This window comes from Amphibalanus amphitrite, unplaced genomic scaffold (genome assembly GCF_019059575.1).
Source record: "Amphibalanus amphitrite isolate SeventyFive unplaced genomic scaffold, NRLGWU_Aamphi_draft 000726F_arrow, whole genome shotgun sequence".
Taxonomy (NCBI): Eukaryota; Metazoa; Arthropoda; class Thecostraca; order Balanomorpha; family Balanidae; genus Amphibalanus; species Amphibalanus amphitrite.
The window spans coordinates 1-57,984 of NW_024882220.1; the positions used below are offsets into that span (position 1 = coordinate 1).

General features: G+C 48.8%; 6 protein-coding genes across 6 annotated transcripts; all 6 read left to right on the top strand.

Annotated features, from left to right (window-relative positions):
* The first annotated feature begins 7,080 nt into the window (after positions 1-7,080).
* On the top strand, positions 7,081-8,008 carry LOC122365269 (cuticle protein 7-like). Its single transcript, XM_043336309.1, has 2 exons — positions 7,081-7,124; positions 7,458-8,008. The coding sequence occupies exons 1-2, from the start codon at positions 7,119-7,121 to the stop codon at positions 7,878-7,880; spliced, it is 429 nt and encodes a 142-aa protein (XP_043192244.1). The 5' UTR covers positions 7,081-7,118; the 3' UTR covers positions 7,881-8,008.
* A 4,046-nt stretch (positions 8,009-12,054) lies between these two features.
* Positions 12,055-12,910, top strand: LOC122365271 (adhesive plaque matrix protein-like). The gene is made up of 2 exons (XM_043336311.1): positions 12,055-12,088; positions 12,312-12,910. The coding sequence occupies exons 1-2, from the start codon at positions 12,083-12,085 to the stop codon at positions 12,789-12,791; spliced, it is 486 nt and encodes a 161-aa protein (XP_043192246.1). The 5' UTR covers positions 12,055-12,082; the 3' UTR covers positions 12,792-12,910.
* Positions 12,911-19,256: 6,346 nt separating this feature from the next.
* LOC122365270 (cuticle protein 7-like) lies at positions 19,257-20,129 on the top strand. The gene is made up of 2 exons (XM_043336310.1): positions 19,257-19,312; positions 19,557-20,129. Exons 1-2 carry the CDS (start codon positions 19,307-19,309, stop codon positions 20,010-20,012), a joined length of 462 nt encoding a protein of 153 aa, XP_043192245.1. The 5' UTR covers positions 19,257-19,306; the 3' UTR covers positions 20,013-20,129.
* Positions 20,130-22,861: 2,732 nt separating this feature from the next.
* On the top strand, positions 22,862-35,521 carry LOC122365264 (cuticle protein 7-like). Its single transcript, XM_043336304.1, has 3 exons — positions 22,862-22,868; positions 24,360-24,481; positions 34,953-35,521. The coding sequence occupies exons 1-3, from the start codon at positions 22,862-22,864 to the stop codon at positions 35,391-35,393; spliced, it is 570 nt and encodes a 189-aa protein (XP_043192239.1). The 3' UTR covers positions 35,394-35,521.
* A 2,933-nt stretch (positions 35,522-38,454) lies between these two features.
* Positions 38,455-39,218, top strand: LOC122365274 (cuticle protein 7-like). The gene is made up of 2 exons (XM_043336314.1): positions 38,455-38,475; positions 38,703-39,218. The coding sequence occupies exons 1-2, from the start codon at positions 38,470-38,472 to the stop codon at positions 39,156-39,158; spliced, it is 462 nt and encodes a 153-aa protein (XP_043192249.1). The 5' UTR covers positions 38,455-38,469; the 3' UTR covers positions 39,159-39,218.
* A 16,696-nt stretch (positions 39,219-55,914) lies between these two features.
* Positions 55,915-56,791, top strand: LOC122365272 (cuticle protein 7-like). The gene is made up of 2 exons (XM_043336312.1): positions 55,915-55,948; positions 56,228-56,791. The coding sequence occupies exons 1-2, from the start codon at positions 55,943-55,945 to the stop codon at positions 56,681-56,683; spliced, it is 462 nt and encodes a 153-aa protein (XP_043192247.1). The 5' UTR covers positions 55,915-55,942; the 3' UTR covers positions 56,684-56,791.
* Positions 56,792-57,984: the final 1,193 nt, after the last annotated feature.

The window sequence follows — 57,984 nt, forward strand, 5'->3', positions numbered from 1 at the left end:
GCTCACATTTGCCGTTCCGGGTGTCAGAAGATGGTTTCCTTACGGATTGAACTTCCCTTCTAACCTGCTTTCGCGTTTTGGCGTATCACGGTCTCGACTTCTATCTCGTCCCTTTGTCGGTTCTTGCTTCCTTTCCGTATCTGCTACATGCTGAAAGACCGACCCGAAGGGCAGATAGAAGGAGACTGGAAGGACGTAGGACAGGTGGTATTGGGCAGTGGGTGGGTGGGGAATTGCTCTGGCGTGACGTTGTCGGGCGGATGTTCAAACAACAGGCTGTTGCGGCGTTGCCGTTCCGCGAAATAACAAAGCGCATAATAATTAGTTAATATTGATTTCGTGGTGGTAGGGCAGTGTACAAGACCGGCTAAATATTCGATAAGTATTAAATAATAAAGCAATTTTCCCATAGAACTTGTTTTCAGGCTGCGCTCCCTAGATATATAATAAACTCTGGCCGCTCGACGTGCCATCTATGCTCCCGTGTACGGGCACTCTCCGCGCGGGGCCAGTAGGCACCCGCCCGTCGGTGTGCGTGGGCCGGCCGGTAGACACCCTTCCGTCCGGCGCTAATGTTCCGTGCTGCATCGCGTTGCACAGCACGGTGCCATTATTTCGTTTTCGTTTTCAATTGTAACATTTTTATCAGATCAATAACGATTAATTAGCTGACGTTATTTTCGGGCAGTAGTTGTCATTTATTCGCACCATCCCGGGCTGACACATCCAGCTGACGGCCGGCGGCTACTCCGTGCTGCTGCAGTGACTCGGTCACAATGCGGCCGGGTGCCAAGTCACTGGTCACTGTCGACCTTGTGCGGTCATGAGGTGCCCGCTGGTGCCACCCTCTCACGCGCCCGCCCCTCCCTTCCGCGGCAGAATGACCGGCAGACAGCCGAAACACCGCCCCTCCGATAACCGCCACGTGACCCCCTCCTGTGACGTCACAACAGATGACCCAGTTTTGCGCTCGGAACGTGTCGAAGGGGTTCGAGGGGGTCTCGAGTAGGAAGCTGAAAATGAGCTACATGAGAGGGTGACGACGCCCGGGGCGATGTCACGTCATCCGCCGTGTCATTAGCGTGACGTGACGTCACTGGATTTCCGTGACGTGACGTCACCGGCCCGAACGGACGGCGGAGTCGGGGCGTCGCTACCGGCCCCGGCCGGGGAGTTTGAAGTCTGCAGCGGTTCTACACTAGTGATGTCAATTTCAGAAAACATATGTCCAATGTCCGTCCAACGTCCAATGCTTACGTCGACTGTCCGTCCAAAAATGTCCAAGCCAGCCATTTGTCCAAAGATGTCCGACATCTACGCAATAGTTTACACTCAACACCGTTAATTAATTTGCTTTTAATGTATCGTTACCAGCTCAAAAGTGGTAATTATATCGAAAGCTGAGCTTTCTAATAGCCAATCAATGTTAAACACGATTACTTTATAAAAATGTTGAGGTGTAGCAAGCGATTGTCTAAAGTTGTCCAAAGTCTGCTGTCATTGTCCAACCGAATTCCGAATTGGACATTGGACAAAATCGGAATTCCGAAGATTCAAGTTCCGATTGACACCACTATTCTACACCAAGACAAGACCGGGCAAGAAGTGTAACGAGGTTGACACGGCGTCCTTGTCGCACACGCGGCGCCGCATACGGTACCCATCTGCTATGAATTGCTTCTGATATCGACAGGCCCGGAGGGCGGTCACGCTGTGCGATGGCCTGATAATGGTGAGAATTTATCATCGGTGTGCGGATCAGGTGATTAATCCCAAGGCTACCTTTTGAGGTGGGCGCCGCGGCGGCGTGGGCCCGTGATCGCCGGTCCTCTCGCGGTTCTCGCCCTGACCCTGGTCACACTCCGGGGAGCTGCAGCACTGCTCTGCCCTCCATCTGTCCCCCGGGTCCGCCCCCGCTCTGTCCGGCGCGCCCCTCTGCCCCGCCCGCCCCTCTGTCCTCCTGTCGCTCCCCCACCCCCGAGGGGACAGTCGCGCCGCCCGCGCCCAGCGATCACGTCAGTAATCGGCATTTAGCCTGATCGGCGACCTCCGTATAACTAGATCAAGATGTTTGGGGATTAGCGCCCTGACCTCGTGAACCGTACGGTAGAATGGTTACCGCGGTTGCGACACAGCTCGCAGTAATGAACTATAAACTGGAGTTTGTTAGAGTTGAGCGGATGTTGCCGCTCACGACAGTGATAAATAGTTATGCATGGGTCCACCGTTGTGTCACGATGCGAATTGTAATGCTGGAGTTGAGTTCCAGCCGGATTCACGCTGGTTTCTCCGCTGTGACCCGGTGGCTACACACGCCCTGACAATGACCTTCCTCGGCCCACCCGCGCCAACAATCATATCAGCTCCGATCCTGCCAGCGGCGTCGCCCCGAAGGAGCTCGTGATCAGAGGTCACCTAACGCGCCGAGCAGCGCCGGCGGGCCGTTTTCACGCCCCCTCTGATACCAGGTGTTCAGATGGCACCTGGGGCGGCCGGGGTAGTTACCCGCCCCCCGTCGGCACCCCCCTCTGGCGGGGGCTCGACCCGGCGCCCCAGCGCCCTCTCCGGCGGAGCCGCCAGCTCGCCCATTTTTCCCCGAGTGACCCACATTTGGGCGGTGCCGGGCGCGGCGGCGGCGGCGGCGGCGGTCGTGCCGCGACGTTCGGGGCTGTGCCGACCGGCGAGGTCACGGGCGGAGGTCAGACACTGACCTCGGACGAGACACATGGCGAAATGCACCCCTCCCTGGCCGCCGGTGACGGTGCCGCGGCCGTCGGCTCTCATTGGTCGGACGTCCACGCACGCCCGCCTTTGGACAGGTCTCCGCTTCCGCGACAGAGTCGGTCCTGTGTCCGTATTGTTGGAGTGACGGGGCCGCCGGAGCCTCACGGGAGGGGAGGGGGGGGGGGGGGCACGGGGCGTGGCTGGGGTCAGCCCCTGAATGGCGCTCACTGGGACTCGCCTGTCGAACCTTTTTAGGTCGGCTTGGCTTGCTTTTTTAACGAAGGACAGTTGTGGATACTTGGTAACACACTTGCAGCATACGAGCAACTATCTATGGCCATCGCTTAACCTTGTTCGTGAGTTTGAGTAGTGGCATTACTTTCAGTACCACATCTCCGTTACTGTAATTAATACATGAGCCTATGTCGTCCACACACATAATTTTCTACTTCTATGCCATCAAAATAAGTAAATAAAACTCCATAATAAACCGACCATCTGTCTCTATCAGCCGGCAAGGACTCGCGCAATGTATGATTACAATAAAGGCAATGCGGTAGGTGTAATGTCCATGTTTAGCCTATCGAACAGCTGACACATTGCTCCATATTGTAGCGTCTGCGAGACGTCACTTTCACTCCTAACACACAACGCACCCAAGCGTGCAAACTATACTGCACTGTCGCAAAATTGCCGGCTCACGTTTCTGTTCGAGACAGATGGACATGTCCGAGACTGCGGACGGACGGGCAGCCTGCTTTGGTGACGGAGACTGATGAAGACTTCACAGCTCTTCGGTTTGGTTGTGGCAGACTATAGGTAAGGGCAGTTTTGAATTTTTGGGTAAAAGAAAAGACAAAAAAACAAACAAAACGCCAGTTTAGAATAAAAGAGCCATGTGAACATATATTGCCGCCTATGTGCATGACTTACGAGCAAACTAACTAATCAGTTGCTTACAAAATAATTTCTAAGAATGAAATCAAGGCTATAGGACATTTGAATACATATGTGTTGTAGACAAATTGTTATTCGTTATAGTCTGTCTTCATAGACTCCATATCCATATTCCATAATACAGTAGTCTATGTTGTCTTCCATTCACAAACAAACACCCAATCTTATAAAATGCCGTACTATACTATTCTATTTACGGCATTTGGTAACATTCACAGTGATACCAGTGCTGACAAAGGTTTATATGAGTCAACGAAATGATTCTTTAGACAGTCAAATTACGACGGACTGAAATGCATGCGTGAAAACCATTTTCCATTTGATAGTCGTTTTCTGCAGCTGAACTTTAGCCAGTGCTGCCATATCCATTACACGGCGTTTATAAGATTGAGCCCTGTATCGTAAATACATAGCTGCAGAAGTCAAGTTCACTGCCGTCACTCGGATGACGCTTCGCACGGACGTGACCAGTTTGTTGACCCCACTCATTCAGCACACAGTCGTGTTTAGACGGCCATCTTCCCAAGGTGAGCCGGGCCTCAGCTCACCGGAACTTACACTCATCAGTCCGTCTTCCAAGGAAGCCACAGCCAGGTGAACCAAAGGGGATCAAACAGCCGGTTTCAAGGTGTAATGGGTATGTGCAGGAGCCGCTGAGTCTGCAGTGTAGATATGATACCTATCTGGATACATAGGTAAAGATAGATATTTCAAGCTGCGCAAGTGGCAAAATTAGCGAAGAATGGAGAGTGATGCTATCGCTGTGCTGCAGCATATCAAGCTACATATAATCACCAGGCCATAGAAAGCTTATGACGTCAACGCATTCAAACATTTATAGATGCATATTGCATACTTACATACATGCATACGTACAAGCATTTGAATAGGAAAAGCGCTAGTGATAGTAAAGGAATTTATTTTTAAGAATATAAAGTTCTAGATTGACAGCAAAGCGGAAGCTAAAACATGTTTGCTTTACAACCTCAATATTCACCTTCAATTCGTAATCACAACAGGTTTGAGGAGTCCCGTGAGCCATTGCGCTGAGACGCCCTCATTAGCTGCTTCTCAACATTTATTAAGCACGATGTGATCCATACCTACACACAAACGTACATATGTAGTTTCATCAGTTAAACGATGCAGGAAGCCGAGGCGGGTCCCATTCACTGCACAGGCGCGGTCTATATCATCACGGTACCGGATTAACACATCTAGCCTTCACTCAGCGTGAGGCGGCCGGTGCAGCGAAGGAGCCTCACGAATCTCCGCTCCAGTGGCGCCACGCAACCCTCTCTGCCGGTCGCCCGTCACCCTGACAGGTCGGCCCGTCACCCGGACAGATTTCGGACGGACAGGTCGCTGCGCGAGACAGGAAAGGCGGACAGAAGGCCGGGGGACGAAAGGATGCGGAAAAGAGTAACCTTACGCGATCGGTTACTGGAAACGCGTTGACGTGGATGGATGGGTAGATGTCAAAGCTGCAAACTGCAGTTCTGCTTAGTGCCTTGCACCGATGTTCTGCTCAGCCAGCCAATTGAATTGGAGCTTTGTTCTAATTGCGTCACATCTCAATCACGGTGGGAACAATAATGAAGTGAACAATTGCAGAATAATGCGATTATTGCACGTCAATAATTGCTTTTGACCCGCCAGGCTGCTTGCACTTTGGATGAAAAATAGAACAATGCATTTTCTCTAGAGCAATAGAAAGTGCTGAAACGGAACGGAAACCTGTCATTCATCTGCACTCAATAGGAAAATGAGGCTTCATCTCTTTTTTTACCGAGAGACTATTAGTCATTTGTGTCCATGACATAATAGACACCGGTCATTTGAGACAATTGATTTGCACTTACTTTCCGGTCTTTTGACAACCTTTGAGGAAATTGGAAATTGTTAATGAAAGCCGTTGACAGTCTTGTGCTAACCTCTTCCATCATTTGTGTCATCCGCCTCAGCAACGCAAGATCCTTTACCGGCCTTCATTCATTTACCAAAAACCAGCCTCACTAGGCCAGTGGGTGACTGAGACAAGCCATCGCGTCGGTGTGATTTTTGCCAGCCGATAATGCAAGGTCACCTCGAGCTGCAACTGCGTCCCGCTACCGATGGGATCGGCCCGCTATCAATGGAAGTGTCGCGGTAAAGGCCAAAAGGCGGTGACCGCCGCCAGCTGCGTTTGATAAAAAGTGAAATCCTATGACCTTAAATTTTTGGTGTGTAGCCTGAAAGATGCCATATCCATTATACTGTCTATCTTATAATGATTGTATGAATGAATAAATCTCAAAGTCGACGTCATCTCAAAGCGACCTCTACTGACTTTGGCTGTTTTCTATGTCTGTTAGGGTTTATTGGGATGATGATTTTGAGTTATATATAACATGGAAGAACACATTTTCACTAAGAAGTAAGACATTATTTTTGCAAGCAGCAGTGTACACGTATTATCCCCATTCAACAATATTCATTCAATTCCAATCTTTGCAAATCTGGCCATATCTCCTTTGAGGGGATAGGCAGCACTATATGTAATACTCTTAGTCTGATGGAGCGCACACAGAAAACATCGTTGATTCAACACCATAAGTTAGTGGTGGACACATCTTGTAGATTTTCGTTCATTGATGTTGGGTCGTGAATCAATTAACGCGTAATTTTAAATGAACTGCTTTTTAATTTATCAATGTTTTCTGAGAAAAAAATATTGATGGTACCTATGACATTGATTTTATCAGTATTATACCTTTTTAGCGATGAATGAGCGGGCGCTATTGCTAGCCCTGCACGTGTGCACGTGCAAAATGCAACCCCAGCCCAAATGGCTTGAGCTGATCCCCAATCACGCCAGTGAACAGCGTAATTCGCCAGCTTGAAGCGGAATCAGCCACGCCGTAATTGAGATATAGAAGCGGTTCTGCGCGCTTGCACGTGCATAATTGATCCCGAACACTGAGCTGCCTTATCATAATTCATCTATCTCTTTCCATTTCATTTTGACATTGAAAAAAATCTGTAAATTTCTAGCAATTGCACTTAACTTAAGTAAACCAACTTAATAGCAAGTAGGTATCCATCGAATCACGGTGCTGACGACAATTTCTCTTGATAGGCTGCATGAAGAGAACACAAATACATAAACTGCATAACGTGGATAGCATTCATACAATATCAATCGTGTGTACAGCATTAAAAGCCTCCAACTTCCCTTCATAGCCTAAAACCCCATATCCAGCCTATCGGCCGCTCGGTAGCCGGCAGCCCCGGGCCAACACCGAGTCTCGCTGATCACCGGCACCCTCCCACCGACCGGCCCCATTTAGATGTAGGACCCGCCCTCAACTAAGTCAAGGCTGCACTCTGGGCCCGGTATAAATGCGGCCGGCGCCGGCCACCCGGCATCAGTTGATCGCCAGCCTTCTCCTGCAAACATGAAGGTGAGTTCACACCGCGGCACTGCATGGCCGCGACCCGGGGAGTGCGGCTGCCAGATCGGTACATTGCAGCGCGGTCACAGCCGAGTGCTTCGTACAGCCTTGTAGAAAGATGCCACACTAGCCCCGAGGAGTCAATTCCGATTCTCTTGCGTCTGGTTGAATGCCTAATTTTGGCTCTGGTTTGATCTGCTGTTTTGTCTTTAATGTAATGTTGCAATTGACGTTGCACAATAATAATTTATTGTTAAAAGTTCATGGTTATCAACGAAGAAAGTGAGAACTATGAAAAAGTATAGCCATCAGATAACAATGTCTTCTGTTTCTATTTTACAGTTCTTCCTCGTTGCTGCCCTGGTGGCCGTGGCTGCCGCCGCCCCCTCCACCCCCTACAGCCCCCGGCCGGCCTACCACCCGGCCCCGGCCTACCACCAGCCGTCCTACAAGGAGCCCGCTCAGCCGTACCAGTTCGACTACGCCGTCAACGACCACTACTCGGGCGCCGTCTTCTCGCAGAACGAGAACAGCGACGCTAGCAACGTCAACGGCTACTACTCGGTCAACCTGCCCGACGGCCGTGTGCAGACGGTCAAGTACGTGGCTGACCAGCAGGGCTACGGAGGCTACAACGCCGAGGTGACCTACGAGGGCGAGCCCCGCTACGAAGAGTACAAGCCCAGCTACAAGCCCGCTCCCTACAAGCCCGCCCCGGCCTACAAGCCCGCCTACCAGCCCGCCTACAAGCCCGCTTACAACTAAGTGCTTTCATACACAATATTTCATATTTATGTAAAGTGTTTTGGTGTGTTTGACTTGCGAGACATGTCGTTTCCCCTTCAATGCGCACTTATGTGACCAATTGGAGGAATATACATGTTTCAAACTCATTTACGGGTTATTGCACACGGTGTTGGACGGCGTGTAAAGCAGGACTGAGGTTGAGATGTGCACACAAAAAAAAATTGAGAGAGCAATGAACAGATAAAAGAAGGTAGACACGAGTATTGGCGGCTCTACAGCGAAAGTAGAGCTGGATGAGGAGGCGATTCAAAACAGAAAAGGATAAATCGAAGACGTTTTCCACTCCCATTTCCACGGGAATTATTAGGTAGAGGATGGATCGACAAGGAGGATGGATCGATGGATTGGTTATACTCGAAAAGGAACGTAGGGGAAGAGAGGTTAACGCCAAATAAGATATTTTAGCTTCTATTTATATCGCAAAAGGGCAAGCAATCCAAGGGGTGCTCAGGGTATCCTAGAGACCTCTCGGAGCATATTTCTCCAATTTTTTTTTCTTTTGAAATATCAACTCGAGATCCCAAGGATTCTGGAAGACCAACATAGGACCCGTTTAGACCAACAAAGGGTCTCTTAGGCCAACAGAGGGCCCTGGTGGCCTTGAGAACAACGGAGCCTTCATGGGATCCTCGATTGGGCTCAGGCCTCAGAGATTACTCTGTTGGCTTCAGGACATTTTGAAAGACTCCAGTCTTCGGTGGTTCTTTAGTAGCCTAAGAGAGCCCTCGCATGGCCTCAGGAGTCGTCTGTTGGTCTCAGTACCCTCTTTTCGCCTCATGGTTTTGAGGGATCTGCCTCTGCTGGCCTCAAAGCCCTGTGCTGGCTTCAGGGCCTTCTGCTGGCCTCAGGGCCTTTTACTAGCCTCAGGGCCTTCTGCTGGCCTCAGACCTTCTGTTGACCTCAGGGTCCTATGTTAGCGCTAGAGGTCTGAGCCTCTCTTGACCTCACAGGACCCTTGCGTTCACCGGAGGAGCCTCTGTTTTTCATAGAGGACTCTTTGATGGCAACAGAGAGCACTCAGAGGCCCTCAGACAACATAAGATTCTTTGAGGCCAACAGATAATCTTCTTAGGACAAGAACAGATAATTTTCAAGGGCCCTGAAGGCCATCAGAGGGCCCGAGACGACCAAATAAATTTATGAGGTCAAGAGAGATCCTTTTATAAGTTTAGCAGAGGGCCCTTTAAGGTCACCAACGGAGGGTCTTTTGATGTCAACAGAGGGACCTCAGAGCCCTGAGGTCAACGGACGAGGCCCTGGCCACTGAGGCTATTAGAGTGCCTTCTGAGCTAATGAGTGTCCCCCTTGACTTACAGAGGATCTTCAAAAACTTGAAAGCCTCAAATGGTTCTGAGGTCAATAGAGGGCCTTTTAAGCTAGTGATGTCAATCAGATACCAGCTTTTTGGTATAACGTTATCAAACCGATACCATCTTAGTATTTGATAGGCATTCCAAATATGAAATTTTTATATTTTGTTGGTTCTCATTCAGCCTCGATTGTGCTTTAGATGCTCTAGATTTTATAAAGAAGTCGGTAGGGCTCGAATGTCTTGAATGCTGGTTTTGTTTCGGTGTTTTCCACGGCTTCGGTCAGTAGGTATTTGGTTTGGTATCGGCTTCCAGCTTTTCTGCAATTGACATCACTGTTCTGAGCCCTAAGGCTAACGGAGAGCTTTGAGGGCATGAAAGTCCTCTGAGGTCAACAGAAACCCTCTCTGATGCCCATTAAAAGCTCCCAAAGGCCAAACTAGGGCACTCTAATGGCAATGGACGACTCTCTGAGGTCAACAGGAGGCCCTCTGAGGACATAACCAAAGATACCTTCGAGACTGACATAGGCTTATAACTTGTTAATACATAAAGCTGCAATGTCGGTAGAAAACATTTTCTAGCTCGTTTAAAGCTCAAAACGCCTCACGCAGGCTGTTTATGCTCACAGTTCTCCGTCAGTTTCATGCAGATCTGAGCGATATCCGCGCCGTCTACATCAGCCTCATTCGTCCGTGTCTGGAATACTGCTCTCAACTGTGGCACACGGGACTGACACAGCAACAAGCACAAGCAATCGAGCAAGTCCAGAAAACAGCTTGCAAAATCATGATAGGATACGAAAACTACACCGACTACGCCTCTGCCTGCCAGCTCCTCAACCTCGAGACGCTGAGTGAGCGTCGCGATGCTGCCCTCTGCAAGCTGGCGGCCGACATCCTCGCCAGCCCCGCCCACCCACTGTACCCGGTCGAGCAGCTGGCACATGTGAGGCGCCCTCTGCGCCGGCAGCGAAAGTTTGTCGTACCGCGGGCCAAAACTGAGCGGTATAAAAAGTCCACTGTGCTGTACTCATAGATCTAATGAACAGGATATGATCCCCACGAAGATATGCTCGGAGCTCTTTTGAAATGCACTGTGTTTTTAATTTTGATGATGCTTCTCACTTCTTCATGTGGTGCCACCATTGCACAGGAGCTCATGTACGGCTTTTTTACCAGTCGTTGACTTTCACGCGGTCAAATAAACCTTTATGTATGTATGTATGTATGTATGTCAAGTATTTACGTATAATGTCCTTAAACTGGACCCAGGCACTGTTTGCCTCCAGGCACAAAAAACTAGAATTTAGGCAAGCCAGTTGCATGCCAGTCAGTGAACTGATTCTTATTTTAGCTGAGTTCACCAAAAGAATTTCTAGCGCTCTGGTATGCTATCCTGGGTTCGTTTTTGGTGACACTTCTTCACTAAGCATGATCTGGCAGACCGATATTTTTTTTTGGGTCAGGGATGCCATTTTCCAATTCATTATTCAATAAGAAACAATCCAAAATGTCATTGCCTTTCGTCGATAATGCTCTCTTAAAGACAAAAGTACTTTTCGTCCATTTTCCCCACCAATCGCTGACAATTTTTACCAATCGGCCAGTCGTAGCAAGAGCAACTGTATGATTTTTAGGCGAATTCGCTTGACGTGCATTTGAAATGCAGTAATGACCTGACCCTATTGACCAGGCCTGAGTCTAGCGACATTTTTTTCTCAAACAATTTAAGCGAAAATGATGCATCGTGAGGCATGCTTAAACTAAACTGCATACATAGTGCTCTGTTCTTGGCGATATACACGGAATAGCCTAAGGAGACACCAACACCGTTCCGTGCTTCTATCCTCAGGATACAGAAATCCTTCTCCTCCACGCCGCAACCCCCCTCCGGGTTGGACAGGCAACTTTATCTCATGCGGGCTGCTCCCTTGGAGCGGCACCGCTGCTCCCGAGGGAGCGCACCCCGTAGCCGGGTGCAGTGAGTGCCTTGGGGCTGGGTGGCCTGTCCTCTGGACGGGCTCAGCCCCGGCGACTCACTAGGGTGCCTGCCCAGACCAATGTCTCCCCCTATATTCTATCATCCTCCCGGCTCTGAAATGGTCCCATTGGACCGAAAGGGGCTAACCCAACAAAACAAACAAACAAACAAACAGGAGACACCAACGCACTCCAGCTTTCCCGCTACTGAGCACGTTAATTGCGTCGCCATTTGGCACCTTAGGCGGTTGTGTCTTGTCGCTCTGCTCACTCCGATGACGATGACAACGTTTATTGCCTGTTTTCAGTATGTTTACTTTTCAACTGCTTCTGCGTGTATATAGGTACTTGCGCACGAATTGGAATGAACATTTGGTGACTACAGCCTTACACCATCCATTGCATCATCCAATGTTCATTACCTTCTTGAAGTGTTTTAAACGGCTGAAAATAATAAAGCAGCTGGAATAATTAAACATATTTTACTGTATCATTTAACTGAGGTATTGTGGGGCCCTTAAAGCTGTTTCAATTTAAGGGACCTAGCCATCAAAGTGCCCTTTCAACTGCCCCCTCAAGGATCTCGAAGATACGCCGCCGTTAGCAAGACATAAACGTAATAAAAAAATAACACCCAAAAATCAAAAGGATTCATTTGACATCCCTGGTAAGTGCAAGGACTAAATTACTACCCACTTCCTACGATTGGTCACTTCCCTTTCCCGCAATGTCGGCTATGCGGTGTTCCACATCTTATACCTGCTCAGCCCCTCCCTCCCTCCAGCCCAAGGTTACGGTCGCTGGCTGGTATAAAGGCAGGCCGGTCCGCCGTTCACAGTATCAGTCGCCAAAGACTCAATCTGCAAACATGAAGGTCAGTTTCCTCGACAGGGCATACCCTCCACCGTTTCTGCTGGATGGTTTGAGTTCTTTGAATGAAAATACTGTAATGAAGCACTGTTATTCAATGTTCATCTTATCATCCGCTTTCGAATGCTTACACACTGCGCCCGTTTTATAAAGAAATGTCAAGCTTAGCTCTAAGTAAACATACCCTAATCTGTCCATTTCTAACCGCCATCTCTGTCTCCTTTCAGTTCTTCGTCGTTGCTGCCCTGGTGGCCGTGGCTGCCGCCGCCCCCTCCACCCCCTACAGCCCCCGGCCGGCCTACCACCCGGCCCCGGCCTACCACCAGCCGTCCTACAAGGAGCCCGCTCAGCCGTACCAGTTCGACTACGCCGTCAACGACCACTACTCGGGCGCCGTCTTCTCGCAGAACGAGAACAGCGACGCCAAGAACGTCAACGGCTACTACTCGGTCAACCTGCCCGACGGCCGTGTGCAGACGGTCAAGTACGTGGCTGACCAGCAGGGCTACGGAGGCTACAACGCCGAGGTGACCTACGAGGGCGAGGCCCGCTACGACGAGTACAAGCCCAGCTACAAGCCCAGCTACAAGCCCGCTTCGTACGCCGCTCCGTCCTACCAGCCCGCCTACAAGCCTGCCTACACGCCCGCCTACAAGCCCGCCTACAAGCCCGCCTACCAGCCGGCCTACAAACCCGCCTACAACTAAAGTTCTTTGAACTGAGCTTTTCTTTCTATTTATGTATATCAATTCATAAGTGGCTTTACGTGAGATTGGTCCGTTGGTTGTGACTGTTTTTGCATACAAATATATATTTCATTGACATTTATATCTTTTTGTGTTTATATTTAATGGAATAACCTTCTGTCTAAAATTCTAAAAAATGCCAAAAGTTACAAAAACACTTAATAGGTTAATATATATTGGAGGCGTTCCTTCATCGGTTCAAGTGATAAAGATTTATCAGTATTTAAGCGTTTGTCTTTTTAGTGTTTGTCTAGGGCAGCAGCCAGCATGGTATATGATCCCGAACCCGAACGAAAGACAGCACGCTTAGGTAAATAGGTATGCTTTCTCCTGGCTGTCAGCTGTCGGGCACTCTTTGTGTTTCTTGAAACCTCACCGGACCTATTGGTTTTCTACAAAAGTCCTGGCCGAGAATTGTACTTCGACAGCTTCCTCACCGTTTCACCCCTAATTGAGCTAGAACCTCGCACGAAAACGAACGTGTGCACGGTTACGAGACACAGCAGCTGGGAATCGATTTTATGTTCTCAGGTCAACGGGTGGCCTCTGAGGTCAGGTCAAGTGGCCCAAGGCACGGCTTTGCTTTTTGGTAGGTAAATAGCTTCCTTTAATTAAAATAGCCGCAGAGATGCGATTTTGGCATCATCGTGTTTGTCTAGCTCAGGCGGCGTCGAATGGTATATTTTTTGTTTGGATGAGGTCACCGTAAGGTGCTGAACCCAGGTCCAGGTCAGGTCAGAGCCCTTCAGGTCACCAAATGGATCGAAAGAGGTCATATCGTATATCATTCGATTGGGCAGGTCTTCCCAAGTCAATTGGAGGCTTTCCCGCCTCTCGACAGCTTATTTGTTCGAACAACTGTTGTGGCCTTCAAGTTACCTCATAAATGACGTCACGGACGGTGAATGATGCCAAAGGAAAGCAGACCTTGCAAGGAGTGTATGAAATCACAGTTCCATGTGCTAGAGATACTCATTTTAGATCAGTTCCGGCGCCAAAATAGCAGTTTCCACATTTCCCCCATTGACTTATGGTGAGCTCTATAGAGATGTCAAACATCAACCGATACCAGACCGATACCAACTTGGTATTTGGTATTTCAATCATAATGTGTTCGGTATTTTGTTGGCATTATGGACCCTCACTAATGTATAAGAAGCTGAGAAATTAGTAAAAAATTGGCATTTCCTTTATGTTCCCATGTTGGTTCGATTTCGGTATTTCCTCATAGTTGAGGTTGGTAATTGGTTTGTTATCGGTATTTCGAAACTCTGTAATTGACATCCCTAGTGAGTCACGTGGTCGACCTGACCCCATGTGACCTTAGGGAGAAATCCGATAAATGCAAGTTGTGAGACCTCTGAAGGATACCATGCATAACTATAGTCCTGTAAGTCTAATCTCCCTGTGTAAGCTTCTTTGGCACCATGAGGGCGTTGCGAAGTTGTGACATTTTAGGACCGTGGAGAGGTTATCCTATGACGTCATAGGGCAGTGACCTGACCTGACCTGAAAATGCGGCTGGTGTCACAAGCCCCGGCTTGAATTCACGGTCCGGTATGCGAAGCTTCAACTCTATCGCCGGCGCGTTCTGAGCTATCGCGAAAAAAAAAAACTTGGGGGGGGGGAGGTGGCAGCCCTTGGCCGGCGAGGGTTAGACGATCACTGTACCTACGTCTTTTTATAGAACCATCGTTCTTTGACCGGGGATACATGAGCAGAGTAAATGCGTGTTACAAACGGATTACAATGCTGAGGGAATTGGACAATCCGTTCCTGATGCGCGTTACTTCATGTAACCCAAATGCTTAACCGGGCAGTAACTGCAGGGTATTTCGGCACCCACCAATTGCTGCTAGGTGGTGGTGGCGGGGGGGGGGGGCTTAAACGCCCTGAGCCAATAAGTCGACATTCAATAACCACAGCGAAACGCGCGAGGTGACAAACGAAAGAACGCGACGAGATGCTTCGCATGAGAACTTTAAATTTGAATTTAGTGGTCACAGTTAGGATCAAGGTCAGGTCAATCAAGTGTCAGGATCCCTGAAAATCCAAAGTTGGCATTCGTGGCACAATACATATATTTTATAGGTAGTTTTAGACTAGACGTCGAGGGGGCGTCCATTTTTAGCATAAGAAGTTTTTTTTTGTAAAAAAAAGTTCAACGTATTGACGCATGCATCACGACCGAGAAGTAACCACGATAAGGTGCCAAGCTTTAGTTTAGGATTTAGGTTAATGTAGAACAACACTAAAAATTCGAAGGTAGCCATTTTTTGACTGCATGTTCAGTACATTGAGAGTCTAATGGCATTTATGTCATGTCATGTCTGTGCGTCTGTTTTGTGATTTCATATGATTTTTTAAGCATGTGCCATTTGTGGTTGAATACTGCGAAACCAAGACGCTACTGAAACCTCGATACCTCGAAAAGTTTTCGACTGATTTTTTGTTAACCTTGCCTTAATAAACTTCAATCAACTCGCTAAAATTATCGAAGAGAAGAGCTCATCGTTACATAAAGACTTACGTATTTTTTAATGACGCACTCAACGGCGCAATTTTTAAGCGTCTATCTGCAGTCGTTTTCAAGATAACCATCAAGTTCTGCAGGACTATTTTCTCTCCGCCGCGCATGCCTTCAAGGCTCAAGTCTCCCCCTCCCAACCGCCGTCGGTTGCCATGGTGACCAGCCCCTATGGGTCCCGGCCGGCGCCCGAGACGCCGGTAGCGGCCGGCTAACAACATTGCCGGCCGACCCTCGTCCCCTGCCCCGGCGGCCCGCTCGGCGCGGCCGTCGCGCGGGCTGGCGTGCTCGGCGCGCGAGGGGACATGGGAGCAGCGAACAGTTGACTGCTCCCGGCACTGGGACCCCTCACGGGTCTCGTCGTGTAGAGTGCCAAACACCTGTCATCAACCATCGACGGGACGACCAAATTGCTCCTGCCTGTGCATACGACCTTGCAATTCTGATGGAGGTGCGTGACCGGCTGAACAACAACACGGCTCGGGAAGTCGCCGAGACTATCCGGCGCAGTCTTCCCGCCCATGTCATCCGCCGTCATAATCGGCCACGCCCCCTCAGCCCAGTGGACGGGGCACATGGCCGGCCCGCTCGACAGACTCAGCGCCAGTCTAACCGGCCGACCGACCCGCCCAAATTACTCATCGGCTCCCTGAATATTCAAAGCCTGAAGCCCAAAATTCAGGAGCTGACGTTTGAGCTCAATCGTCACAACTACGACGTCATGCTTCTGGCTGAGACCTGGCTGCGCTCGACCACCCCGAACCGCCTCCTGGTCATTCCAGGATATACGCTTTGTCGTGTGGACCGCCCAGATGGTAGCGGTTACGGCGGTGTCGCAATTATCACCAAGGCTAAAATCACGTCAACCCGACTCAAGATCCCGGGCAGTGGGAGCTCTGCCAGCAGCCTGGAGTCACTGTGGGCGCTGCTAAAGCTTGAACAGGGCCGGCAGCTGATTATCTGCTCCCTGTATCGGCCACCCCGACACAGTGAGGCTGCTCTGGTTGCCGACTTCACGGACCTCGAGGCCCAACTGCAACGAGTTATAATCGATTACCCCAGTGTTCCGCTTGTCATCTGCGGCGACCTCAACTGTGATTTATTGAAAGAGCCTAATTTCCGCGCGCGTCAGCACCTAAGCAGCTTCCTATCAAATTACTCATTAGATCAATTAGTGACAACTGCAACATTTTCCTCCGGCTCGCTCCTGGATGTGTGTATTGTTAACAACCGTGAGCTCGTTTGCGACACCCGTGTTAAATATTGTCACTTCAGTCCTCACAAACTTATCGATGTCGTTGTGAATGTGCCGAAACTGCGTCAAAAGCCCACTGTTATCTCGTCTCGCTCCTTTAAGCGTTTAGATCACCCTGCACTGCATCATGACTTACTCGATGTTGACTGGGATTATGTATTCTCCGCCGAAACCGTCAGTGATAAGTGGGATGCTTTCTTGTCTTTCTTCGTACCTGTTTTCGATGCCCATGCCCCAATTAAGCGTGTGTCTATCCGTAACCCGACTGCTCCTCCCGTCTCCGTCGCCACTCGAGATCTCATGTCCCAACGTCGCGCTGCGCTCCGCCATTCAGGCCGCAACTCGAGCGAGTACAAAACCCTTAACCGCTCTGTCCGGGCGGCTTTGCGTCGCGACCGGCGGGTGGAACTACAGAGGGAAATCGGGGAACGGGGCCCCAACAAAGTTTGGCAATGTATCAGGTCGGTGGTTGCCGGTAAGAAGGATGGTCCTGATGTTCAGCCTGACCTTTCTGCCAATGACTTAAATTCTTTCTTTGTATCCGTCGGTCCTCGTGTCGCTGCCGAGATCCGAGCCCAAAACGCACCTACCGATTTGAATGTACGTCTTACCCGTGTTGGTGCATGCAGTTTTCAACTTCGAGAAATCACACTTGCCGAGCTTGAGCGGACGATTTTCAGCATGCGTAGCTCGGGTGCTTGCGGTACCGACAGTGTCTGCGTTCGCATGCTGAAAGCCGGATTCCGAGCTATTGGTGGTGTCATCCTGCATATTATCAATACCTGCTTAATTCAATCCGACATCCCCGATTCATGGAAACATTCCATAGTTCACCCTCTGTTCAAATCCGGCAATCCTTCAGACCCCGCAAACTTCCGGCCCATTTCCCTGGTTCCTGTAATCATGAAAGTGGTTGAGCGCATTGTCCATCAGCAGCTCTACATCTGCCTCTCTCACAATCACCTGCTGGCATCCTCACAGCACGGCTTCCGCCCCCGGCACTCTACTGAAACCGCGTTGTTGTCCGTCACTGAACGCATCCTGGCCGCCACCGACAGGGGGGAGATCTCAATGCTATGCCTTCTCGACCTTAGTAAATGTTTTGACGTGATAGACCACGAGCTTCTGATGCAAAAACTTATGCTGCACGGTATCGAAATTTCCTGGTTCGCCGCCTATCTTCATGGACACACCCAGAGCGTGTCGTTGAAAAATGGGTCCGGAAGTAGAGTGCTGTCTCGGCCTCTTCCTAATACCATGGGTGTCTTCCAGGGCTCTGCGTTAGGGCCGTTACTTTTCACCATCTTCTCTAACAACCTATCGCTGTACGCGGGTGATGCAGTAGTCTTTCAATATGCCGACGACACCCAAGTATTGGTTAGCGGTCCTGCCAGGGACCTTGGAGTTCTCATCTCGCGCATGGAGGTTTCGCTCGCGTCACTCAACGAATGGTTCTGCGCTAACGCCCTGAAGGTCAACGCCAGTAAAACACAGCTCATTGTCTTCGGCAGTCGTCAAAATTTACGCAAATTGCCAGATTTCAGGGTATCGTTCCGTGACGCAGCGTTGCAGCCGTGCGCGCAGGTGGGGAACCTGGGCGTCACTTTTGACAGTACTCTATCCTGGGACGCTCACGTCTCCGAACTCAGTCGCCGGTGTACGGGACTGTTGATCGGTCTCTCCCATGCGCGCCACAGTCTCCCGGATGGCATCATTAGAACGCTCGTGACAGCACTCGTTATCTCACGCATCCAGTACTGCCTCTCAGTTTATGGCAATGGGTCCCAAAAAAATTTCGATCGTGTCCAAAAAATTTTGAACTTCGCTGCTAGAGTCATTTTCGGTCGCCGTAAATTTGCCCATGTCTCTGACCTGCGAAAAAAGCTCGGGTGGCTGTCCCCGCGTCATATGGCTGATTACCAAACCCTTGATATCGCCCACAAAGCCATTCAGCGCGGCGAACCCGAGGAATTGGCAACCATGTTCGTCACAAACAGCGCTGTCCGGGAGAGACACTCCAGGCAAGACCACCTCTTTCACCTTCCGCGACCACGGCTGGAAACGGGTAGGCGGCGGTTCGGCTATCGAGCCGCTGCTCTACTCAACAGTCTCCCAACTCAGCTGTCGCAGCTGTCTCCCGCCCCCTTTGCCCGATCTGTTAAAGCCGCGATAGTGGACGGGGCATCAACTGATCGTCGCTGACCAACGGGTTGGTGGGTGGGTGAGTTGTACCTGTGGTACTACGAAAGTGTCTCTGTCCGTGCTTTGACGTGAGTGAATGTGTGAATGCTGTGAATGTTTAGATTAGTAACCGCGGATACGGATTCTGAGCAGTAATCGCCACGCACTTTTAGAATGTGGATCGCTCATGATTGTTCAATACAATACAATACAATACAGATAAGACAATTTGGCGCGCATGAGGCGTACCATTTTTAAGCTATACCTACCTAGCACGGCGAAAACGTGGGGGTGTTTAACCTCCCCCCCAAAGCAATCCGTGGGTTAAATTAGTACCTATGCTACCTTCCAGATGGGTCACTTCCTTTTACCGCAATGTCGGCTATGCAGTGTTCCACATCTACCTGCTCAGCCCCTCCCTCCCTCCAACCCAAGGTTACGGTCGCTGGCTGGTATAAAGGCAGGCCGGTCCGCCGTTCACAGTATCAGTCGCCAAAGACCCAATCTGCAAACATGAAGGTCAGTTTCCTCGACGGACAACACCCTATAGCGTTTCTGCTGCGTTGTTTGAGTTTTGTGGAATGAAAGCGCTGCAAAGAAACTTTCGGATATTGGACTAATATATTCATTATTCATCTGATCATCCACTTTTGAGCGTTTAAGCACCGCGCCCGTTTCATATCAGAAATTGTGAAGATGAGCTCAATGTGAAACATAACTAAAAACTTCTCATTTCTAACTGTCATCTTTGTCTGTCTTGCAGTTCTTCGTCGTTGCTGCCCTGGTGGCCGTGGCTGCCGCCGCCCCCTCCACTCCCTACAGCCCCCGGCCGGCCTACCACCCGGCCCCGGCCTACCACCAGCCGTCCTACAAGGAGCCCGCTCAGCCGTACCAGTTCGACTACGCCGTCAACGACCACTACTCGGGCGCCGTCTTCTCGCAGAACGAGAACAGCGACGCCAAGAACGTCAACGGCTACTACTCGGTCAACCTGCCCGACGGCCGTGTGCAGACGGTCAAGTACGTGGCTGACCAGCAGGGCTACGGAGGCTACAACGCCGAGGTGACCTACGAGGGCGAGGCCCGCTACGACGAGTACAAGCCCAGCTACAAGCCCAGCTACAAGCCCGCTTCGTACGCCGCTCCGTCTTACCAGCCCGCCTACAAGCCCGCCTACAAGCCCGCCTACCAGCCCGCCTACAAGCCGGCTTACAACTAATTTATTGTAAATGAACGAAGCTTTTTCCTATTTATGTATCATACAAATGGCGTTATTTGAGTGTCGTCCATTTGTGAATGTTTGTGAGTACAAAAATACACATTTCAATGTCCTGTATATTTGAACTTTGCACCCTAAAACTTCACAGCATGATATCGATGAAAGAAAATCAAGTCATGCATTTTGGGCATCGAACGAGTAAGTACAATTATGAATCCTGCACTCGCGGAAGTACGATGCGCAGAACTGAACTGAGCAATGACGACCATTCTTGAAGCCGATGCCCAACGGTGTACATATTTGAGCGTTATTGGTTCACCGTCTTGAAATATTGAGTTGACGCATGCATGTGCGCGTGCAATGCATCCCAATCTTGATCTTACGAGCTGCATTGCCAGTTGTGTACCCACTGCTCACAGGTAGGTTATTGTCTCAGCACAATCGCAACAGTGATTGCGAAGTTGCTGAAAGAGGAACAAATTTGACACGTTTAAAACAATACTAAAAATTCATCGGCACAACGGTTGCTGAGAGTCAGACATTAGACTGTCAAGTGTGACCACGCCCAGCTCACTGAGGCTCATAGTCGCACAACAGTCCCTCTGAGGTAGATAATAAGTGGTCTTAACCATTTGGCAGCACTTCCAGCTGTTTGACTTAACCCGCGCCCCGGTGGGGTCTGTTTATAACGCGACCTAGTGGGGGAGGGGGCTATTTTATCCCCCCCTCGTATCTCCGAAACTACTGGATGGATCCGCAAAATTCAAACGGCGTTCGAAAGCCCTGTCAAGTTTATTGAGGGAAGTCCAATTTCATTGAACTCGGGGTCATCGATGACGTCACAGGTCAGATCAAAGATAAAATGTTTTGCCGGTCACGGATCTTCTAGATCTAGGGAATGCGCTATAATATCGAGTAAAACACATTTTATCGAAAATCAGCGATAAGGCGTCAGTTACCTAGTACATATGCTGCGTATTACAGGCTGCTGATAGTACCAGGTCAGGTCACAGGTCAGGTCACCAGGCCAGCACATGAACCCAATTTTACTAGGGCTGTGTGATGCATGTTTAATGGCCAATTTTTCATTTCAAATTCAATGTTGTTGGCTATAAGACCATCAGGATCGGTTAAGGTCACTTCCTAGTGGAGGTCAGGTCAATGTCAGGTAAAAAAAGGTCAAATTTCAAAGTTGATACTTCTGCATTAAATGCGTATTAATTCGACGCAGCTCGTCACGGGAAGTCTAATGGTGGCCTTTGTTTTACGCTACGTGGTCTAGAATTGCTAAAAAAATGAGTTTGAAAATTTGACTTCTTCAATTTTGAACAGTTTTTTTTTTTTGGGTATAACTTGGCCGAAAAATAGGCATTGATCTGAAATTTAGAATGTAAATAGAAGTCGGTAAGGGTTATTACATATATTCCGTTTTTTCGAGAATCGAAAAACTTAAAGGATTTTTTTTTTGCAATTATATTAAAAAATAGGGGGTCAAAATTCGAAAACATTTAAAAATCCGAGATATCAGTTTTGTAGCCCTGGTAATTCTACACCTTTTATGACTTAAACATTTTTTCTGTTTCTTCAGAGCTGTAGGCCTGCAGCTCTTCTCGCCAAACTTTTTTTTGTCGAAAACGGCTGAACATGACGCCACTCTTACGTCATTTGTGGCCCATCTATCATAGCCTTTGGAAAATTTTGGTCACAATGTGTAAAATTGATGCACGGGAGGGTAAATACTGAAGGTTTGATGACGATCGACGCAGCGGTTCTGGAGATATATCGAAAAGTCCGGAGGAGGGGGGGGGGGATAGCCCCTCAGCAGGGCGCGGGTTAAAGAGACCAACATAGGTCTCCAAATAAGCATTGCAGTTTTGACCCACCCAGTAGAGCTTGAACACTGGATCAACCGACTCAAAATGTCATTTAAACTCCTCTCACACGATCAAGTGTTCCTTAACCCTCTCCCGCACATGGGGGGGGGGGGGGGTTGCCACCCCCCTCCTCCCAGGTAGTCTTTCTGCTCTGCACTCAACATTTTTAGAGCTAGAAGGCTGATTTTTCGTATAACTGCTCCTCAATCCTTTTTTGATGTCCACTGAAAATTTCAAGTTTCTGTGGTTTTTGGTTTCGGAGATATGACCTTGTTTTTCAGGTCATGTCATGACCCAAATGGCCAATTCTCAACATCTTGCGTTGGCTATAGGCCTTGTGAGCTTTTGACACCTTGATTTCGGACTTTTTTGCCAGTCTTACCTCCCACCTATCATGGAACATGTTGTTCAACGATGTACAGATGTCAAGGTCAATGTCAAGGTCAACCTAGGTCATCTAAGATAATTGCGTTTTAGGCAAGCGGAAATTACTTTTTGTGAAGTTTTTTGACTGCATTTTTGGTAAAAGCTTCTCAGATCATGATTTCATGGAATACGGACCCATAAACAATCGGTGCACACATCAGTATACACACAGACACACACAGACATACAAACACATATAATTGACCTTGACCTAACTTGACCTGAAATGACCTCAGCAGCAAAAACCTGGTCGGGTAGAGTGAGTAAGAGCTTCTAGCTGCCTTGGCACCAGAAAACGGCATCGTCATCGGTATATGCTAAGCAGCGCACTTGATATCCAACGGTGACCCAAAACAGCAACATTTTTTAGTTTGACCTGACCTGGAAGGTCAATGACTGACCTGAGAAGGTAAAACTGGGTATCATTGGATTCGTCTTTTCCCAAAGAATCTTTTTGGTCTTTACCGCTAAGCTCTATCTCCAACAGGAACGAAATGGCGCGGGGGGTGGCAACCCCCCCCCCCCCCATGTGCGTTCTAGGATGGGAAAATGGCATGTGCGGGCGAGAGTTAAAAAGTCACGGACTGACCTAAGGTAATTTATGGGCCATGTAAAACAAAAATAGCTGCACAGTGGTTCTTGAATAGAGGTGTAGGAAAAAACACGATCAAAGCACATCATTCGATAGCTAATGGATCGTAGTAGCTTTCCCTGCAAAACACTAGCTTGACCGTGTGAATATCTCGTTTGACCTGAAGCCGCTTGTAGCAAAGTAGCCGTTCTCACGACGGCTATCTGGTACACATTTGGCTCATATTTTGTGCAAATTGGGTGCACATTTAGTCAAAATAAGCTTGTATTTCTTAGAAATTATCAGTTTGGGTTGCGTAAATGTTTATATCACATTTTTTAAACTATCAGGCTTTATTTTCGATTAAAACATTGAAAAATGTCATGATATGAACATATTTGTTGTAAAAGAGATCTGATGCAGTCTGCAGATTTGGTCAAATTTGCGAATTCGTCCGATTACCCGTCGTGAAAACAGCTAACGCCTCTCCACCTAATTAACCATAGTTATTGCGATTCACTGAGCTTCGTTTGAACCGGACTTTGATAAACTTGTGACAATTGACATTGAACTTCTACCGAGCAGCTGTGTGTTTGCGATGAAAATTCTAATAGGGGAAGCCGGGGGAAGCCCGGGCGCGGGGGAAGCCCGGCCACCCCGTTTCCGGCTAAATTATTCACAATAAAATGCTCAACTGTTTGTCCTTTCAGCGTGGCAGCTAAGGTAACGCGAGCAAAAAAGTTAAGGCCGACAAAAAATGCATATTGTTAAAGTTATAGCGCAAAAATGATATTTTAAGGGTTTTTAGCTAAAAAGTGAGATGTGTTGCACTGTTAATGTTATACCATACAGTACTAATATTTATACGAATGTTATGTAAGGACCGTTTAAGTGTTTGTAGTGAGGGGTGACGAGGCAGGCTGGCTTAAGTATGACATTTTTTCGAATATCGCTGTTCTAAAATAAAAATTAGCACATTGGGGTAACCCCGGGCGAGTGGCCAAGCTTACCCCCAACCGAGAGCATGGCCACTAAACCACTGTTTTCCATGAGATAATAGGTACTGAGCATGTTTGGTTTACACCTAGATCAAAGATAAATTTCGAAAATAAACATGTTATCATAGACAAAGCCAGTCATGTCACTTAAGGTCAACTAGGGTCAAACTACGTTTTTGCAGATAACGCGACAGACAATGAAGCTAGAGCTTCAAAAATGGTGTCGTTGTGTTCTTCTTCATCAGCCGAGTCGAATGATATGCAATATGATGCATTAAGGTAAAAAGAAAAATAAATTTTAAGGAATTTTGAAATACACATTTTTTGTCAATTTTGCATCACGATTTTCATCGACCTGTACTGTATATGTAGTAGACGCTAGCTTAAATGTAACATTATAAGTCAACTGATAATGTTTTTTCTCCGCGGTGAGAGCGAGCGCCGCCCATGTGATTGCGTCATACCGCCCGCTCGTCAGGTCCGCATGACCCGAGCCCGGGTCATTCGCGCGCGCAGCGCCGCCGAGAGCAGTCAGCCACTGAGCCGTGGGCTGAGCGCGGCGCTTCCTGCTTTTCGTGTTGCTGCTTGACAACACTGGAGGTGAGGTGTCTTGGAGATCGCATTAGTGATAACTATGTCGATACCTTTGCGGCCGCATTGCCGATCAGCAGATATTGCATCTAGATTCTTTGCTTGGACTTTCCAAGTCTGACTGGTCTCATCGCTGATGACATCTTAATGTTTCGCGTTACGTGCGAGCTTGACAGTCTGTGCTGTGCGCGCAATATTCTCGGCCCTCGTCAACCTCCGGTCTAGCAGCATGATTTTCGCGTTTTAGGAGGCTCGTTTGTAAATTATCTAAGTACCTATAGGTAGCACCAATCAAGCAAAACTAACTTCTCGCTGAGTTTTGAGCTGCATGGGACGGTCTAATTCCGTCCCCGCCTACCGGTTTCCTTCCCCGTCTGTGCCGTGGACGGTCGCCAGCCGCATCAGCTGCTCATGCCTCGGGGCATTTATCGGCGTCTGGTGCCTGGCGGGGCGGCCCGGACACTAGTCCGGCCGACCTGCCCACTGGGCCCCCGGGGCATTGACCTACTGACCTCTCTCCCGCATGGGGCGATTCGCATTGACCATATTCGGACGCAGATACATAAGTGAGTGATGGACAAATAACTTACAGCTACATCACTACAGCTATTACAGCAGCCTGGCATGAAAATTTTGCCATGGATTAGTACATATGAGCTTTTTCACCGCTGCATTGGCGTCTCAGTGCATCGCTTGCCTCAACCTCGGTCGTCTCCGGGCGTTTTGCAAAATAAAAAAAAACTCTGGTAACACAAAGTAGCCTTGGGTAACACGACTCATTATGCATTGCTGCCTCAGTACAGGGCTCGCTTAACGCGTGCCCCGTGCGTCTATGGTTTGCTTTTTTCTCTAACGAAAGGAGCAGAAGTACGCGTCACTTGGCAATATTATTCCATTAGTAGTCAAGTTCCGGTTGTCTCCGGCACACAGGGCAGCCTGACGCATCAAATGCTGCGTTTTCTGGCATGAGACAGTAGCATAAAGGCCTCTCAATTGCACTGGCTCAGGACATGTTGGATTTTTCTCCGGCCATGCCAAGTGTTACCGGCTATTACTTAGAGTACGCCATGTTGGCACGCCACATGCCACATTTTTAGGTAACACAAGTTGGCTTGTTTGTCCGGTCGTTTTATCGGCATTGCCGGTTCTTCGTATTAAACGGCAGACTATGTAAAGAAAAGGCTGCACTATTTGCGACTTTTCCGTCGTTTATAGGCATCACAGCTGCGTTGTCGGCTCAGTGCATAGCCAGTCTCGGCTCTGGTCGTCTCCGGTGCTGCGTTTTAGATGAACACGTGCAAAACTGCGTTTTCTGGAATGTATTAGCACGCATTTCACACTGCGTCGCCGTCTATGAATAACTTGTTTATGCTACGGTCGCACCCGAGTCCGGTGCTGCCGCCTTGTTAATGGCAAACCAGTAAAATACTGGTCAAATTTCAGTAGCATATTCAGCTAGCGCTGCGTTTAAGTCGAGCGCGCGTTCAAAGCGTTGTCATCTCAGGGTCGAGCTAGCATAGGCTCCGGTCGACTCCGGTGCTGCCGCCTTGTTAATGGCAAACCAATAAAAGGGTCGAGCTAGCATAGGCTGCGGTCGACTCCGGTGCTGCCGCTTTGTTAATGGCAAACCAATAAAATACGTACTACTGGTCAAATTTCCGTAACAAATTTCACAGCTGCGTTGTCGGCTTAGTGCAGTCTCGGCTCCGGTCGTCTCCGGTGCAGCCGTCGGAGAAATTAGTACGTAGGTATCTCCCGGCCGTTTCCATAGCCCAATGCGTAATACCTCGTTAGAAGCACATAGGATAATTTGCACTCGATATCTTAAATATCTCAAACAAATTATTAAAGTAATGAAATGTCCAGTAAAGCATGGCATCTCTCAAATTCAGTAACTCATCAGCTCAGTATATATAGCTCGCTTATGCTCCCGTCGTTCCCGGATACTGCCGAATGCCGGCTGCAATACCAGAGCTATGTTTGAGCCCCCAGACAGAGTTATCTCTCAAACATGCATTATCCGGGTGTGTCACTTGACGGTTTTTGCGTCACGCCTCTAGCAATGCAATCGTTGTCTTCGTATACGAAGACAACGTTACGAAGGCAATGCTATACGGAGCTGCTTTCCGCTTATGGCTTACCCCAGTAATACCGACTTAAACCTGCTGAGTCAAACTGGTTTTTATCTTAAGTTTGATAACAATTGTCTCAATGATGTTGTCTCAATGCAGAGCTTGATTATGAGCCGGTCGTCTCCGGTATCGCCTGCTCATGGCCTTGCATAGTCCGGTCGTCTCCGGTATCGCCTGTTCATGGCCTTTGCATAGTCCGGTCGTCTCCGGTATTGCCTGCTTATGGCCTTGCATAGTCCGGTCGTCTCCATTATCGCCTGCTCATGGCCTTGCATAGTCCGGTCGTCTCCGGTATCGCCTGCTCATAGCCTTGCATAGTCCGGTCGTCTCCGGTATTGCCTGCTCATGGCCTTGCATAGTCCGGTCGTCTCCGGTATCGCCTGCTTATGGCCTTGCATAGTCTGGTCGTCTCCATTATCGCCTGCTCATGGCCTTGCATAGTCCGGTCGTCTCCGGTATCACCCAAGCCTGTGTCAAATGCGCATTACTGGTCAATCATCGGAAACTTATGGCCTTGCACCTATGGCCTTGCACCTAAATCGGTCGTCTCCGATGTCGCCGATGCTTATGGCCTTGTAAATATGTATAGTCCGGTCGTCTCCGGTATGGTCTGCTTATGGCTTTGCACCTAGTCCGGTCGTCTTAGTATCGACTGGCTTATGACCTTGCATAGTCAACGCTGTTGCATAACGCATTATACCGCTCCGCTTAGGGCATAATTGCAAGGCAAAGCGGAACAAGCGAACGTGTCGGTGATAAGCGTTTCCACTGTCTCCTGCGGCGCCAGACACAACAGGTCGCCCTGTTCATCGGCGGCAACGATATCGCACGCAGGGTATTCCAGCAGCTTGAGCTCCTCTGCAGCAGGTTGAGGAGCTCTGCATGGCTGTAATTGCTATATGAGCTGAATCAGTTATATAGTTCGCGTATACCCCGTCATGCTCAGAGACAATCTTCGGAACGCTCGCGCTTTTACCCCCGGGCCTGTTTCTCTGGGGCGGGATGGTGTCCACCCTTCGAAGATATAGGGCGAAGGGCTCTGGAAGCGTTCTTACCTACACTTGTTGAATTTAAGATTGGGAACAGGCAATGAGCTAGCAGAGGAACATGACAGTGAGCAGTGTGTGCTACTTTCGTGAGGTGTGTTGCAGTGCGCATGATGTGGAACATATGATGTGAGCATGATTTCTGTCTTTTTCATGCCTGCCACGAGTCCGCCTGATCGACACACCCAAAGCCTCGGCGTCAACACGCAGCAGTCGGCCTGACAAGCACACCTCGTCCAGCGTCGCTCCGCAGAGCACAAGGGGCGCCCTCAGGGGCTGCACAGCGCCCAGAGGCAACTCCGTCGCCGCTATGCCCCGACGTTCTCCAGTCCCTGCACTGGCTGACGCAGTAGCATCTCTGAGGACTGCTCAGTGCCCAGCTACACTCGTCCGCTACACCAGCAGCCCCTGCCGATACCATCGCGATCAGCAAAAAGCAGCTGCACGGGATAGTCGTCGGGATGTTTCAGGCAGCCAGTCGCGGCCGCTGCACCAGCTGTCATCCCCGTCCCATCTACGCAGCACACGTCGTCGGGACCATCTCTAGGTCTCGAGTAGCCGGCGCAGTTCCGGAGGAGACGAACACCCAGGTAATACCTCAGGTTCAGCGACATGCCTTTAAAATTAGATATAAAAAATAACAATTACAATGAGTGTATCACTTTTAGTGTATCAGCTATCAGATACAACATCGAGAGCCACCGTTTTGTCAATCTTGACAACTGGTTTTGTACCTCTGATCCTCGCTATGAGGAGTCTGTAGTGTCGGCACCTTCAGCGTTGTGGGTGGTCTTCTGCAGCCAAGCCATCCATACGCGTCATCCAGACATTCGCAGTCAGTAGTTTTTGTCCGATATACGGGTGGTTACTTGAGCCCATCCTGGGAATGTCGCTCACATGCGTCAAGTCAGCTTTCTCTCAGCTCCCGGCATGGGGCTCTCCTGGAGGGAATATGACAAGTGGTTAACACGCGCTAGTGAGCTCCCTCCACACCTGTACAGTGTACAAAGTGGGGCGAATCTGATGCTATTTCGCCAATCTGGCTCAACTCCACTGGCCGCGGCATCACCACTCACCAGCGTATCAGCAAGGTAGGAGCTGGGGCGTTGGGGTGCGGAGTTCTCAACTCGCTGCCACTACAGCCACTCCTGGCGTGTCTGCCGCGGAAACCACGGCGCCCTCCGCTGCCCCCGCCGCAACGCCATTCGCAGCCAGCGGCCGGTCACCCCTCACGCCGCCCTACTCGCTCCTAGGGAATAGCAGACGACCCGCTGGCAGAGTGCCCGCCATCAGCGTGCCACATGTCGTTCTTCGTGAGCTTCTTAGTAGCTATAACTTATTTCTTGCGCCCTATGTTGGTGTAAGACTTCGAAAACTGCTTCATAATTGGATGTTTGGGGCTGCTCTCAGTAGCAAGCGGCCAAATCTATTTTCATTCGTGTGATCCGTCGCCCATTATAGTGGATGCATATGTCAATTGCGATAGACGCGCGGGTCGCATTGCCGGTCCTGCTTCCTCAAGCAGTCAATGGATAAGAAAGTTTTTCCCGAGCAGACTTATTCCCGAAAACGCCGGGGATGTAACACTTTAACCGCTACCTCTCCCTTCCGGAGGCCGATCTGTTAATGAATTTATCCCTACACTTATAACTTAGAACACAGACACTTAGAAATAGCGACACCCAAATACGAGTATGGCTGACTCAGAGAAAATCTTCTCTCGGACGGATGGTTTCTGTGCTGATAATTTTTCAAAGACGGCAGTCATGACGTCTCTGAATTCGCTTCAGCGCATGTACAGCGAGCTCCACGTTCCTTTTTGCTCTAGCGAGGCAGGGGAGCCCTACCGCATCCTCACATTCCCAGGTATAGAATGTTTTTACGTTCCAAGTTCTTAATGATTACTGTAGATACATCAGCATGAGTGCGTCCATCGGGCAGAAAGAGAAGCTCCGGTGTAATCACCGGGGTAGGACGGATTAGGCTCGCTATTAACGCTTAAAAATCTCCCCTACGCGACGTTCAAATCTTACATTGGCTTCATAACTTGCGTGCGTGGGTGGATCGGCCTTGGAGTGTTTTCCTACGCCGAACGTATGATCTGTACCGAGGCACGTTCCGTCCGTACCATCGCATGGCGATCAGAAAGGCAGCACGTTTGGATCTCAGGGCATGGCCGATGATGTTCGTCCTTTTTGCTCAGGCCATGGGACTGGGGCTGCCACGTCCCCGTAATCCATAGAAGTGTCCATGGCAGCGGCGCTGGCTCCTGCTACGGCGCGAGCCTATCACGCCGTCTGAAAGGAGCAGAACTTTCCTCGGGAGTCGGCTTCTGACAGCCTGTTTCTAGTCAGCGTCGCAAATGTTGACAACCTTCGGCCAAGCAGATATTTGCGTACAGCAATGCCTTTGCTAGAGCTGGGACAGATATGTAACGCTCACCGGCAAGTCACCATGTTTCGTTCAAATTGCTCAGCGTTCCATGCCATTTTCACGCTGTTTTTTGCCCCTCTCCGTCGCGGCGAAATGGTCCGTTGCGGGCTACAGGAACATACTGGTGCACTTGCAGTGCCATAGAGTCCTGGTCACGACATAGTTGTAGTATTCCGTGCTTCTTTCCGGTTCTCTTGTGCGTGTTAGTCGCCATGCTCCACTGAGCGTTGGTCGTTGTGCCAGTTTGGCCAGAGGAGTCATGTAAGTGATTCTCCTGGCTCTCTTGCCGTGCACTAGTCCGAAAGGGTTGCCAGTTCCGCCAGCCGACCTTTCTCGTTGCACTGCTCAGCCGTGCGCTGGTCCAAGATTGGTGCCAGTTACGCCGGCCGATTTTTAGTTGCACTGCTCAGCTGTGCACTGGTCCAAGATTGGTGCCAGTTACGCCGGCCGATTTTTTGTTGCACTGCTCAGCCGTGCGCTGGTCCAAGATTGGTGCCAGTTTCGCCGGTCGATTTTTCATTGCACTGCTCAGCCGTACGCTGGTCCAAGAAAGGTGCCAGTCTCGCCGCTACACTGCTCAGCCGTGCGCTGGTCCAAGATTGGTGCCAGTTACGCCGGCCGATTTTTCGTTGCACTGCTCAGCCGTGCGCTGGTCCAAGATTGGTGCCAGTTTCGCCGGCCGATTTTTCATTGCACTGCTCAGCCGTACGCTGGTCCAAGAAAGGTGCCAGTCTCGCCGCTACACTGCTCAGCCGTGCGCTGGTCCAGGATTGGTGCCAGTTACGCCGGCCGATTTTTCGTTGCACTGCTCAGCCGTGTGCTGGTCCAAGATTGGTGCCAGTTTCGCCGGCCGATTTTTCATTGCACTGCTCAGCCGTACGCTGGTCCAAGAAAGGTGCCAGTCTCGCCGCTACACTGCTCAGCCGTGCGCTGGTCCAAGATTGGTGCCAGTTACGCCGGCCGATTTTTCGTTGTAATGCTCAGCCGTGCGCTGGTCCAAGATTGGTGCCAGTTACGCCGCTACACCGCTCATGCAGCTGCGCGCTGGTCCAAGTTTGGTGCCAGTTACGCCAGCCGAAATTCGCGACACGAATGTTCTGTAGTCCCTGTTCTGCTGATCTCCCCCGTGCTATAGCAGCGCATTACTCTCAACGTAATGTAACTCGCTGGGGCTTCCGTGTATGCAGCAGATGTAGTTTTGCTAATTTGCAAGCACGCTGCGTGTGTTGCGGACCATGTGCTGGTGTTGAAGCGAGCTGCGTCTCACGCGCTCCTCAGTTACCGTTTGCGGCTATTGTATGTTGTGTGCCGGACATGCGCCGGGTGAATGCATTTGTTTTACTTTTATGCAAATTTTTATCTGTACTTAATTTTGCTAAGCTTACCTGCCTACGCATCGTTCTCGGGTTCGTGGGGGTAATGGGCTTTTCCTCACCCAAAGGCATTGTTGGAGTGCACAATACATAGACCCATAATCACAACAACGCCTTTGCGAGCTCGAACGAAGCGTAGAAATGTAACATTATAAGTCAACTGATAATGTTTTTTCTCCGCGGTGAGAGCGAGCGCCGCCCATGTGATTGCGTCATACCGCCCGCTCGTCAGGTCCGCATGACCCGAGCCCGGGTCATTCGCGCGCGCAGCGCCGCCGAGAGCAGTCAGCCACTGAGCCGTGGGCTGAGCGCGGCGCTTCCTGCTTTTCGCCATCCACCTCCCCTCCGCCACCGACGCGACTGTATTTTATCATTCGTGTAATTGTGCAGCTTCGCGTACATGCTTGATGCGTTGTGCAATGTACATACCCTCGTCTTCGGCTATGTATTGTGGGCTTTTCCTCACCCAAAGGCATTGTTGGAGTGCACAATACATAGACCCATAATCACAACAACGCCTTTGCGAGCTCGAACGAAGCGTAGAAATACCAGTAGTGACATAAACTCTAAGATGTCCAGAGCTAATTAGTACCTTAATATTTCACTTTCCGTTAATATTTGGAAAACACATAATGGTTTCATCAACTCGTTGTAAAGCGCTGGGGAGGTGGCCGGCGTTACCCCTATGCCGGGCTTACCCCAGAAAAATCAACACTTTTTTGAAACTCGATTTTCTCAACCTTATACTTATTCCACGAAACCGAATTTTTGGGAAAACACGGCCAATGAACTTAGCTAGCTAGCAGGATGTCAACATTTTATACAGCACGTATGGTATGTAATAAAAATCAAAAAGAGCTTACTATGCCGGGCTTCCCCCGGCTTCCCCTAACAGCGCTGCTGGGGGATTTGGTAGGCACGTGGCAACGTGGATGTGACAGAGTGGCTGCTGTTGCAAAATGGCTGCTCCGTACTTGATAAGCTGCTTCAACTTAACCCTCGCCGGACCTATTGGTTTTCTACATACGCGCCGGCCGAGGGGGGGGGCGGGTACGACCCCCCCCCCTCGCCGTTTCGCCCCTGGTGGAGCTAGCGCGTCGCGGAAAAAACGAGCGTGTGCGCCGTTACGAGACGCAGAGATTGATATCCAATTTTAAGGTCCTAGGTCAACCGGTGACCTCTGAGGTCAGGTCAAGTGCCCCAGGGTACGGTTCAGTTTTTGGTGAATAACTTCGCAAAAACGGCCGCAGAGCCGTGATTTTGGCAGCATCGTGTTCGCCTCGCTCAGGCGCGTCGAATGATATACTTTTTGTTCGGGTCAGGTCAACTTGGGGTGTTGACCTCAGGTCAAGGTCAGGTCAGCACCCCCAGGTCACGAAGTTGGTCGGAAGAGGTCATGTCGCATATCATTCGATTCGGCAGGTCTTCCTGAGTCCATTGGTGGCTTTCTCGACTCGCTAGCTGAATTTGATCAAGAGTTATTGACGGAAAACTAATATGACCTTGATGACGTCATAAATGACGTCACGCAAGGTCAACATTGCAAAAGTGACGCATCTAACCTTGCAAGGAGTGCATCAAATCACGATTCTGTGTGCTTGAGATAGTTGGATATCGTTCCCGGCGCCAGAATAGCAGTTTTCATTTTTCCCCATTGACTTATAATGGTGAGGTCACGAAAATGACCTGACCTCATATGACCTTTAGGAAAAATCCGAGATATACAAGTTGTGAGACTCATAATGGATACTAGATCCTGCAAGGTTCATTTCCCTGTGACATCTCCTCTGGCAGTGAGGGCGTTGCGAAGTTGCGACATCTGAAGACCGTGCATAGGTTCACTTATGACGTCATAGGTCAGTGACCTGACCTGACCCAAAAATGCGGTTGGTGTCAAAAGATGCGGCTTGGATCAAAGGTCAGGTATGCTAAGTTTCAGCTCTCTATCGCCAGCGTGTTCGGAGCTATCGCGAAAAAAACCCTATGGCACCCGCCCCCCCTCGGCCGGCGAGGGTTAATGGACAACAAACGTTATTGATATTGAAATGTATCGTCATGCGCTCATCTCGGCCACTTTTTGGACACATTTCACATTTCATCGGACACATCACATCGGACACATTTGACCCCCCACCAAAAAATAAAATAAAAATAAAATGCAGTTCAAACTTTTGCCATGAATGTCCTTGCATTGTCTACCTATAGTTGGAAGATGACAAAATGAGCATTTATCCTCGTTTAAACCTTTTTACCATCAAAAACACTTTCCGTACATGAGTCAATTATCCTGTCTCATATCGGGACAAATAAGTCGCCGGTGTCCGTTTCTCCCCGGGGTTTGGGGCCAAGCGGCAAAAATGCAAAACATTGAATGCTTTACAAATATCCTATATGTGAAGGCCTTTAGAAATAAAACAAAGTTGAAATAAGATGCAATTTAATAGGGATCACATTGGAGTAAAATAATCGTTCCAGGTTTAAAAAAGTTTTAAAATCAAGTGTCGGCATCATAAAAGTGTAAAGGTGGCCGCTTTGCCCCGGTCTCCCCTACAATGCGATGTAAAACCCGCACGGCATCTCATAGTTTCCTCATTTTAGCGTCTCTTCCAAGTGTCATGTCAAACATATGTACGATAAACTGCGGATTTGGTATATAGGAATGTCGACTTGGACACCACCAAAATTATGCAGTTTCATTGACGTTAAATAAAAGAAGAACTTTTAAAAGAGTTAGCGGCATTTATTTGTAAAGAGCTGAAGAGTGAAGCATTCGCGCTTTGTCTTTCTTTTAACAACATTTCTAGCACAAAATATTGCCCGCCCCAAGCGACTGTTGTAACATTGTTGCCAGCTGCTATATACAAAGAAAATATTTTTTTTTTTTTGCAAGACTTCTGCGTACCTGGATGAAAACGAAAGAAGCTCAACGGCAAGTGGCAACTGCAATCAAGACAGCATATCGAAGCCATTTAGTAATGGTCCATAAAAAGGCAAATATTGAAATGATTCTGCAGAAACAGATCAAACTATGTATTCGCAAGAAAAAGGACATATGAAAAAATGCAGATGAATTCATACGATAATCCCCTTCCCTTTCCCTGCACAAGTGAACCGTACCGTGTTCCACATCTAACTGTTCAGCTCCGCCCTCCGTCCAACCCAAGGTTACGGTCGCTGGCTGGTATAAAGGCAGGCCGGTTCGCCGTTCACAGCATCAGTCGCCAAAGACCCAATCTGCAAACATGAAGGTCAGTTTCCTCGACGGAGTACACCCTATAGCATTTCTGCTGCGTGTTTTGAATCTTGTGGGATGAAAGCACTGCAAAGGAACTTTCGGATATGGGACTAATAGGTATATATTCATTATTCATCTTATTATCCGCTTTTGAGCGTTTAAGCACAGGGCTCGTTTTATATAGGAAATATGAAGATGAGCTCAATGTGAAACATAACTAAAATTTGCCAATTTCTAACGGTCATCTCTGTCTCCTTTCAGTTCTTCGTCGTTGCTGCCCTGGTGGCCGTGGCTGCCGCCGCCCCCTCCACTCCCTACAGCCCCCGGCCGGCCTACCACCCGGCCCCGTCCTACGCACCGGCCCCGGCCTACCACCAGCCGTCCTACAAGGAGCCCGCTCAGCCGTACCAGTTCGACTACGCCGTCAACGACCACTACTCGGGCGCCGTCTTCTCGCAGAACGAGAACAGCGACGCTAGCAACGTCAACGGCTACTACTCGGTCAACCTGCCCGACGGCCGTGTGCAGACGGTCAAGTACGTGGCTGACCAGCAGGGCTACGGAGGCTACAACGCCGAGGTGACCTACGAGGGCGAGCCCCGCTACGAAGAGTACAAGCCCAGCTACAAGCCCGCTCCCTACAAGCCCGCCCCGGCCTACAAGCCCGCCTACCAGCCCGCCTACAAGCCCGCTTACAACTAAGTGCTTTCATACACAATATTTCATATTTATGTAAAGTGTTTTGGTGTGTTTGACTTGCGAGGCATGTCGTTTCCCTTTCAATGCGCACTTATGTGACCAATTGGAGGAATATACATGTTTCAAACTCATTTATGGGTTATTGCACACGGTGTTGGACGGCGTGTAACGAAGGACTGAGGTTGAGATGTGCACACAAAAAAAAAAATTGAGAGAGCAATGAGCAGATAAAAAAGGTAGACACGCGTATTGGCGGCTCTACAGCGCAAGTAGAGCTGGATGAGGAGGCGATTCAAAACAGAAAAGAATAAAATGAAGACATTTCCCACTCCCATTTCCACGGGAATTATTAGGTAGAGGATGGGTCGACAAGGAGGATGGATCGATGGGTTGGTTATACTCGAAAAGGAACGTAGGGGAAGAGAGGTTAACGTCAAATAAGATATTTTAGCTTCTATATCGCAAAAGGAAGCAATCCAAGGGGTGCTCAGGGTATCCTAGAGACCTCTCGGAGCATATTTCTCCAATTTTTTTCTTTTGAAATATCAACTCGAGATCCCAAGGATTCTAGGAGACCAACATAGGACCCGTGTAGACCAACAAAGGGTCTCTTAGGCCAACAGAGGGCCCTGATGGTTTGGAGGACAACGGAGCCTTCATGGGACCCTCGATTGGACTCAGGCCTCAGAGGTCACTCTGTTGGCTTCAGGACACTTTGAAAGACTCAGGTCTTCGGTAGTTCTCTGCTCACATAAGAGAGCCCTCGCATGGCCTCAGATCAAGTCGTCTGTTGGTCTCAGTGCCCTCTTTTCGCCTCATGGTTTTGAGGGATCTGCCTCTGCTGGCCTCAAAGCTTCAGGGCCTTTTGCTGACATCAGGGCCTTCTGCTGGCCTCAGGGCTTTCTACAGGCCTCAGGGCCTTCTGCTGGCCTCATGCCCTCTGTTGACCTCAGGGTCCTTTGTTAGCCCTAGAGGTTCGAGACCCTCTTGACTTCACAGCGCCCTTGTATTCCCCGGAGGAACCTCTGTTTTCTTAGATGACCCTTTGATGCCAACAGAGAGCACTCAGAGGCTCCCAGACAACATAAGGCTCTTTAGAGGCCAACAGATAATCTTCTTAAGACAAGAACAGATAATCCTCAAGGGCCCTGAAGGCCACCAGAGGGCCCGAGACGACCAAATAAATTTCTGAGGCCAAGAGAGGTCCTTTGTTCAACAGTGGGCCCATTAAGGTCACCAACGGAGGGTCTTTTGATGTCAACAGAGGGACCTCAGAGCCCTGAGGTCAACTGACGAGGCCCTGGCCACTGAGGCCAATAGAGTGTCTTCTGAGCTAATTAGAGGGCCACCTTAGATTTACGGAGGGCCTTCAGAAATCTAAGAACCTTAAGTGGTTCTGAGGCCAATGGAGGCCCCTCTGAGCAAGTAGTGTTAATTGGCTACCAACGTTTTGGCGTACTGATATCAAACCAATAGCAACTCAGTACCTACCTATTTGGTAGGCATTTCAAATATGACCTTTTATATTTTGTTGGTTTTCATTCCGCCTCGATAGTCTATACAGTGATAATTGTATAAGATGCTCTAAATTTGGTAAAGAAGTCGGTAGTACTCCAAAGTTTCAGCTGTTTTTTTTTTTTTGGTATTCCCCATGGTTTCGGTCAGTATTTGGCTTGGTATCGGTTTCCGACTTTTCTGCAATTGACGTGACTACTCTGAATCCTAAGGCTATCGGAGAGCTTTAACCCTCGCCGGCACAGGGGGGTGGGGGTGGGGGTGATGCAACCCCCTAAGATTTTTTTTTTCGCAAATAACTCGCGTAAAAAGCGGCCGATTGCGACGAAACTTCCAGTACCCTCGCGTTGATCAATTTTACACAGCCTGACATTTCATGACCCTGACCCAAGTGACCTTTCAAAGAACCCTGTGATGCCAATAAAAGGCCCTCAGAGGCCAAAAAAGAGCACTCTAAGAAAGACAAATGGTTATCTAAGGTCAATAGGGGGCCTTCTGAGCACACCCGATGGCGCTCTAAAACCAATAACTAGAGATATTTACCTCCGAGACTTACGTAGACTGACGTGTGCAACATGTGAACTCATAGAGCTGAAATCATAAGGCTGTCGAAGCGGCAGTGCTGGTACATCGCTTTTTTTTTGGGGGGGGGGATATTTACGAAATAGCCTAAAGAAGGCGCCAAGCCACTTCCCAAACTCCAGCTTTCCTGCAATGGAGCACGTTAGCTGCATCGCCCTTTGGCACTTCGGGTGAACTGTGTCTTGTTGCTCAGTGAACATTTTTCTCTCCGCTCACTGCGACGACGAGGACAACGCGCATCGCATGCTCCGCCTGTTCACAGTTATATGCTGCCTTTTGTAAATTGTAACTGATTTGGCGTGCAGATACTCTGCATGAATTGGAATGAACTATTGTTGAATACATAACTTACAGGATTCATTGCATTATCCAATATGTATTCATTACCTTCTTGAAGTGCTTGAAAATAATAAAGCAACTGGCATAATTAAACGCATTTTACTGTATCTTTAAACTGATGTTTTGTGGGACTCCTAAGCTGTTTCAATTCAAGGAACCTTTTCAATGGAAGCCATCAAAGTGCCCGTTCGACTGCCCCGCTTTGGAAACGCATAGATATGCCGCCGGTAGCAAGACATAAACATAAAAATAACACCCAAAATGTTTTTTTTCATTTATGTAAGCATTTCATCACTAAGGAATCATTAGGTATAGCGTGATGAAATTTTTAGATTAAAGATGCGTAATTGATTAACTTGAGGGTACTGAAAGTTTTGTCGCGATCGGCAGCTTTTTCCTCGATATTTTGAAAACAAAACATTGAAAGGATCCCTTCAACACCCCTTGTAAGTGCAAGGGCTAAACTACTAACCACTTCCTATGATGTGTCACTTCCCTACCGCAATGTCGGCTATGCGGTGTGTCCAAATTTACCTGCTCGGCCCCGCCCTCCCTCCGACCCAAGGTTACGGTCGCTGGCTGGTATAAAGGCAGGCCGGTCCGCCGTTCACTGTATCAGTCGCCAAAGACCCAATCTGCAAACATGAAGGTCAGTTTCCTCGACAGGGTATACCCTCCACCGTTTCTGCTGGATGGTTTGAGTGTTTGAATGAAAATGCTGCAGTAATGAAGCACTGCAATTCAATGTTCATCTTATCATCCACTTTCGAATGCTTACACACCGCGCCCGTTTTATATGAGAAAATGCCAAGCTCAGCTCCAAGTAAACATACCGTAAACTGTCAATTTCTAACCGCCATCTCTGTCTCCTTTCAGTTCTTCGTCGTTGCTGCCCTGGTGGCCGTGGCTGCCGCCGCCCCCTCCACCCCCTACAGCCCCCGGCCGGCCTACCACCCGGCCCCGGCCTACCACCAGCCTTCCTACAAGGAGCCCGCTCAGCCGTACCAGTTCGACTACGCCGTCAACGACCACTACTCGGGCGCCGTCTTCTCGCAGAACGAGAACAGCGACGCCAAGAACGTCAACGGCTACTACTCGGTCAACCTGCCCGACGGCCGTGTGCAGACGGTCAAGTACGTGGCTGACCAGCAGGGCTACGGAGGCTACAACGCCGAGGTGACCTACGAGGGCGAGGCCCGCTACGACGAGTACAAGCCCAGCTACAAGCCAAGCTACAAGCCCGCTTCGTACGCCGCTCCTTCCTACCAGCCCGCCTATAAGCCTGCCTACAAGCCCGCCTACCAGCCGGCCTACAAGCCCGCCTACAACTAAAGTTCTTTGAACTGAGCTTTTCTTTCTATTTATGTATATCAATTCATAAGTGGCTTTACGTGAGATTGGTCCGTTGGTTGTGACTGTTTTTGCGTACAAAATATATATTTCATTGACATTTATATCTTTTTAGTGTTTATATTCAATGGAATAACCTTCTGTTTAAAATTCTAAAAATTGCCAAAAGTTACAAAAACACTTAATATATTTCGGAGGCGTTCCTTCATCGGTTCAAGTGATAAAGATTTATCAGTATTTTAGCGTTTGTCTTTTTAGTGTTTGTCTAGGGCAGCAGCCAGCATGGTATATATGATCCCGAACCCGAACGAAAGACAGCACGCTTAGGTAAGTAGGTATGCTTTCGCCTGGCTGTCAGCTGTCAGGCACTCTTTGTGTTTCTTGAAACCTCACCGGACCTATTGGTTTTCTACAAAAGTCCCGGCCGAGAATTGTACTTACGACCCTTCCTCACCGTTTTACCCCTAATTGAGCTAGAACCTCGCACAAAAACGAACGTGTGCACGGTTACGAGACACAGCAGCTGGGAATCGATTTTATGTTCTCAGGTCAACGGGTGGCCTCTGAGGTCAGGTCAAGTGGCCCAAGGCACGGGTTTGCTTTTTGGTAGGTAAATAGCTTCCTTTAACCCGCGCCCCACTGGGGGGGGGCTATTTATAGCCCCCCTCCCGTTTTTCTGCAATAACTTCCAAACCGCTTGACGGATCGACGCCAAACTTTCAGTACCTTCGGCTGCATCAATTTGACACCTTGTGTCAAAATTTGAATTTCGTAGCTACTATAGGTCGGCCGGAAATGACGTCAGAGTGACGTCATGTTCGTCCGATTTCGACGCAAAACATTGAACCACGGCAATCGCTCCCAAGAGCTCAGTTTTTAAGCTAGATCCAATTTCTTTGCATGAAAGAACTCAGAATTGACCGCGCTATCAAACTGCTATCTCGGATTTTCAAAATTTTGAAAATTTCGAAAATTTTATATAATAATATTCAAAATTTATATTTTTATATTTTTTTTCAAAAAGTTTTTGACTTTTCGAAAAAACCGGAATATATGTGATAGAACGCATGATTATGACTAACTCTAGCGAGTTTTAGCTAAATATCTTCAAAAATGGCCAAGTTATACGCATTATTGCAAAAAATTCACAATTATTAATTTTTCAAATCAATTTTTCAGTACGTATTTGGCATCATACACCAATATAAATGGCACCATCGTGTTCCTGAGCTCAAACTGCATCCAATAGACACCTTTTTTGTTGAAAAATTTCAACTTCAAAATTTGACCTTTTTTGACCTGAAAGTGACCTGACCTAAGCTAAATTCGACTCAAAATGACCTCGAATGACATAGACGACATCAAATTCGAAATCTATGGCCTAAATGGACCATAAAACATGTGTCACGTGACCGACGCATGATATAATATTTTCGTGACCTGTGATGACCTGACCCTGACCTGAAAATCAAAGTACAAGTTTGGTACCCTCAAGGTATCTAGAGCATCTGTTCACGAGTGTGGAAACCAAAAATGAGCCTGATCTGACTTGTAAGACGGCGGCCAGAGCCCAAAATGTGAACAAGCCAAAGTGCTAATAATTTTTACTTTGACCTGACCTGTGACGTCATCGGTGACCTCGAGGTCAACGAAATTAGGTTTCGCTCGACAGTTTTTCCGGGGCTATCAGACGCCGTTTGAATTTTGACGATCGGCCCAGTAGTTTCGGAGTTAGGAGGGGGGGGGGCTATGAATAGCCCCCCCCAGTAGGGCGTGTTATACAGGCGTGTACACAGACCCCAGTGGGGCGCAGGTTAAAATAGCCGCAGAGATGCGATTTTGGCATCATCGTGTTTGTCTAGCTCAGGCGGCGTCGAATGGTATATTTTTTGTTTGGATGAGGTCACCGTAAGGTGCTGAACCCAGGTCCAGGTCAGGTCAGAGCCCTTCAGGTCACCAAATTGATCGAAAGAGGTCATATCGTATATCATTTGATTGGGCAGGTCTTCCCGAGTCAATTGGAGGCTTTCCCGCCTCTCGACAGCTTATTTGGTCGAACAACTGTCTGTTGTGGCCTTCAAGTTACCTCATAAATGACGTCACGGACGGTCAATGATGATCAAAGGAAAGCAGACCTTGCAAGGAGTGTATGAAATCACAGTTCCGTGTGCTAGAGATACTCATTTTAGATCAGTTCCGGCGCCAAAATAACAGTTTCCACATTTCCCCCATTGACTTAATGGTGAGCTCTAGAGATGTCAAACATCAACCGATACCAGACCGATACCAACTTGGTATTTGGTATTTCAATCATACTGTGTTCGGTATTTTGTTGGCATTATGGACCCTCACTAATGTATAAGAAGCTGAGAAATTAGTAAAAAGTTGGCATTTCCTTCATGTTCCCATGTTGGCTCGATTTCGGTATTTCCTCATAGTTGAGGTTGGTAATTGGTTTGTTATCGGTATTTCGAAACTCTGTAATTGACATCCCTAGTGAGTCACGTGGTCGACCTGACCCCATGTGACCTTAGGGAGAAATCCGATAAATGCAAGTTGTGAGACCTCTGAAGGATACCATGCATAACTAGTCCTGTAAGTCTAATCTCCCTGTGTAAGCTTCTTTGGCACCATGAGGGCGTTGCGAAGTTGTGACATTTTAGGACCGTGGAGAGGTTATCCTATGACGTCATAGGGCAGTGACCTGACCTGACCTGAAAATGCGGCTGGTGTCACAAGCCCCGGCTTGAATTCACGGTCCGGTATGCGAAGCTTCAACTCTATCGCCGGCGCGTTCTGAGCTATCGCGAAAAAAAAAAACTTGGGGGGGGGGGGGGAGGTGGCAGCCCTTGGCCGGCGAGGGCTAGACGATCACTGTACGTCTTTTTTATAGACCCATTGTAACACGTGTGTGTTCTCGTGCCCAGAGCGGGGCACTTCGTGTTGTTGGCGGTCCTCGTCAGAGACGACGGTCTTCCGGTCGAGTTGTATTTGAGCAGCACAACACAGAGCAGGGTGATCGGCTACGGTGTCGGCACACGGAGCAGATGGTACACGTCCGATGGCTCTGGGACTCGGGGGTCTTCTGAATTTCCCTTTGCCGGGGTGCTCTCAGCTCGGCTCACCCGACCTAGTTTCTACTACATACTAGAACGTAAAACTATCCTGCATGACGGTGTAGGAGTTCCCTACAGCCGCGCACACCTGCTGCGCATGTGTCGGTGCGACATTGCTTATGTATACTCGTATATCCGCGCACACACGCTGCGCATGTCTCACGTTACTAGATAGACCGTCTAGCGCATGCGCGTAGTTTTAGTATACCGTCTAACGTCCGTGTGTGCTGTACATTAGTAAAATCTGAAATTTGTAAATACACACTTCTCTACTCATCGGCTCAAGGCTTTGGAGGAAGACGGAAGACGAGGAAGCGAGGGCGACATGAAGAGCCCTGGTGGCTGACGAGTGCTCGGAAAGGAACACGTTTCCCGATCACCACGATCGGATGACTGTAAACTGGGACGACTCTCTCCCACAGTTTACAACGGCCCGCTATTGGATTAAAACATTTTCGCTTTGAGACTCGTCTCGTGATTGGCTATTACTAGGTCACCGCCCCTCGGCTCTCTGGTAGCTCCCAGGAGACACGTGTCAAGTGAGTTGCCAATCGTCACACGCTGGCACCGTGGTTGAGGGGGGCGTAGCATGATATCGTTCTAAGAAACGCGTCGGAAGCATTGTCGGACATTAACCAGGTCACTATTCTGCGCGGGCCGGCATGAATGACGGATGGCGCGCGACAGGCTGGCGCGACTCAGCGGCACCGTCGTGGCGGGCTGGGCGCGCGGCCGAGTTACATTAAATATACAGATCATAGAACTGGAGCTACGTAAAATATACCGAATATAAAAGTGAAGTTAACCTGACTGCAACGTTGGTGTGGTGTCGATTATGCAAATAATTGTAAAGTTATGATATGGCCGTCACGCAGGTAACGCTACAGGTAATTAGTATAGAACTACGCTAGATTGCACCGTAAACATAAATCGGAGAGAGTACATCATCTCATCTTACATACCTCCCCCACCCAGGGCGAGAGCTTTGGGTAAGCCAAAGCAGGGTCCGGCGCCTGAAGGGCGGAGGACACGGTGGGGAAACACGACACAGAACGAACACTGTTTACTACAGAACACGACGCGTGGGAGGGTGGGCGGGCACCGGGAAGTAACGCGACGAAGGGTTACGCGGCAGGACCGTCGGCGTCACGGGACGGCACGGTATGCGCTCGGTCACTCGCTGCAGCACCAGAGCGGTTGTCGTGGTCCGTGATGGTGGAGATTGCCGTTGGTCGAAGGCCGGATCGGTGGTGACCCGGTCACTTAGCGGTCGCGCGGGGTCATACGGTGACCCGAAAGTTTATAGTCCGTCACGGTGCAAGCACGGCGCCTTGCATACGCGGTCGTTTCACTGGGAAAGGGGAAACACTGATGCGGCCTCACACCACTGGCGACAGCTGTGTGGGCGGAATTGGTCGGCGGGTAAATGGGTCACGTCGCGACAAGTCCGTTGTGGCCACGGTCTCACCGAGAGACGCCGATGCGTCAACTGCGGTGTCTTCACGGAGGCTTTGCAAACTGCCCGGTGGAGCAGCTGGAGGGCCAAGTGTGGGGTAACACTCGTCCATCTCGATGGCTGGCTCTGGGTTGACTCTAGTAGCAGAAGCAGGCACAAAGCGTGGGAAGCGGTAGCTAGCGAGGGAGCGGGGGCAGCAATGTTTGATGCAGAAGCACATGCAGCAAGCGGCGATAACAGTTAGTGTGATCATGAGCAGCCAGGTATATGAGAATGCGGAAGGAGTGTCATCAACAACCTGTTCGAGTGGCTGGGCTTCTAAACGGTTGAAGTAGGCATTAGCTGGCATACCTGCGACGTGAAGTGCAGGTATGAGTGAGGCGTTGGCTGGCGTAACCGTTGGAATGGCGCTGGTCCAGTGCGGGCGCCAGATTGGAACTAGTGACGAGTCATTTGAGATTGTGAACGAGTCGTCAAAGTCAGGGAAATTTAGGTGTGTCTCGCTGGCGTAATAAGGAGGGAGATAGAGGGAGTCGCTAGAGGCAGAACATTCCAAGGGTAGGGTGAGAAGGCGAACCGGGGACGTGATAGATATCGTGGTGCTGTTGTAAGGGCAGACGATGGTAATTGACAGGGGAGGACGGGAGACTAATAGCCACGTGCCCCGGGAGAGATAATGGGCCTTGGGTGCGTCGTTCGTGGGGCGGACAATTGGGCTGCAGAGACGAGAGATAGCTGGCTCGTCTTGACGGAAAAGTGCGACAACGCACGAATCTGCATTTGCCATGGAGTAGGCTGGTTCATGAAGGGGGCAGAACGGTTGTTTGATCAGAAGGCAAGCTTCCATTTCAGAGTCGACCGGTTGAATGTATTGTTGTCTGTTCTCTGATACAACCAGGTAGCGTGGTTCGTTCGGGACATAGAGGAGAGAAATGTTGTGGTTGTGGAACGGGACCTGATAAGGGAAGAAACGATAAACATCAAACGCATGAAGCGTGTGAAGGAGTGGGATGTAAAAGAGGACATGGAAGGCATCATCAACGGGGATGAGCTTGGTTTTAACAATGCGAATGTAGTCGCGGGTAGCTGAAGGCGGAAAGGGTAGTGCAAAATGTGCCGGAAGGCTTTTTCTCACCTTGCGAAGGACACGGTTGAGGTCACGGGAATGAATAAGGTCAGCGTGGAGGATCCCTACCTGGGCTAGAGCGAGTTTGCCAGAGAGAGACACCAACGAAGTATACAGATGGTTGAGACTTCTAGTAACTTGTCTTACGTTCTCAGCAAGGTCGGCTACTCGAAGCGATACCGTGATAAGTTCATCTGCATTGTCGGCGGCCCTGATTAATTGCGAGTGCGATGCGCTCATCGAGCGGATCGCTGACTGAAGAGTACGAAGGGCTTTGCGGTTTTGTGTAGTAGCTACTCTAGTAGAGTTGATGACGTTAAGCGTACCGTTGAATGCGTGGGCCATAGCAACCTCTTTAGCGTTGATGAGCTCGACGTTATTATTCAAATGCTTGATCTCACTTTCAGTGGCCGTTCCAAACAGAGACGACATTACGCTTCCAATGCCATCTATGAGTCCTCGCTTAACGCGCTTGGAGCGACCAGTTCGACGAACAGAGTTAGCCGAACGTGCAGAGCTCCGTGCCTCAGGGATGGACAGCAGGTCACGAAATGTGTCGACGAGATGGTTCTCCTCTGTTTGCAGCTGACCAATGGAGTGGGACAGATGTTTGAGCGATACAGTTAGAGAAGCATGAGCTGGGTCAGCAGCGGTGGCATTGGCAGGCGGCGGGTGATTTGTAATCAGCGTTCTTGCGGTGCGGAAGAGTTGGTCGGTAGCATCATTGATCTCTCGGACATCTTGGCGGTAGGGTTGCATGCTGATTGAGAGGGTGATAGCCCATGAACTATAGCTTGGGTAAGTTTTTCCTAGCGGGATGAATAGATGTCCGGGGTCAGTAGGGGCAGCAGAGCAGTAAGCAATGTTAAGCGTTTTTGTTACCATGAGCAGCAGCAGCCATCCGTACAGCATCGTTGTGACTGCCATGTCTGGAACACAACACAACGACCATATATCACATTGGGCTAGGGCTAAGAAGAGCCATAGTCAATGTATATACAAGAAACATGTGGGCTTTCGGTAACCAATTTGATGAATCACTGCGATCATGGTGAGTCATCTCGGCAAATGGCTGTTGGACTTCAGCGTCATTTGGACCGCTAGCTATCACTGCCAGGCAGTCAGTTTCCGATTGGACCTTAGGCCTCTTGTCTGGCGGGCACTCATCAAAGCTGTCATCTCGTTTCCTTACGTAAGGTCTCCGTACGTATTCATATCCTTCTAGAGGCTCGTTCGTTTGAGCTCGAGACCTGAGGTTGTATCCATGTAGCCTCTGTGGTAGCGGCGGTAACTGACCATGCTCACCATTGTCCGGTGACTGTGGCGAGTTAATAACACTGGGGTCACCTATTGCTACTGAAGGGGTCTCAGGGGTAGGACCGCTGTCCTTTCCCTGGATATCTGCAGTGCCTTCTCTTGATTCGTCTGTGGGGTTTGGTGTGCTCATAGAAGCAAACCAGGGTTGGTCACCGAACGGTAACCTGGCCGCACGGAGTGGTTGCTGGCGAGTAGGTTCCTCTTCTGGGCGGATGCCTACCTGTAGGGGGCGTTTTACTGCATCATAAACTCTGTCCCAAACATCGTTCTCGTCCTTCCTACGCAAGTTTTCTGAATGCACTACTTTTGATTTCCCCGTTAACATGTTTTTGATGTAATAGTTCTCGGGACCTGATTTCGAGACTATTCGGAAGTGGTTTTTCCACGGTAGCGTGAATTTGGGAGTATCACCCGGTTGTACTGAAGGATCAAAATAGTAAACAAGGTCACCTGGTGCAAAATCTGAAGGGGTCGCGTTCCTCGCAATAAGAGCTTTGTTTCGATCTCTAGCTTCCTGCATGTTTTCTACTACGTGTGAGTAAGCATTATGCAAATGCTCGAACATTGTTGGAACGTAATCTTCACCAAAGTACCGCAATCTAGGTTGCAGGAGCGTGTCAACAGGCAGAACGGGGTCTCTACCATACATGATAAAATAGGGTGAGTACTTAGTAGACTCGTTTTTGCTCACCCTGTAAGCGCCTAAACATGGTTGCAAAACTTCATCCCACTTTGTTTGGTCTTCGCTAATTTGTTTCCTAATCATATCATTCATGCACCTATGAAATCGCTCCGTTTTTCCGTTTGACTGGGGATGATAGCTTGACGTTCTGACTCGTGAAATTCCCAATTCACGGTTGACTAGGTCCAGGAGCGCATTGCAATATTCCGTACCTTGATCGCTAATGATGGTTCGCGGACAGCCATGTCTCGGGATGAATTCTTCCAAAAGTAATTTTGCGATGGTATTAGCCGACTTGTCTGGGATAGCCCACGCTTCTGGCCATCCGCTGAAGTGATCAACGATCGTGCATACATATTTGTTTCCTTTGTCTGATATGGGAAATGGACCACACGTGTCTATACCGATGATTTCCATGGGGGCTGAAGGCATAGGCATGTCCTGCATTGGGCGTCTTTCTTTGTTGAGCCTTTTTCTGTTGCACGTGTCGCATGACGAGACATATTGCATGACGTCTTTCAGTATTGAGGGCCAATAGTACGATTTGAGCACTTTGTCTGTGGTTTTCTCGATTCCTAAATGACCTCCAAAATAACCGTCATGAGCGGACTGAAGAACTATTTTCCTAAATTCGGGCGGCAGGACGAGTTGGAGTTTAGTAAGCGGCCGGGTTTTTGTACTTTTCTCTATGTGATATAGGAGTCCGTCGTCCAAACAATACCTCTGGCTATTTGGGTTGCTTTCATCGTTTGACTGAAGGTCCGCTATAATTTGTTTCGATTCTGGGTCGTTCCGTTGTGCTTTCCGTAACGAATCTGCGTCGATACCGTGATAGTCTGGTGGTTTCTGAGTGGAATCTTGTTCGTCCGCCTCGATTGTACCTGGTTATCGACTACATTGACATTGACCGAGTCGCCTTGCCAGTCGAGGTGCTCATTGTCGTTCAGGTCGTCTGCTACTGGGGTGTTGTGCAGTCGTGACAGCATGTCAGCTGCTACGTTCTGAGGGCCGGAAATGTACTCGATTTTGCATCCGTATTCACCGAGAATAATAGCCCATCTTTGGATGCGAGGGTTTTTCATTTCACTAGTGAACAAGTGTTTCAGCGGCTTGTGATCGGTATAAACCGTGATATCGGTACCAATGATAATCGGACGGAGTTTTTCCAAACTATAGACAATGGCAAATGCTTCGCGTTCGATGGTAGGCCATTTAAGTCTTTGCTCCGAAAACTGATGTGAAATATATTGAATGACCCGATTTTGGCCGTCTTGCTCTTGCATCAAAACTGCGCCTAAGGCGTACTGGGAAGCATCGGTGTACAGCTTGAAGGGTTTAGTTATATCTGGGAAAGCTAAGATCGGGGCCTGGAGGAGTGCTTGTTTGATTGACTCGAATGCGCTTTGCGCTCCGGGCGGCCAGTGGAATCTGGCATGTTTCTTTGTCAGTGAATTTAAAGGTTTCGCTAATTTACTGAAATTTGGAACGTACTTTCTGTAGTATGATGCCATACCGAGAAAACTTCTGACGTCTCGCACGTTTTGGGGAGGTTGCATGTTTTGGACTGCTGAGACTTTCTGGGGGTCAACCGAAATTCCATCGTTTGAAATTATATGTCCCAGATAGTTGAGTTTATCTTTGATAAATTCGCACTTTGAAATTTTTAATTTCAGGTTGGCCTTGCGCAGTCTACTGAACACTTCATCTAGGTGTTTCAGATGGTCCTCGAACGTTTCACTGAACACTATGATGTCGTCCACGAACGCTAGGGCAAAATGACGAATGTCTCCTAAAACAGCATTCATGCAATTTTGAAAAACGGCTGGCGAGCCACACAATCCATAGGCCAATTGATTGTATTCGAACACGCCTGCATCTGTTCCAAAAGCAGTCTTCTCTTTGTCTTCTTCCCTGATAGGAATTTGCCAAAAACCTTGTTTCATGTCCAGACAAGTGCGGAACTTAGATTTTCCTAGCGCGAAGAATATGTCATCGGGCGACGGGATGCTAGCTGCTGGCTTAATTGTAATAGCATTCAACTTTCTAAAGTCTACGCAAAGTCTAAGCGAGCCATCTTTTTTGGGAACTAGCAGAACAGGTGACATCCACGGTGAATTGCTCCGACGGATGACGTTGGCGGCTAACATGTCCTGAATTTGTTTTTCTAGCGCTTCTCGATAGGCGAGCGGCGGTCGCCTGGGAGCCTGATACGTTGGGGGATGGTCTTGTGTATTGATTCTCATTTCAGTAACGTTGGTCGTAGTTAACTCTATATCCTTTTCCACAAATATGTCCATATTGCCAAGCAAAAGCGTTTTCAATTGATCTCTTTGGTCGTCTGGAATATGATCTAGCTTGAATGACTTGCTCTTGTCCTCTGGGTTCTCTTTCACTTTTTCCTCTGATTTTTGTACTGTTGAAACGTTCGGCTTGATTTCTGAATCGTCGAATTTTGTAGCTACTCCAATAACTTGTCCTTTTCTCAGATGCAAATACCGACCTGTTTCATTCACAATTGCCCAGGGAATATGACGATTTTTTGAGAGTTTCACGACAGCGTTTGGTAGCAGAATACCGGGTTCATTTTCGAAACACGGGGACGATGAGAGCTGAGTCACGACGAAACTTTCACCAGGTTTGTTTTTCTTTGTGATAGCGCATTTGACCTGCAAATCCGAACGTGGGAGGACGTCTACGTCCTCCGCGAGTCTCACTAAATTTGTTTCTTTAGCGCTCTTGCCTCGTTTGGTTTTGAGTGGGTATACGTACCTTCCAATGATCATAGTTTGGTTCTCAAAATCCAACAGTGCTTTCCTGGCATTCAAGAAATCGATACCCAAAATCATATCATGGTTGAAATCGTCCACTACCACAAAGTCATGATGCATGCGCACTTTTCCTAGCGTGATTCGTATTTTGACCGATCTGGTCGGTTTCAGTTTATGCCCAGAAGCTGACACCAAGGTAACTCTTTGCTTTTCTGCTGGTCTCACTAGCGACGGGTCCAACAATTCGACGAACTTTTCACTAACAAGGGAAAGCTGCGATCCAGTATCCAAAAGTGTATGAAAGGGGTGCGTCCCGATAGAAATGTCGACGTAAGGGCAGTTCTCATTGATCTTCAAAATTTGGGCGGTCTCTGTACCGCCTGTCGCCGAATTGGTGTGAGGCTTTACATGTTTCCCGACTGCGTTTGGTCTCTGTTGGGCCTGCTTTGTTGCTGGTTCGGAGGGTGCTGAATGGGAGCGTTGGCCGACTGTCGTTTTCGACAGACGCGTTGCATGTGGCCTATAATACCGCAGTAGTAGCAGATCGGCCGGTGATCAGGAGTCCACTGATAGACCGGTTTTGGCTCAGGATTCTGCCTGAAGTTACCAGAGTTCTGGCGCTGTTGGCCCGGCTGAGTGGGCTGTCGTTGGAAGAACTGGCCCGGGGGCGGTTGATTGACCGGTGGTGGATATCTCGGATAGGTGCTCGGTTGTTGGTAGCTCTGATTAACCTGCGGTCTGACTTGGAAAGAATCGCCACCGCGTCTGACCAGAACTTCTAGTAGATCTCTGACCTCGGACAGGTCGCTATTTTGCGCGGGGGGCTCGGGAGCAGGTGTCACAGCGTTGCAGTCCATCGGTTCTGGTTTTCCTTTCGAGTGGTCGCGATACGTAGCTAGTTCTGTCATCAATTTAATCTGGTCCATGGCTATGTGATATGCCTCCATTGGGGTCTTTGGTCGGCGGGTCGCTATACGTTCCTGGAGTTTTCTGTCGGTGATACCATTGATGAATGTCCTAGTGATCGCCTCTACTACGCTGGACTCGTCTATTTTGTCCTTGTATGCCCGTCGGGAGAGTGTCTGAAGTCGTTCTGCATAGAGAGGGATGGATTCGTTTGGTCTTTGTACGAACGTCTGGAGCTTTTGTTTGGCTGTGTCTGAGTCGTCAAGATAGTGATAACGTTGGGTCATGAGAGCTTTGAAGCGTGCCCAAGAGTCAACAGACGAAGAAACTTCATGAAAGTAATCGAGAGCTGTGCCTTTGAGTGTTTGACTAGCGGCCCAAAGAGTTTGTTCCTCGTCGCCTTTGAGCGCCATATATAGGTTGTCCATTTCCGCTAGCCATTTGCAAAAATGATCACCGTTTGTTCCGTCAAAATGGTGTTTACCGGATACTGATTGATTTGTCATTAGCTGGTTTTTAAGAATGCCAAAGCCTTGCATCATTGCATCTATCATGGTGTTAGAGGGGGCAGAAGCGGAAGCATGCGAGCGGGACGTTTCTGGATGAGCCATCGAGACGATCAATTAACAGTTCACTAACAGTGGGAATATAAACTCTTTTCGTTACGTTATATCAAGTAAAAATTACTATACACACAAAAATTAAAACAAAAAATTTAGTGGCCACTTGGGAGTTGTCGGGACGTACCTGTTCGTGGTTGACTGGCCGTTGGGAGGGCACACACACTGCACTACCAGTCGTCGGAGTCGCGGTTGAGCGGGCTGGGCAGTTGTACTTGTACTTGTAGTTGTCCCTTAGCGATTGCGCGATCAGCGGGCGCGGGGTTGTTGGCGTCGGTGGATGGCTCTGGTGTCAGTCCACGGAGGGGTGGGAGTTCCTCTCGGCTCTGTGATTCGGCGAGTAGTACAGGTCCGGAGCAGCGCCGGCGCTGAGGCAGCTGGCGTCGGCGGAGCAGGAGGTGTTTGAGCTGGGTAGCTCTGAACTGGTTTGGGCTAGCGCCTTCGAGTTGGCAGCAGCGCTCTAGACACAGCGGGCAACTGCACGAGTGGAACCTGGCCGTGGAGATCGTACAGAGGTCACTGCCGCAGCGGTGACAGAATCCGCACTCCTGGCAGAAGTTGCGTTGGCTGTTGTGCTGACAGTCACACGGGTCCTTGGAGACAGGCGCGGCGACTCTGGCCTGAATAAAAGTTTTGTGATATCCACAGAGGCGTGGCAGCACGTCGGGAAGGCTGGCTCTGAATGTAGAGACCGGTTCCAGTAGGCGCCAGCAGATGCAGTCTATCGAATATAGTTTTGGGTCGATAGGCACGTCTAGGAGAATTCGGAAGCCGGCCAGTGATTCGTGGAATGGCATACCACTGGCTGATCGCAGTATCGGCGGCAGAGACGAAGAAGCAGATGGAGGAGAAGACGGCTTCTTCGGCGGTTGGTTCGATCCGGGTCGGGCACGGCACCAATGTAACACGTGTGTGTTCTCGTGCCCAGAGCGGGGCACTTCGTGTTGTTGGCGGTCCTCGTCAGAGACGACGGTCTTCCGGTCGAGTTGTATTTGAGCAGCACAACACAGAGCAGGGTGATCGGCTACGGTGTCGGCACACGGAGCAGATGGTACACGTCCGATGGCTCTGGGACTCGGGGGTCTTCTGAATTTCCCTTTGCCGGGGTGCTCTCAGCTCGGCTCACCCGACCTAGTTTCTACTACATACTAGAACGTAAAACTATCCTGCATGACGGCCCGCTATTGGATTAAAACATTTTCGCTTTGAGACTCGTCTCGTGATTGGCTATTACTAGGTCACCGCCCCTCGGCTCTCTGGTAGCTCCCAGGAGACACGTGTCAAGTGAGTTGCCAATCGTCACACGCTGGCACCGTGGTTGAGGGGGGCGTAGCATGATATCGTTCTAAGAAACGCGTCGGAAGCATTGTCGGACATTAACCAGGTCACTATTCTGCGCGGGCCGGCATGAATGACGGATGGCGCGCGACAGGCTGGCGCGACTCAGCGGCACCGTCGTGGCGGGCTGGGCGCGCGGCCGAGTTACATTAAATATACAGATCATAGAACTGGAGCTACGTAAAATATACCGAATATAAAAGTGAAGTTAACCTGACTGCAACGTTGGTGTGGTGTCGATTATGCAAATAATTGTAAAGTTATGATATGGCCGTCACGCAGGTAACGCTACAGGTAATTAGTATAGAACTACGCTAGATTGCACCGTAAACATAAATCGGAGAGAGTACATCATCTCATCTTACACCATCGTTCTTTGACCGGGGATACATGAGCAGAGTAAATGCGTGTTACAAACGGATTACAATGCTGAGGGAACTGGATAATCCGTTCCTGATGCGCGTTACTTTATCATGTAACCCAAATGCTTAACCCTCGCCCCGTTGGGGGGCCATTTTGGCCCCCCTGTGGTTTTTCCTGAATAGCAAGAAAACGGCGGCGCGCAGCGCCGCCAAATTTTCAGTACCTTCCCGGGCATCAATTTGACACCTACACACCAAATTTCAAGTCTTAGGTCACCTTAGGTCAGGAGTTATTGAGGTCAAACTGAGGTCATGTTCGAGCAAAAATGAGCAAAAAACATGCAATCTTGAAACGCTCACTAAATCTACAGTTATCAAGCAATTTCAAAGTTCTTTATATGGTCTAGTAGACAAAAAGCGGCGCTACAAAACTGCTATCTCGGATTTTCAAAATTTTTGGTTTTTGACCAAAAAAATTCAAAAAATTAATTTTTTAGAAAAACTTTGAAAAAATCCAAAATTTTTCCGAATTTCGAAAAAAACCGGAATATATAAGATAGTCCCAGCGCTCTTCTATATACATACCAAATTTCAGATCGATATCTCGTTTTTTGGCCAAGTTATAGCGAAAAAACTGTTCAAAAATGATGACGTCAAATTTTTGAACTCAATTTTTAGCAATTCTAGACCACGTACGGCAAAACAAAGACCACCATTGAACTCCCCGTGACGAGCTGCATCGATTCGATACCCATTTTATGCAAAAATATTAACTTTGAAATTTGACCTAATTTGACCTGACCTTGACCTGACCTTGACCTGACCTTGACCAAAACGTGATCTAAGCTGGCCCCAAAGGCTGCCTGACCCATATAATCGCATTTGTCCCGTAAAATGGACCATAAAACATGTATCACACGACACTTTCATATTGTGACCCCCCCGTGACCTGACCTCTGTGACCTGACCTGGTATCAGTGACCTCAAATAGCAAAATATGTGTTTGAAGAACATTTCCCCATCGATGATTTTCAATGAAATGCATTTTACTCGATTTTATAACGCATTTCTTGAAGTGCCTGTAAACGGTGAAAATTGGACCTTTGACCTGACCTGTGACGTCATCGGTTTGACCTAGGTCAATAAAATTGGGTCACAAGGTAGTTCCCCGTTGGGGCTATCCAACGCCGTTTACCGCTTGTCGCTATGTTGCGTGGTTCTCGAGATCTTAGGGGGGGGGCCAAAATGGCCCCCCCCCCCAACCGGGCGCGTTGCTCGGCAGAGCCCAACGGGGCGCGGGTTAACCCGCGCATGACTGGGGTATTTTCCATAACGCGAACTGAGGGGGGGGGGGCTCTCCGAAACTACCGGACAGATCGTCAAAATTCAAACGGTGTCTGATAGGCCTGGAGAAACTGTCGAACGAAACCTATTTTCAATGACCTCGAGGTCACCGATGACGTCACAGGTCAGGTCAAAGTAAAAATTATCGGCATTTTTGCTTGTCTACCATTTAGGCTCTGGCCGCCGACTGACGAGTCCGATCAGGCTCATTTTTGGTTTACTCACTCCTTGATATATGCCTTAGGGTACCGAACTTTAACTTCGAATTTTTTTTTCAGGTCAAGGCCAGGTCATCCTAGGTCACGAAAATTGTATATCAAGTATCGGTCACGTGACGCATGTTTTATGGTCCATTTTACACGTAGATTTAGAAAATAATGTCGTCTGTGTCATTTGAGGTCATTTTTCAGCTGAATTTACCGGAGGTCAGGTCAATTTCAGGTCAGAAAAGGTCAAATTTTGAAAATGAAATGTTTCAACAAAAAAGGTGCCTATTGCCACCTATAAAAAGGTGCATAATTGTAAAATTTTGACAATAATGCAAATAACTTGCCTGTTTTTGAAGATATTAGGCTAAAACTTGCTAGAGTAGTTTATCAGTATGTGTTCTATCACATATATTCCGGTTTTTGCAAATTAAAAGCTTTTTTGAAAAATAAAAACAATATATTTTTTGTAATTGTAAAAACATATTTTTCAAAATTTTCAAAATTTCGAAAATAAAATTCGAGATAGCAGTTTGATAGCTACAATGTATAGCTACAATGTACATGTATTTGGAGTCCACTTATGCAAAGAAATTGGATCTAGCTTTGAAACTGAGCTCTTGAGAGCTCTTGCCGTCATTCAATATTTTGCATCAAAATTGGCCGACCTGACGCCACTCTGACGTCATATCCGGCCAAACTATGGTTTCTAGAAAGTTGAAATTTTAACACAAGGTGTCAAATTAATGCCGCTGAGGGTACTGCAAGTTTCGTGTTGATCCGTGAAACGGTTTAGAAGATATTGCCGAAAAACGGGAGGGGGCTCTGTAGAGCGCCCCCCCAGTCATGCGCGGGTTAACCGGGCAGTTGCTGGGGTATTTCGGCACGCACCAATTGCTGCTAGGTGGTGGTGGCGGGGGGGGGGGGGGATTAAACGCCCTGAGCCAATAAGTCGACATTAAAAAACCACAGCGAAACGCGCGAAGTGACAAACGAAAGAACGCGACGAGATGCTTCGCATGAGAACTTTAAATTTGAATTTAGTGGTCACGGTTAGGATCAAGGTCAGGTCATTCAAGTATCAGGATCCCTGAAAATCAAAAGCTGGCATTCGTGGCACAATACATATATTTTATAGGTAATTTTAGACTAGATGTCGAGGGGGGGGCGTCCATTTGTATAATTAGAAGTTTTTTTTTAAAGCCTTGCCTTAATAAACTTCAATCAACTCACTACAGATAAGACATTTTGGCGCGCATGAGGCGTGCCATTTTTAACCTATAACTAGCAAGGCGAAAACGTGGGGGTGTTTACCCCCCCAAAGCAAGTCGTGGGTTAGATTAGTACCATTATACCTCCCAGATGGGTCACTTCCTTTTACCGCAATGTCGGCTATGCAGTGTTCCACATCTACCTGCTCAGCCCCGCCCTCCCTCCAGTTCCCAAGGTTACGGTCGCTGGCTGGTATAAAGGCAGGCCGATCCGCCGTTCACAGTATCAGTCGCCAAAGACCCAATCTGCAAACATGAAGGTCAGTTTCCTCGACGGACTACACCCTATAGCGTTGCTGCTGCGTGGTTTGAGTCTTGTGGAATGAAAGCACTGCAAAGAAACTTTCGGATATGGGACTAATATATTCATTATTCATCTTATCATCCGCTTTTGAACGTTTAAGCACCGCGCCCGTTTCATATAAGGAAATGTGAAGATGAGCTCAATGTGAAACATAACTTCTTAACTTCTAAAATTAACTTCTAACATAACTTCTAAAACTTCTCATTTCTAACTGTCATCTTTGTCTGTCTTGCAGTTCTTCGTCGTTGCTGCCCTGGTGGCCGTGGCTGCCGCCGCCCCCTCCACCCCCTACAGCCCCCGGCCGGCCTACCACCCGGCCCCCGCCTACCACCAGCCGTCCTACAAGGAGCCCGCTCAGCCGTACCAGTTCGACTACGCCGTCAACGACCACTACTCGGGCGCCGTCTTCTCGCAGAACGAGAACAGCGACGCCAAGAACGTCAACGGCTACTACTCGGTCAACCTGCCCGACGGCCGTGTGCAGACGGTCAAGTACGTGGCTGACCAGCAGGGCTACGGAGGCTACAACGCCGAGGTGACCTACGAGGGCGAGGCCCGCTACGACGAGTACAAGCCCAGCTACAAGCCCAGCTACAAGCCCGCTTCGTACGCCGCTCCGTCCTACCAGCCCGCCTACAAGCCCGCCTACAAGCCCGCTTACCAGCCCGCCTACAAGCCGGCTTACAACTAATTTATTGTAAATGAACGAAGCTTTTTCCTATTTATGTATCATATAAATGGCGTCATTTGAGTGTCGTCCATTTGTGAATGTTTGTGAGTACAAAAATACACATTTCAATGTCCTGTATATTTGAACTTCGCACCCTAAAACTTCACAGCATGATATCGATGAAAGAAAATCAAGTCATGCATTTTGGGCATCGAACGAGCAAGTACAATTATGAATCCTGCACTCGCGGAAGTACGATGCGCAGAATTGAACTGAGCAATGACGACCATTCTTGAAGCCGATGCCCAACGGTGTACATATTTGAGCGTTATTGGTTCACCGTCTTGAAATATTGAGTTGACGCATGCATGTGCGCGTGCAATGCATCCCAATCTTGATCTTACGAGCTGCATTGCCAGTTGTGTACCCACTGCTCACAGGTAGGCTACTGTCTCAGCACAAATGCAACAGTGATTGCGAAGTTGCTGAAAGAGGAACAAATTTGACACGTTTAAAAAAAAATACTAAAAATTCATCGGCACAACGGTTGCTGAGAGTCAGACATTAGACTGTCAAGTGTGACCACGCCCAGCTCACTGAGGCTCATAGTCGCACAACAGTCCCTCTGATGTAGATAATAAGTGGTCTTAACCATTTGGCAGCACTTCCAGCTGTTTGACTTAACCCGCGCCCCGGTGGGGTCTGTTTATAACGCGACCTGGTGGGGGAGGGGGCTATTTTATCCCCCCTCGTATCTAAGAAAATACTGGACGGATCCGCAAAATTCAAACGGCGTTCGAAAGCCCTGTCAAGTTTGTTGAGGGAAGTCCAATTTCATTGAACTCGGGGTCATCGATGACGTCACAGGTCAGATCAAAGATAAAATGTTTTGCCGGTCACGGATCTTCTAGATCTAGGGAATGCGCTATAATATCGAGTAAAACACATTTTATCGAAAATCAGCGATAAGGCGTCAGTTACCTAGTACATATGCTGCGTATTACAGGTTGCTGATAGTACCAGGTCAGGTCACAGGTCAGGTCACCAGGCCAGCACATGAACACAATTTTACTAGGGCTGTGTGATGCATGTTTTATGGCCAATTTTTCATTTCAAATTCAATGTTGTTGGCTATAAGACCATCAGGATCGGTTAAGGTCACTTCCTAGTGGAGGTCAGGTCAATGTCAGGTAAAAAAAAGGTCAAATTTCAAAGTTGATGCTTCTGCATTAAATGCGTATTAATTCGACGCAGCTCGTCATGGGGAGTCTAATGGTGGCCTTTGTTTTACGCTACGTGGTCTAGAATTGCTTAAAAAAATG

Coding starts and splice junctions, on each gene's coding strand:
- LOC122365264 (XM_043336304.1), top strand. Junction 24,482..34,952: donor GCTGCTTGACAACACTGGAG/GTGAGGTGTCTT, acceptor GTCTCCTTTCAG/TTCTTCGTCGTTGCTGCCCT.